The sequence below is a fragment of the Meles meles genome, chromosome 12, assembly GCF_922984935.1.
Source record: "Meles meles chromosome 12, mMelMel3.1 paternal haplotype, whole genome shotgun sequence".
NCBI lineage: Eukaryota > Metazoa > Chordata > Mammalia > Carnivora > Mustelidae > Meles > Meles meles.
In genome coordinates this window covers 83,080,212-83,152,300 of record NC_060077.1, presented here as the reverse complement: position 1 = coordinate 83,152,300, position 72,089 = coordinate 83,080,212, and the positions used below count along the sequence as shown (strand labels likewise).

Below are 72,089 nucleotides of genomic sequence, written 5' to 3'. Positions count from 1 at the left end.
TTCCAATTCCCAGAGAGGGCTGAAAAGGTCCTCAGAAAGACGGTCCCCTCCAGAAATCACTGTCGCACAGCCCCGCCGAACCACCGCCCAAACCTCCAAGCCCTGCTTTCTTCTCCCTACTCGCTCCTCGTCCCACTCAGTGATTTCGCTCCCTACACAGCACTCCTGGTTCCCAGACGCCCGAGAGCTCAAAGTGAGCTCAAAGTGAGCGTGACAGCTCACAGCCTGTCCTTGACAATGACCCTTAGGTCAACTTCCTTCACCACCGTGCAGCAGCTCAAATCATGATTTGGTTGTAAGAAATCTTCCTGAAAAGGGGAATCACCAGCCCTGCAGAGCGCTTTGCTTACCTGGAGTCACAGCTATCCTGGAAAATGCCCGGCAAGGGAAAAGGAAAGTGAGGGCCGTGGAAGGACCTTGCAGGAGCAGACTCTGTGGGGCAGGGGCGAGGCTCGCTCACCTGAACCGGCGCCACGCCCTCCGTGACCACTCCCTGCCTGGCTCCGCCGCCCTCCCGCTCCTACACTCCCGGCTCTTACTCAGGCCTCCTGGCAGCTGGTCCCCCAGTGAAAAAAATGATTCAGGCTGAAGTTGCTGTTGCCTGCACAGCTTCCAAAGGCCTCCGACGTGCTCGGGCAGGAAGGGCTGTCGGTGGCTCCTGCCTTGGGCTTAATGCATACATCCGCAGGTACACAAGGGCAACCCTGGGAGGCCACGTGGGACCGGAAGATGAAATGCATGAAACAGAAGGAATATGTGACGGTCGTAATGATTCACACTTCTCAGCGAGGGCGGTGCCCCAAAAAGCTCTCCAACCTCCACCTTTCCATGTCAGCTGGGCTAGCTTATCCTTCCAGAACGCCGAAGAGGTACTACCTATTAAACAGAGCGGCGATCACAAAAGAAGAAGGTCTATAAATTAAATAAATTCTGATTAGCAAAATATGTAATACCAAGTTGATAGGACAAAGTGCTGCGTGAAGTTCCCAGGGATGAGGAGGACACAGCCCTGTCTTGGCGGAGCCTGCATTTCCTGCCTCCCCGTAGCTCCTTCCCTGGGTGGGACCTACACCCTACCTAGGGAATCTGTTCTCAGGAAAGCACCTCCAAATAAGCCAGCTGCTTCCCTGCTGTGCTCACCTAAGATTCCCTACTATTCGTTTACCACAGTTTCCTGACCAGCTGTTCATTGCACAGCCTTCTCTATCCGACTTCGAGAATCTTCACGATAAAGACCAAGCCTCATTCAGTTTTGTGACACCAACCCTTGGTGTGGACTCGATAGACAGTATGCAGTCCATAAATGCTGGCTGTCGAAATGAATGAGAGCACTTCGTTTTGCCAGACTAAGATGGACGGATGGCTACCCTTCCCCGGATGCCTGGTTATTATTAACCAGGACCAAAGTCATAAACTAAATGAGTCGAACTCTGAGAGTAGACTCGCAGGCATCCGCGGGGCAAGTGGAGGTAAGAAGGTCATAAGAGAGTGATGTGGGCAGGATGCCTCTCGAAAGTTACACTCTCCAGCTCTAGTGGGGAAATGCGGGTTTAGGGGCAGAGTCATACATTGGGAGACGCACCATACCTCTCCTTGCTTGAGCTGTCCTAGACAAAGCGCTTAACCGCTCCGGCCTCAGTGTCCTCATCTGTAAAATGAAATACACATACACATGGAGACACAACACACAGGGGCCATCTGGCCCACAGTGTGTCCTCCCGGATGACGGTGGTTATTGTTTGGCTGCTTTGCCTACTCCTCAGGTGGTACGGGAATAATCCTAATGGCCCAAAGGCTGGTGCAGAAGCTTCACACCGAATTCACCGCAATAATTTATTGAACAGCTGTTGCCTGCTTGCCACTGTGACCCAGAGATTTTTAAGAGACCTGCGCTTAAATCAGAGAGCTTTGGCCCTTCTCCCTTTTGATGTTTGAATTCCCTCTGGAACCCTCCTGCTCAGTGCTTGTGAAACCTGGACGGAAATGCCTCCGGCGACAGGAATTCAGCAATGCCCAAGGAAGCCCGAACACAATTCTGACTCTTGGAAATAAATATTTCATTCAGAATACTTAGTGAGGGGCGCCTGGGTGGCTCAGTCGTTCAGCTCAGGTCATGATCCCAGTCATTCAGCTCAGGTCATGTCCTGGGATCGAGCTCCACGTCAGGCTCCATGCTCAGCAGGAAGCCTGCTTCTCCTTCTCCCACTCTCCTTGCTTGTGTTCCCTCTCGTTGTGTCTCTGTCAAATAAATGAATAAGATCTTTAAAAAACAAAACAAAACAAACACAACCTTAGTGAAAGCCATACACCCATTTGCAGGAAGTATACCATTTGCTGTATGATTCCCCAAAGACCTCTCATTTTCTTCTCTTTCATTTGCTTCAAAAACCATGTGTTGGACTATGTATTAAAGAATAGTTGTTGTTTTTTTTTTATTTTGAGAGAAGAAATATAGCTTAAAAAATGAATTATCCATTCGGTCATCAAACAATTTTATCAGACCTAATTTTCTCTAGTTCAACAGAAACAGTCATCGGCCCAAATATTTAATAACCCAGGAGACTGTTTCATGGGTGCTTTTTCTTACCTGTAATCTGAAACACTGCAAACATCATAAGTTGATTACTCAGCATTTTGGCTGACAGATGGCTTGCCACACCTGGGCACTCCCAGGAACCATTCAAAGGAGCTTTGTTATAGCCTGCTTAGAATTCTCTCTCTCTCTCTCTCTCTCAATCTCTTTGTCTCTCTCTCTCTCTATCTTCCCTTCCAAGAAGATAAATTTCAGCCAAAAATTCCTGAGTACTCTCCCCAGATATCTACAAATCATCAAGAGTTTTTTCCACCGGTGATAGGTAGGATTCCCATCCATGCCTACGACAGTTCCCCCGCACAACAGGGGAATAACGAGAACCGTGCACATTCCCAACTATTCACAGACATCATATGATAAAGCCCCCACCCAGTCCCTGAGAACAGTCACCTCCTTTTCACATGTGGAGAAACTGAAATAGAAAAGTTAAGGCAACTTTACCTTAGAGTTTCCGATTGAGACAGGAAAAAAAAAGTGTTCAAGATCCCAAATTTACAATCCTTTACCCAAACTACGTCCATTTCAAGAATCCAACAGCTTAATACACTTTCATGCTTTGTGACTTGTCAACATCTAGTGTTTGAGAAGCCTAAAATTCTGTCTAGAAGAAATTTTACATTAAATGATAACCTGTAATGGAAAATGACTCACATGAAATTTCTACGAAGATGCAAACTTACGGGGGGTGGGGGGGAACTGACACTGAAAAAACAAATAAAGGGTAAAGCAAGACTCCAGAATTAAACCACAAGCAGATAGTACGAGTGATTCAGTTCTTCATACTGAGTGTCAGGGGATATCCGAGCAGAAAATTCAATATCAAATCACTTATATTCGGTTGATGGATGAAGAGGAAAAGAAGGTGACGGTGTGGGAAAGAGGATTCAATTCATCTTGGCATCAATTCTGAACAACACTCTATGGCTCAGTAAGTATTAATCATCAGCAAGAAACTTAGCCTCTCTGGGCCTCAGGCTCCTGCAACATAAAAAGGAGAGAGGGGTTGGGCCTCTGGTTCTAATGTTTTCTGTAGACGGAAAGGTCAGAGAGTGAAACTTGTCTTGACCTAATCAAAAAGAGCTCAGTGAGTCTAGAAAATGAATAGTATGGAGTGCCTTGAACATGATATAGAAATAAAATGAAAATTCAATATATTAGTTCATTAACAATTGGGTTTTAATTCATTAGGTAACCAAGTTACATGAACTGGTGACTTCTCATTCAGCTTTTCAAATATTTGTAAATATAAGGTATTTTAAAATTTTCCTTTTATATGTAATTCTTACAAGACAAAAAGAATGAATATACGAATCAAAATACAATCTTTCCAAAATGTCCGGTAGAAGTAAGAATTTCAATACAGCTGGTAGAAATGTAACTTAGTCAACTCTTCTTGGAAATAACACTATCAATTTGGCAATATGTGACTTTTTTAATATTTATCTCCTTTGATCCAGTAACACAGCTTTTAGAAATCTTTCTTAAGGTAATAATTACAGATAAAGTCAATGATTCATGTACAGAAATATCCACAATAATATTACTTATAGCAGAAAAGCTAGGAACCGGCATAAGGAAATATCCATCATAAGGAAAATAACAAAATATATGTTTTTGAAAAGTAGTGCCCACACGATTAAGTTGCGTAACAGTAGGCTAAAAAAATATATATACGCATATGTATTTAGAGACTGGTTCTCGCTGCAATGCACTTGAGGATGACAAATGACCTGTGTGTGTGTGTATACTCAGGAAACTTACAGTGCATCAAATAATTTAACAGTAATCATTCCAGCTGATGAAACTGAAAGTGATTTTTAGTTTATTTTTATACTTCCCTGTATCTGCCAAATGTTCTATATGTCTTACGATTGAAAGTTAGGTTTCTTGACAAGCAATTTTCAAAAAAAGCTACCTGCCACAACTGGGCGTTTGCATAATAAATCTCTAGCTGGAGTCAACGATCACCCGCACCATGCAATAAAGGCTGCGCAACTCAAAGCAAAATGGCATTTTTTAAGAAGCAGAAATGCTGGGGCGCCTGGGTGGCTCAGTGGGTTAAAGCCTCTGCCTTCAGCTCGGGTCATGATCCCAGGGTCCTGGGATTGAGCCCCGCATCGGGCTCTCTGCTTGGCAGGGAGCCTGCTTCCTCCTCTCTCTCTCTCTGCCTGCCTCTCTGCCTACTTGTGATCTCTGTCTGTCAAATAAATAAATAAAATCTTTTAAAAAAAAAAAAAAGAAGAAGAAGCAGAAATACCAGAGTTTCCGTTGATGAGGTTCAGGACCGCTCAAAAGCCCAGCAGAAGCTGGTGTCACGCCTCACCCCAGCAACCAGACCCAACCCCTCCCTGGATGAGCCAGGCCAAGGAGGACGGAGCCCAACACCCTGGGGCCCAGGAGCTCCTCCAGGAGGATCCCCACCCCAAGAGGGGAGCACAAGTGGGAACAGGCCTGACCCTCTTTCTCCCTCCTCTCACCTCCTCCCCCGAAGCATTAGCTGCCATGCTGACTCAGTTGTAGGCCTTGCTTTTTACCTTTGCTACATAATGCCACTAAAACATGTCAAGGAGAAGCCAACACACAGCTGTAAAAGAAACTTGGCCATCACCAATCCAAATCCCTTGTTTCCAAACGGTGAAACTTAAGCCTATACTGTCTTGTGTGCCCATTTTTAAAAGCGATGTAAGATCTTTCACTACATGCCTCATAATAACCTATTTTATATAAGTTCTACTTTCATTCCATTTTATAAATGAAAAAAAAAAAAAAAACAAAAAGCAAAACAGAGGGACAGGGTTATTGAATAACTTCCCCCAGGTCACAACATTAGTAAATGGTGGAACCAGATTCCGATTTAAATCCAGGTGGTATCCTTAACGAATACACCATACTCTCGTATGAAGCACCGTCCTCTTGGTTTAAAATGAATTTTAACGTGCCTATTTCATGTGAACTATGGAATATATTGTGTAAAATATATGAAGTACTCCTTCCTCGAATGAGCATTGACTCTGGGATGACAGGACCAACTAAATGAGACAGTGAATTTAAGAATTTATATGTCTCAGAAACACGAAGTTAACTGGCTTCACTTGGAGGAAATTTTCAAGGTAGCTTCCAAGGCATTTGAGGGGAGGAGGAGAAACGTATGAATCAACCCACACTCTGCATGTAAGGCACCACGCCAGGCTCTTCACGTGAGAACTCTAGTTCTGGGCTCTACCTCCTAAGATGGGATTTACAGGTGGAACTTTCTATCCAGTGTCCTCATTTCCCCCACACCTTGAGGACTCTGGGATTTGCTTGCTGGAGCTCCAGATCCTCCCAACGTGAAACTTGAGACCTGGCCTTTCTTCCCTGAGCCCCATTCTGTGCATGTAGCCCTTCATTCACACCCATAGATCGTGTGTATCTGAGCTCAGTTCCCCCCGGACCCCAAGCCACATGAGAACAGGACCACAGTTTCTTTGTCTCTACATTCCTACTCCCTCTTCCCAGAACTCACGCGATGCTTTGCACACTAACGTTAACTAAGCATATCTGAAATTTGTAAAAACAACACATGAGCAGAAATCTGTAGTAGGAAATTTATCTGTAGCAACGGCGGGTGCAGACAATGACTGTCATGAAAACAACTGGTGTCCAATTCCAAGAAAGAGAGTTGCTGTTTTAGTATTTTCAAACATAAAGGATTAAAAATTATAGTAAATAAATCAAAGTTTCCTTTTTTATCTCATTAGATCAAAATACTTGTGCTACTGGTTCTTTGACACCATCATCCATCAGAGTCTTGGTGGGGGGTGGGGGCGGGTGACGGAGGCAGTAGGGGGATGGGGAGATCTCCAGGCACTGTGACTCCATAGGCCCAGACCCTGGAATCTGAATTCCTCTCTGTGGTTCAGGACTGGTTGTTCACCTATCATCCCTTCAAAATCACAGGCTTCTGTCTGGTTTGTTGCTGACACGGGCCATCCAGTGGTTAGCGGCGAGACTGGCTGATTCCCAGCTCTGCCATTTACTGAATCTGTGGCCTTGGACACTTGCTAAACTCACTTTGCCCCACTCTTCTATCTGTAAAATGGGGTCACATTAGCAACTCTTCCTGTAATGAGGACGGAATCAGAGAACACAGGTCAAGTGCCTTGAAGAGTCCCTGCCACCAATAAAGGTCCAATAAATATTAACCATCATGATTTTTACTCACTAAAACTTGTCAGAGAAAAAATGTAGATTATATTTCTGAGTGGAAGAAAATGTAAGTCTACAAAGCTTGAGAGGAACTAAGAATCTCTGGCTGTACCACATGCAAGCACGGACAGATACACTCACACACACATATATCCACAAACATGCACACCCAATTTATATGAGGTTTCCCCTTTCTGCATTCAGGTCTGGGGTTTTGTTTTTGTTTTTGTTTTTGTTTTTCATAAATAGCAGAGAGAAACAGCAAAAGAAAAACATGAAAAACAAAAATAAAAGTGGAATTCACTGGTTGCAGTAGAGGAGGATTAAAACTTTGAAGAGGCGGGACACCTGGATGGCTCAGTTGGTTAAGTGACTGCTATCGGCTCAGATCATTACCTCAGGGTCCTGGGATCGAGCCCTGCATTGGGCTCCTTGCTCAGCAGGGAGTCTACTTCTCTCTCTGCCCTGCTCATGCTTTTTTTTTCTCTCTCTCAAATAAATAAAAAAATCTTTAAAAAGAAGACTTTGAAGAGGGGAGTATACATTAATATTTCATATTAAATCATAGATATTTATTATTACTATCCCTTCAACAACCTATAATATTTTACAACTTACAAGTTCTTATTGCACACCCAGCCTTTTTCCCAAAGCAATTTTGTGTATATTGTCTCTTTCAAGCCAGTTACATTATCGTGATTCCAATTTTACAAATGAGAAAACTGATATTAGAAATTTAAGTAATTATTCGTGAAAGATGGAGCTAAGCTCATCCCCAGAACTCAGACTCCAAAGGCTGAGCCTGTACCAATACCACACCACCTCCACTGCTTTAAAAAAAAAAAAAAAAAAAAAGAAGTTAACAAGTAAGTATGGAGACTTAATTATAGCTCAAGAATGGAAGAAAATTAATGAATCAAAGATGAATCTTTGGGGCGCCTGGGTGGCTCAGTGGTTTAAGCCGCTGCCTTCGGCTCAGGTCATGATCTCAGGGTCCTGGGATCGAGTCCCGCATCGGGCTCTCTGCTCTGCAGGGAGCCTGCTTCCCTCTCACTCTCTCTGCCTGCCTCTCTGCCTACCTGTGATCTCTCTCTGTCAAATAAATAAATAAAATCTTTAAAAAAAAAAAAAAAAAAAAAAAAAAAAAAAAAAAAAAAAGATGAATCTTTGATATTTATTATCAGCGTTCTTTTCAAAAGCAGTTTTGAAGAGGAAGCCCAAAGACTCACCACAAAGCCAAACCACCACCCTGACTCACTTGGTTAGAATCAAGCTCCTTCCCACCCCCCTGTGCAAAGCGCCATTCATTGGCAAGAGTCATGGCTGCCCTCCATCATGGGTGTCTCCCACACATCCCTCTATGATAGAGCCATGATTCTAGCACACCCCTAAGCTGAATTATATTGCCAGCTCACCTTCTATTAATATTAAAAAGATGATGTATTCACTCTCCTTGTGTAAAACAATGTGTCCTTCATTTTAGTTTTCAACCTCCCTTCTTCAAGCTTCTAGTATTTCCAGATTCAATGAGCAAACTAGTGGTAGCATACTGTTAGCAGTCATGACTTCACAGGAAGATATCTTCAGTCAAAGAAGGAGGAGCCTAAGGAAAGTGGAGCAAGGCTTTAAGTAGATTTGGAGTAGGAGGCAGCCGTGTTAGATGGCCAGGATCCCTCCTCCTTCCTGTCCGAAAAATTACAAAGGTGCCTTTGAACAGCTGAGCAGCCGTAACATCAAAACTAGCTTTAGGTTAGGGAAGGGGAAAAGCTAAGAAGGAATGCAGTTCCTTACAAAAAAAAAAAAAAAATTTAAGTCAATAAATAGGTTTATTGGCACACGAATTGAGAACTACAAATAGAGAAGAAACAGGAAGTGCAAATTAAACTGAGATTTCTCACCTGGTAAGTCTTACATGTAGAATTTGATTCCTGAACTAAAAATACCTGGATATTTTTAAATATTTAATAATAATTAAATTAAATAATTTAATTAAATAAATTAAATTAAATAAATTAAAATAAATAATTTTAAATATTAAAAATATTTTTAAAAGTACCTGGAATGTATTAGCAACTCTTTCCAAGGAGGAGATAAACTCCCAGGTCATCATGAAGCTCACCAGTTGGGTTAAGGTGTGGTTAGGTGACTAATAAGACAAACCTAATGTCAGAGGGAGGCTTCTGGGTTTCTTCCTCTTGAAAAACTCCTGTTGCCTTGCTTTTCACCTCACTCTCTCGTACCACTGGCAGAAATGCTCGTGGTGATGAGGCAAGCTTGCCCAAGGTCTAAGCAATTACAGGCTGTTGGGGCAATTAGCCTGGGTGGAGAACACAAATTTTGTATGTTCCAGCTCCAAAGTACTGGGGTTATTTTAACTTCACCACTACTACGATGAAAAATCTGAGTGCCAATGCTGATGTTGAGAAGACCGATTCCCAAGAATTATATTATCTTTTGTTTGATCCAGGCTCACAATTACATGTGCTCTATCAGCAGAAACTATGTTCAAACTTCCACACAAATACTGTCTTTCCTTTACACAAGAAGTAATCAGTGTAGACGAAATAATTCTAACTTAGGGAAAAAAAATATCATCTTCCAAACACCAGGTGTAGAATAGCTGTGGGGTCTGAATCTAGTGGAGAGTTTCCAGTCCTCATCACACAAGGATATTCACAGTGGCAACATGTGGTGAGATATTTATTTTTAGTCATCTGATAAACATTTGCTCACCACCTGCCATCCGTCAGGCCTCACAATATCAAATGCTTCCCTGACAATACCCATGACACCCAAATTTCTGCTCCCTACACAACGCATGGTGTCAGAACTGACTCAGACGTCTCTATTCTCTTTTTCTCTGGCTCTCCCTGTATCTTTTTCCCAGCATGAAATTCTAAATTAAGCCATACACAAATTATATTCTCATCTTTCATGATGCCCTGTTGGCTTGGGGCAGGTTGCTCTCCTATCTTCTTCAAGTCTCACTTTTCTTATCTTTAAAATGAGGTTAATAACACCTACCTGTGGGGAAGATGAGAAAAATAATTATCCCTGAAATACTTTGAAGATGAAAAGGGCCACATTACTCTTGGTGCCCATCGTCTGGCAAAATATGCTGATTTTTCCATTTGCATTCGCATGTTCTTCAGGAAAACCAAAGATGAGACTGTAATGAAGAGTCTGTGTGCTTAATTCTTGGCAAATAAGCAAACACCCTCTATAGTTGCATTCTTCCACTGTCTTAAAGAATACACTCTCCTAACCAATTTACTCTTTTGAGAATGGAAGCAAAAGGGAAAGAATCCAACATTTATTTTGACTTTTCTATGCAAATCTCAGATAACCAGGCAGTTGCTAAAGAGTTTTCACTTTATAGAAGTATCCCAGCTAGGGGCGCCTGGGTGGCTCAGTGGGTTGAGCCTCTACCTTCAGTGTCTAGGATTAAGCTCTGCATCAGGCTCTCTGCTCAACAGGGAGCCTGCTTCCTCCTCTCTCTCTGCCTGCCTCTCTGCCTATTTGTGGTCTCTGTCTGTCAAGTGGATGAATAAAATCTTTTTTAAAAAAATGAATATATGATACTGCTGGGATTGGAGATAGGAACTGTGTCAGAAAAAAAAAAAAAAAAGAAGAAGTATCCCAGCTAATGAATAAAGAAGTTATAGGATTAGAGCACCACTTTTAACCATGAGTGAACTAGTACATGTAGGGCATGATCATCAATGGTTGATATCATCACAGAAGGAGACACAACTGGACATTGTGTATTTCTTTCTTTCTTTTTTAAAGATTTTATTTATTCATTTGAAAGAGAGAGCACAAGTTGGGAGAGGGAAGTGGAGAAGGGCAAGCAGACTCCCTGCTGACATTATTGAAACATTGGGACAACTGGAAAAATTTGAATGAGATCTGTGCATTAGATAACAGTGTTACGTGGATAAAGAAGATACGGTACATGCACGCACACACACATACACACACACACACACACACACACACACACACACACACAGAGGAATATTACTCAGCCATCAAAAAGAATGAAATCTTGTCATTTGCAACAACGTTGATGGAGCTAGGGTATATTATGCTAAGTGAAATCAGAAAAGACAAAATCAGAAAGACAAAAACTATATGATTTCACTCACATAGAATTTAGGAAACAAAACAGATGACAATAAGGGAAGGGAACAACAACAACAACAACAAAAAGAGTGAAAGAGAGGGAACCAAACCATAAAAGACTCTAAACAATGGAGAAACTGAGGGTTGATGGAGGGAGGTGGGTGGGGAATGGGATAAACGGGTGATGGATATTACAGAGGGTGCTTGTTGTGATGATCACTGGGTATTATATGTAAGTGATGAATCACTAAATTCTACTCCTGAAACCAATATTACACTATATGTTAACTAACTAGAATTTAAATAAAAATTGGGAGGAAAAAAGATAACAGTATTATATCAATGGTTATTCCCTGATTATAATACTTGTACTATGATATGGAAGAAAGTGTCCTTATTTTGAGGAAATACACGTTGAAATATTTAGAGGTAATAGGGCTACATGTCTGCAATTATTCTCAAGGGGTAGAGGCAGAGAAGGAATAGTAAAGCAATCAGGTAAAATAATAATATTTGGATAATTCAGGTGAAGAATATAAGGGAAATCCTTTTATTATTATTATAATTTTTCCATAAGTCTGAAAAGTTAAAAAAAATCAATCTGAGCAACCTTAGAGTAAGTGGAATTTTATAACTAAAACTTTACTTGTGACTTTATTTCACTTTTTGTACAATAATACAAATGAACTGGGAACATCAAATCAAATGTTTTGAACCTGAGATAGAATATTCAAATAAGCAGAATCCCAGAGCAAAGAATTAGTGGGTCCCACTTAGGCAAGAAGAAACCAGGGTGGTCCACTGGTCAGGTCTGAAGAACTATTCCCCCAGACAAACAAGAGTAGCGTATGGCAAACTCAGGGGCCAGTCATTTCCATTCAAAGTCTAGCTCTGAGGAAATCAAGCTCTTTTCTCCAACTTCCCATCCCCCTGTTCCCATATCCCTGTTCTCCTTACCCCACAGAAGCATCAAGACAAAGTTCTGGAACCTGTCTGGAATGGATGAGAGTAACCAAAAGCAATGTAATTTGGGGTAGGTCAAAAGTACCCACTCTTTATAGAATGTTTCTGTGTTTCATTTCATTTTCTTATAGTTTTAAATGTATTTCAATTAACACACATAGCTTTTAGAACTAAGATTCCACAGCACTACTGACAAGAACAGAAACCAACACTTTTGCTTTTCAAGAAGATATTCTAGGTAAAAACTTACATATACTGATTATGACTTTGATCAGAATAATACCTAGATGAATTATAAAAATTAAAAATTGATGTAAAACTATAACACAAACCTACAGGAATCCTTTATCCATATGAAAATGAGTTTTCTCGGGGCACCTGAGTGGCTCAGTGGGTTAAAGCCTCTGCCTTTGGCTCAGGTCATGATCCCAGGGTCCTGGGATCGAGCCCCGCATCGGGCTCTCTGCTCAGAAGGAAGTCTTCTTCCTCCTCTCTCTCTGCCTGCCTCTCTGCCTACTTGTGATCTCTGTCTATCAAATAAATAAATAAAAATCTTTAAAAAAATGAGTTTTCTCAGAATTCTTTGAGAAAAATACAAATGACTATGTATTGGGTTGAACACATAAGAAAAACAAAATCTAGGTCTCATCTTTTATAATACTATAGTTAGAATGTTTAACAGTAATGAAAGAGCTATGGATGTCATAGATCAATGGAATTGTAAGCATTATGTAAGGAAAGGGGTAAGGAGCCACCATGATTGATTACTCACAGATTCTCAGTATCTCTTTTGATCTAGAACATGTTTGTTAACACCTAAAATCCCATTTGTATAAGCTGTGATTTCTTCACCTAACGTGTGTGATGCTTTTGGATAAACTTAGCTATAGCCAAAATATGTAGCAATTCATAGTATTAGAAAAACATTTAAGTGTGAAAGAAAATTCTAGAATGATATAGAAAAAAATATATATATAAGAAATATACATAGATATTAGAATTTTTTGTCATACAGAGAAGCACTTGAGTTATCCAGTTGCAATGGGCTGAATATCATGCCCCCCACTAAATTCATACATTGAAACCTAAGGCCCAATATGACAATATTAGGGAGGTGCAGGCTTTAGGAGGTGCTTATGTCATGAGTGTGGAGATTAATACTCTCATGGAGTTAGTATTCTTACAAATGGGTTTAGTATTTATAAATGGGATAAGCATTCTTATAAAAAGAGACCTCGCAGAGCTCCATAGCCCCCTCTACCATGTGAGGACACTGTGAAAAGACAGCCATCTATGAACCAGAAAGCGGGCCCTCTCATCAGACACTGAATTTGCAGGAACCTTGATCTTGGAGAAGGAAGTGTCTATTGTTTATAAGCCTTAAAGTCTGATGGAATTCCCCTTGCTAGGTTTTGGACTTGCCTGAGACCCATCACCCTTTCTTGTTTCCCATTTTTCCCTTTTGGAATGGGAATATTTTATGCCTGTCCCACCATTATATATAACTTGTCTTGTTTCACAGATACACAGCTGGAGAGGTATTTTGCCTCAGGACGAGCCATACCTCAGGTCTGACCCATATCTGATTTAGATGATACTTGGATGAAACTTTGGGCATTATACTTTAGAGCTGACGCTAGAATGAGTGAAGATTTTTGGAGCTATGGATGGAATAAATGCATTTTGTACACAAGAACATGAATTTGAGGGGGCTAGGGGAATAATCATATAGACTAAATGTTTGTGATGCCCCAAAATTCATATGTTGAAGCCCTAACCCTGAATATGATGGTACTTGGAGACAGGAGGAAATTAGGGTTAGATTGGTTCATGTAGATGGGTTCGTCACAAGGACATTAGTGGCCTTATAAGGGGAGGAAGAAACAGATTGATCTTTTAGTCCATCATAGGGGGAATCAACCAGCACCTTGACCTTGGACTTCCCAGACTCTACAACTGTGAAATATACATTTCTGTAGTTTAAATCATTCAGACAATTTAATGGGGGAAAGAAGAGTCCTTTCAAATAATGGTGCTGGTTGATCTGGATATCCACTTGCAAAAGAATAAAGTTGGACCTCTACCTTATACCATATACAAAAGTTAACTCAAGATGGCTCATTGCTGTAAAACTTTGAGAAGAAGTCATAAGAGGAAATCTTTGTGACCTTGGACTAAGCAGTGGTTTCTTAGATATGACATCATAGGCACAAGCAACAAAAGAAAAAAATAGGTAAATTGGACTTCATCACAATTAAAACTTCTGTATTGCAAATGACACCACCAAGAAAATGGAAGACCAAAAAAAAAAAAAAAAAAAAAAAAGGTACTCCACAGAATGGGAGTAAACATTTGCAATCAGGTAAGGGATTTGAATCCAGGATATATAAAGAATTCCTATCTCTCAAATAAAAAGGCAAACAACCAAATTTTTTAAAAGTGGGCTAAGGATTTGAATAGATATTTCTCAAAAAAAAAAAAAAAGGTATACTAATGGTCAATAAGGATATGAAAAGGTACTCAAATCTCATTAATGATTAGGAAACTGCAAATAAAAACCATGAAATACTACCTCACACCCACTACAATAGCTATCATTAAAAAGAGAGAAAATAAATATTAAAGATGTAGAGAAACTGGAACACTCAGACATTTCAGGTTAGAATATAAATGGTATAACTACTTTGGAAACCAGTCTGGCGTATGACCCAGCAATTAACTCTTTGGCATATACCCGTCCCAAAATGAAAACATATGTGCACAAAAACTTGAACATAAATGTCCATAATAGCATCATTCATAATAGTCAAAATAAAAACAACCCAAATACACACCAACTAATGAATGGATGAATGAAATCTGGTCTATTCATACAATGGAATATTATTCAGCCATAAAAAGGAAGGAAGTACTAATCCATGCTACAAGCATGGACAAAGCTTGAAAACATTATGCTAAGCAAAAAAAGTCAATCACAAAGGACCATACATTGTATGATTCTGTCCATATCAATGCCTAGAATAATCACATCTACAGAAGCAGAAAGTAGAGGGGTACCTGGGTAGCTTAGCTGGTTGAAAGTCTGATCATGGTTTCAGCTCAAGTCATGATCTCAGGGTCATGGAATCGAGCCCTGCATCAGGCTCTCTGCTCAGCAGAGAGTCTGCTTGAGATTCTCTCCCTCTGCTCCTCCCCTCCTCTCCCACTCTCTCTCTAAAATAAATAAATCTTTAAAAAGGAAGGGGGGAAAAAAGGAAGAAGAAGCAGCAGAAAGTAGACTAATGGTTGCCTAGGACTAGGAGAGGGAAAGTTGGAGTGAACTGGGGAGTAACCATGAATGGGCGCCAGGTGTTTTAGGGTTAATAAAAATGTCTAAAGTCAGGGAGTAGTGGTGGTTGCACAACTCTGTGAATATGCTAAAACAAACAAAAAAACTAAATTGTGCACTTTGAGAGAGTGAATTTTAATGTGAATTATAACTCAGTAAAGCAGTTATTTAAGAAAGAATTCCGTAAAGTCAGAATAACCCATAAAGGCTAGCAAGGAACCAGCTACTCCTTGAAAAGAATCAGAGGCTATTTTAGAGTCCCCGGAAAGATAAGAAACCAGACAAGATGAACCAGAGACTCTCACTGGAAGATGGTGGGCAGAGCCAGCGTGTGGAGGGCAGCCCTCCAAACCTTGTTTTGAAGGTGTCCATGCAGACCACGTAGAGAAAGAATGAGAAATTCACACTTCGGACAGACATGGTGGTGAGTGGCTTGTTTTGCAACATCATACAAGAGTAACACTTCTCAGAAGCATTCCAGATATCATTCCAGAGCACTACTGAAAAAATCTAAAGCCTAGAATAGTAGTCCCTCATTCAAACTGCAACATCTGCCTTAAATCAAAGTTCTTGTGTCGCGATCCACTCAGAAAAACGCAAACCTTCTGTGAATGCCCAAAACACAACATTCCTAAATTTAATTAAAAAGGAGCACTAGAGGGAGAGCCCTTCTCTTAAACCAGGAGTTAGTGGAGCAATGGGTGAGGCAGTTAATGGCGGTGTCCAAACAGCCCCAGGCTACTGGAAGCTCTCAGTGAGTAAGGATGAATCTGCCCAAAGTCAAGGCCAAGCCCCATTAGTCCCACAGCCACTGACGGCACAGGCCAGGAAGAAGCTGAATGATGGCTGGGGTCACACCCCTCCACAGAAGTTGTGCCAGGTCAGCGTGAAACACCACAAATGAGGACATGAGTGATTAAGTATTCTCTTTCAATTATTATACATGAATTCCTGTCCACTGAAACTCAAAACAACTGTTAAATGGGGGAGAAACAAGAGGCAATTTTTCTGGGCAGCCCCTGCTTGGGAGGAGCTGACTGACTTACCTGGAAGGGGTCTCTGGTCACAGTGAGTACAAGTCACTGGTACGTGGGAGAAAATAGACCTCACCCTCCTTTCCAAGAACAACACTCCTGATAAATCAGCAACAGTCTTTATCCAATAACAAAGTTGTGTCCAACTGGTTGATCATTCATCGTGGTACGTGCATGAGACCTACCTAGGTAATAAAACAATGCTTAAAAATAGATTTTAATAGAGGCAATTTTCCATTAAAGCATTCGGGTTATCAGTTCATTTGAATTTCAAAACTGAATCAAATTCTTTTTCATTCTTCTATAGCATCTCTTGGTGGAAGGAGGTGGCAAAAATTATTAGAAGAGGTCTTTGGCGCCAGAATCCAATGCTGGTTTCAATACTCAAAGATAGACGCCCTGAGATTAATTATACGGTATTTCTGAGCCTCAGCCTTTTTTTATCTATAAAATGGGAATAATTACACCAAACTCATAGGCTGCTGTGAGATTTAAAGAAACGCATTAAATTGTAAGTAAGCACCATTTTCTCCATGTATGCAATCGAATGCCAACTTCACCCTAGGATTCTGCTGTCTATCTAGGATCCTCCTTGCGCAAACCACATGTTGGAATTAGGCAGAGAGCGGTTAACAAAGCTAGGAGTCAAGCCCCGCCCCCGAGAAACGCCTGCGCATTGATCAGCGGGGGAGGGAGGCGGGGCCCAGGCCTCCGTACTTTGCAAAAAGCTCCTGGGGATTCTAAACAGCAGCCAGGGTTGAGACTTACTGGATAGGAAGGAGTGTTCTCGAACTATGATCCCACAGAATCACCAGGTTTGGTTGTAAAATGAGGATTCCCCCCTACACTTACGGAGTCAGAATTTCTGGGAAAAGCCCCCAAATCTCCATTTTTAACAACTTCTCCAGCTAATTAGAATGTACTAAAATTCAAGACTAGGAAGGAGGTGTGGGGGGCAGGAGGCTGGTACAGCCAGTGTTTCCTAAATCTGGTTGAAAAGACTTTTCTCTGAGCCCCAGTCCCAGAAAAGATTATTTTATTTTTATATCTCTTCTCGTGAGTTTGAGGCTTGGGAATCACTCATCTAGATAGATATCTGCCACTTCTATGACTCAGAAACAAAGGACCAGCTAACTCTACCATACATGATCCAGAATCTGTATTTAGGATGAGGAATTCTTGACCCAACTTAACTCTCACATTTCAGATGAAAGAATATGTGGGAGACCCAGGTACCTATTCATTTGGGAAGTAATGTAAATTCATCTGTTGGGATTCCCCACCTTCCCTCTCCCTTTGAACTTCTTCCACCTCCCCAGCTGCAATAAGAGAAAAGGCATATAATGAAAGAATATGTGGGAGACCCAGGTACCTATTCATTTGGGAAGTAATGTAAATTCATCTGTTGGGATTCCCCACCTTCCCTCTCCCTTTGAACTTCTTCCACCTCCCCAGCTGCAATAAGAGAAAACCATAATATATTTATTCAAGAAGAACAGATTCAGCAATATATCCATTAGACCTAAATATTCGTGGCTATATACAAACATACATACACATATACACATACATGAATATAGGCACACACATAGAAATGCACACATATATATTCATTGAATTTATTTGAGAATATTCCTTCAGTGAATTGATCTTTCAATGAAGTGAGTTGACTTTTAACAAGACGATCTAGAGCCTCTGTTCTGGTCAAGGAGAATGCCCTGTTCCCTGAATAAACCATTTGTTTTCCTGCTTTGTGCCATTTCATTCAGTGCATCTGGAACATTCCACTTCCCCTCCCTCCACTGGTGAGCACCTGTGATGTCTAGTTCAAATGAGAAGTCTTCTTCCCACAACTACCATCCTAACTACCTTCTTCCCTTCCATCTACCTATCAGAAACAAGTTATTTCTCCCTCAGGTACAGTCAAAGCCGGTGTTCACCTTAGGATGACAGGAGGCCAACAGTCTCCGTGTTATCTCCAGGAAATGCTGGCTCCATCCTACCAGTTAACCTCTGGGGTAAACTAGACATTCAGAAGCTGTGTTTTAAGTTAACAAAATACTGTCTGCTACATCCCCCAAAATACTGAGAGCAGACCTAAGGAATTGCTAGAACCACAGAGCCAAGACTGGGAAAGATTTCAAACAATGATCTATGGAATTCATAGATCATTAGGTAACTTTGATCACTCACACCTTTATAACGAAAACCTCATGAGGATTTAACCAGGAATTGTGATGTAACTATATTGGGAGGATGTGAGAAGGAAAAGGAGGCGAAGGTGTAAGAGATATAAAATTCTCATCCACCATCAAAGGAAGTCATTAGGTCTTGTGGGTTGAATTATGCCCCCCCAAAGAGATATTCTGAAATCTTACCCCCCAATAACTAAATATGACCTTACAAGGAAATCGGGTCTTTGCGGATGTTATCAGGTTAAGATGGGTCCTAAGCCAGTAGGACTGGTGTCCTGATAAGACAAGGGAAATTTGGACACAAAAACACGCACGCAGGGGGGCGCCTGGGTGGCTCAGTGGGTTAAGCCTCTGCCTTCAGCTCGGGTCATGATCTCAGGGTCCTGGGATCGGGCCCCATATCGGGCTCTCTGCTTGGCAGGGAGCCTGCTTCCTCCCCTCTCTGGCTGCTGCTCTGCCTACTTGTAATCTCTCTCTCTCTCTCTCTCTCTCTCTCTCTCTCTCTGTAAAACAGAAAAAATAAAAAATAAAAACACGCACGCAGGGAAGAAGACAGGAAGACCTACCTGGACAGGGGCCATGCGATGATGGAGGCAAAGGAATTGAGAGTAGTTGCTTCTGAGTAGTAAGGACTTCCTTCAGTGAGCATGTTGAAACACTGACTTTTTAAACTATGCATACATTCCATTTTGATAAAAATGAAACTTAGGGCACCTGGGTGCTCAGTTGGTTAAGTGACTGCCTTCAGCTCAGGTTGTGATCCTGGAGTCCTCGGATCGAGTCCCGCATCAGGCTCCCTGCTCAGCAGGGAATCTGCTTCTCCCGCTGACCTCTCTCCTCTCATGCTCTCTCTCTCTCTCTCATTCTCTCTCTCTCCCAAATAAATAAAATCTTTTTTTTAAATGAAACTTAAAACTCAAAAGTAAGCCATAAGATACGTGGTTACATAGCAGAGGTCGCAGCTATGATGCTTATAAAACAGATGGAAAAGCCTGTGGGGCTCAGCCACCAGCTGCCGTTTCAAAGGGCAATCAGACAGAGTGGGCATTTCAGAGGATCCAGATGAAAGCGGTCGTGTGCTCTAGAAAAGTCTGACTCAGGAAGTGGCTCTGGTGGTAAAGAAGACATTGATGTGGGGATATATGAAAGAATTAGAATAAAATTGCTTCAGAAATGTGAATTTGGGGAAATGCGATATTTCTAAATGAAAGCATTCTTTGTGCGACAGGATTTTGAGTATGGGTATCAGTAATTGAATTAATTGAATATAGATCGAAAGGAAAAAAGAAATGGACTGCACCAGTCCCTGCCTTCTCATAGACAAAATCCTATTTTCTTTCTTTTACAGTTGAGAGAACTGAGCACCAAAGAGATTAGAAACGGCCTCAATTGGCTCAGGCAGGCAGTGGGCCAGGAAGCCTAGAATCTGACCTTGCTGCTTACTAGCATTTTCAATTTACCATCTGCGGAGCCCCTTTCAAATGGGGACAGGATAGCACCTATAAGCCCTACTAAGCCTCATGACTCCTTGAGGCAAGAGAGAAACAAATTCTAGTCTTCACATTAAGTCAATGAAAGAACAGAAACACAACGAGATCATTACTACTAATGAGAATAAAGCCTCTATGTATATGGTGTCTCTGTTGTCAAGGAGGTCATGCTATTCATCCACAATCCTGCTCCTTCATGAAGAAAGCAAGGAGCAATTAGCTTCCCTGTTTTACAGATGGGTGTATGGAGGCCAAGAGACGCTACCCATAAATCTGATAACCTAGATGAAACGGACCCATTCCTTGAAAGACGTAATCTGCCAAAACTCACAGAAGAAGAAATAGATTGAGTCGGTTGATACCTAGTAAAGAGACTGAGTCAATAATGAATAATCTTCCAAGACAGAATGCACCACATAGGTTCACCGATTAATTCTACCAAATATTGAAAGGAAAACAAATTATGCTCATTTTCTATAATCTCTTCTAGAAGACAGAAGCGGAAGGAATACTTTCTGACTTGTTTTGTGAGGCCATCCTTACCCTAATACCCAAATCAGACAAAGACATTACAAGAAAACTACAGAACCTTTTCTGACGAAAATGAACATAGGCTTGTTGTACAATCCAGCAATCACACTGCTTGATACTTACCCCAAAGAGCTCAAAACATATGTTCACATAAAAACCCGCCCACGGATGTTTATAGCAGCTTTACTCATAAACGCCCAAACTTCGAAGCCGACAAGATGTCTTTGGTAGGTGAATGGATAAATAAATTCTCATCCATCCTGATCATGAAATACTATTCAGTTTTGAAAAGGAAGCTCTCCAGCCATGAGAAGACATGGGAGACACATAAGTGCAGATTACTGAGTGCAAAAAACAACAACAACAACAACAAAAACCTATCCAGAAAGGCCACATACCATGATTCCAACCACATAGCATTCTGGAAAAGGCAAAATTGTGGGGATGCCAGAGGTTGGGTGAGAGGAGGGATGAAGATGAAAAGCACAGAAGATACGTAGGGCAGTGAAAGTACTCTGTGTGATACCTAATGACCGATACATGTCATTGTACATTTATCCAAGCCCATAGAATGGGCAGCCGCAGACTTCAGACTTTGAGTGGTTATGACGTGTCTATGTAGATTTGCTGATCATAACAAAGGTACCGCTCGGTGAGGGATGTCGATAAGGGAGGAGGATGCGGATGTGTGGGGACAAGGCACATGTGGAAAATCTCTGCCCTTTCCTCTCAACTTTGTTAGGAAACTAACACTGCTCTAAAAAAATACCACATTAAAACAAGAGGCCTAATCAAGGGGACAAAATTAGCATCAGCAGGAGGGGGGCAAGCCGAAATCCCACATCACCTCTCGCCTCCTTCCAACCCCCCCCAACACTGTTATCATAAACCCTCTAGGAGAACTCGCTCCTTTCCTCATAAGACTAGACAGCTGGCTCTTGGATGCAGATGTGAGCGGGCAGGTTCTCTGCCCAGGATCTGGGCACGGCTCCCATGGGATCTGTTCCAGTAGAGGATCACCCCAAACAGGCCCCTGCAAGAAAACCACAGACTGTAAGCAGGTATGAATGAGTGTATCTCTCTGTTACACATTCGAAAAGAACGTTTCATGAGGGCATGGGGCAAGCCCCGTGGTTCTCACTGAATCTTGGCTCAACACAATGGACTCACACGTTGAGGAAGGGCAAGGAGGGAATTCGGGGACAGTTTTTAAGAGGATCCTATTTTCCAGCCTGGTCACCCCAGGAATAGGGCTCCTGACCTGTATCTTTGAGGAATAAATGCTGACCACACCGATCCCTCGTGACATTCATTCTACCTTAGGGACACACACTGATGTGGTGATAAGAAGTCACACATATGGGGGGCCTGGGTGGCTCAGTCATTAGGCGTCTGCCTTGTCTGGGGTCATGATCCCAGGCTCCTGGGATCTGATCTCGCATCGGGCTCCCTGCTCGGTGGGAGGCCTGCTTCTCCCTCTCCTACTCCCCCTGCTTGTGTTCCCTCTCTCACTGTGTCTCTATCAAATAAATAAATAAAATCTTTAAAAAAAAAAAAAAAAGGAAGTCCGCATATATGTTTGCATTTCCAGAGAGGTATTCACATCTCAGGGAAGGAGAGGCCAAGGGCAACCGGTTTCCCTGGGGACTCGTTTTTTCTAACGTCCTGTCAGCCTCAATGATGGTCCTCCTGGGTTCAGGGCCAACGAGTGACATCACCGCTGCCCCATTCAGACAGCACACTTTAAGGAGACACTCAGCTTGACCCACTCAGACATACTGGGCTTGGGAGGGGCGAGGCATATTTTTATAAGCCACCACATGCTTTCAATTTACTGCGCTTTCAAACGTTTCCGCGTTTACTCAAGGATAAAAGAAAGCAAGCGTTGGTGCCCAAGAAATAGAATGAGCAATCCTGTTTCAACTACAACACTTAAGTTGAAACAATGAAAATAAATTTTTTAGGACCGATGCATAGAACAGAATACAGGTTAAGTTCTGTTTCCTTGGAATTCCTCCACATCTGCTAGCACGGCACGATGTGACTCAGTTTCCCTGAATCCCAGTACCCACGGTCACTGGTTCCTGGTTTCCGCCCAGGCTCCCTGCTCTGTCCCATTAGCTCTAATCCTCCCCACACCCCCCAGCACCTCCGCCCACGCAGGTGGGGCCACTTCCACTGTTCCCTTGGGAACAGAGGGGGCGCTCGCGAGGTAGGATTGCAGGTGGCTCGCACCCTCCCTCCGCGTCCCTCATTTAGCTGTCAAGTCTGCCGCGCAGCCCCAGCTTGGCCAGAATTAAGGAACCACAGCGTTGAAAGGAGTAAAGCAGAAAAGATGAGAAACGAGGGCTAATAGTGCTGGGCTCCCCAGGCCCCACGCCCACTCCGGGAAAACACAAGACCCTCTCATGCGGGAAGAAGGAGGGGGAAGGTTTGAAAAGGAAGGTCATTTTCAGCGTGGGAGCCAGCCAATCCGCCTATCCCTTGGCAAGTGGGTTTGGGGGTGGAAAGATAAGGAGCACACGATGAAGGCCTCGTTGAAGCTTCAGAATCCAAGAAACGGACAAGACCTGGGCCTCAATCCTGCCAGACAGGACAGCCAGCTGCGGGGAGGGGTTCTACCCCCCCAACCCCCGGGTTCCCAGGTGGGGCGGCCCTCCAGGGGAATTGTCATTCCAAGAGAGTGTGTGTAGGCTTGGGAGGGCGTGTGGGCGGGTTGTGGCCACGCCCCTTCCAGGGGGCTGGGATGCAAACCCATCCAGTCCTAATATCCACCCTAGGGAAGGGAATAGCGCCCTGAGCGGTAAGATTGAATGGGACTGAGTTTGTTCTGGGAGTGGCAGTTTTAAATCAGCAATGCCCACCTCCGAGCGACTGGGTGTAGCTGAGTTGACTTATAAGTAACCAGGCTATTTTCTTTTCTCTTTGTTAGAATTAAATTCAATTATCCAGAGGCGTACATTTTTATGTCCGATTTTTTGAAAGTTCATCCCATTAATGCACAATTTGCCTTGTATCTTTAAACATTCCCTTGTTATAGCTGCTCTATCTCCCTTCCTTAAAGCACTCAGAATTTGACTTTGAACCGTGACACCACATCCCTACAATCTTTGCCAGTGGAAGATGAGTTTCATCCAGTTCTCTCAAGGGACACCTTCCGGGACTCCCTCTCCCTCTTCCTCCCCACATCCTCCTCATAGCATTTATTGTACTTGTGATTGCCTAGGATCATCTAGTTCACTATTTATTTATTAGTGTGATGATCTCACCGACTGGACTGTAAGATCCGTGTGTTTTTTACTACATCTGTCCCTCGGTCCAGCATGGTGTCTGCCTTACGCTAGGCGTTCAACAGAATCTGGTAGACACTCCGCTCGCACACTTACAACTCACAAACCTCCACAAACACCTACAAGCTCCTCTGGAAGGCAAGAGGGCATCCAATCTAACGCCAACAAAATGAGGGTCGAACATCCAACACAAGTAGAGTTAATTTATAGCAAAAGCAAACGGGTGGCTTTTCCTGGAACACAACCCATGCTGCTCAGTCATAAACAGTTTCTACTTGGGACATATTTCTGGAAAAGAAAAAAGCCCCATCTCCATCTTTCGGCATTGTCCTCAATCTTTCAACAATCCTAACTGAAAACTATCCTGATGACTTCTCTTTTTTCAGAAGAAAACACAGTTCCACTGGGGTTAGTTCAATGAATGCACTCAACTTAAATGACCTTAATGATTTACTTTTAGCTCTTCCAGTTATAGACGAACTTGGAGACAAAGTTGACCGATATAAAGATGGGGGCATGCGAGGAACCTCCATGTGTGGAAGCAAAGTCAGGGGAGGACGTTCAGGGATTGGGATGCTGGTTAAGATACAGCAACAGGTGTGGAGAGATGGAAGTCCCTTGCCTAATGAATCCTTTGTGGGGTGGTTTTAATTGCCACTGGCATTCCATACCCTTCTTGCAGGAGCCCACAGACTACCACGTGCCTTATTTAACTTATGAATTCCTCAAACATCGTCTGGGATGTCTTAAACACTTGAGACCTAGAGCAGAAAGGCATAGACCTTATCCTCCAAGATTCCCGGTGGAGCAATGAACCCAGTGAATGGTTATAACCTGATGGGGGGCAAGAGATAAGACAGAACAGTGCATGGTGTAAACTGAGAGCAGCAATCCAGCTGGAGGAGGGGCAGAAACTCAGAGAGGAAGACAGGCTAGGAAACGGGAAAATGAGCATGGGTGATGAGGGCGGGAAAGGAAAGGGCTGAATCCTCACCTTCCAGAGTGAAAAGCTGAAAGATAATAACTAAAGCTGAAAAAAGCAGAAGTATAAATACATGCCCACTCTTTGGAGAACTAGAAGTAAATTCTGAAATAGCTAGTTCAGGGGCACCCAGGTGCGCAGTCAGTTAAGCCCCAGACTCATGGTTTCAGCTCAGGTCAGGATCGGGGGTCATGAGATGAAGCCAGTGTCGGGCGCCACACTGAGCACGGAGTCCGCTACAGTTTCTCTCTCCCTCTCCCTTTGCCCCTCCACGCCTATCTCCCTCTCTCTCTCTCTCTCTTAAATAAATAAGTCTTTAAAATGCCCAGTTTAGAAGAGGTGAGAGGCGCCCTCTAGGAAGAGGAAAGATGGAAGCAAGGGGGGCTGATGTTTTCCATAACCAACCATTCAGAACTCTTGGCTATCACTGACAAAACCAAAAACCAAAAATAAAGAGGAAGAACATTCATTGAAGACTTACTTTGAAAGCTGTGTAGTATCTACCATGTGGGGATACAGCTAAGCAGTCACCTAATGTTGAATGTTTAAGCTGCTTCTCTTTTTGCCTCCTAAAATAAGGCCACATTGAACAGTTTGACCCGTGGATCTCTTGGTCTGTATCTTTGGTGACCTCCCTGGGGTGGATTCCCATTCAGAGGCATACCCTGTTAGAAAAGTCACACCCTTCCACCATCACCCATGGCTCCTTCTAATTAGACCCAGCAAAAATGCCCTTGAGGACAAAGACCTTCGTGATCAATAGTAAATTTCATCAGTTTAATTATAGACTTATTTTAATTAGCTAAATTACACATGGTGATATGTTAGTTTAATTTTACATATGCATCTTATGTTTAACTAGCCCACCCAGCCTCAGAGCCCACAGGAAGGGGAGGGAAAGCAAGCCAAGCGTGTGACCAGAAGTCTCCAGATTGTCTGGTTCCTGGGCCCAGATGTGGGCTGGGGTAGAGCTCTACAGCTGAGGATCACGGCCATCCCAAGACCTGCCAGAGGAGACTCAAAGAGCTGTTACCTACCTACCATCTGCCAGGAGCTCAGCCCCCAAACCTAACTCTCACAGTTAGGTTTGTGCAACTGTTGTTGGCACAGAGGGTCTGAATGTTTGAAAGCTCTGGGTGCATAACATCAAACCACTTTCCATCACCTTCTACAACATAGCCTCCATGGGAATGAGACACGGGAAAGGAACATGAGCCTCTAGGCTCCTGCAAGTCAATTTATCTGTACTCGATGGTCCTTTTTCTAAACAGATTGTGAGCAGATTATGACATGACACCCTGAGCAGTGGATGGTAAATCCACTATGTGGTTTCATCCACTATGAAACCGCTAATGCCATGGCCCTCGTGTTCCTGTTCTTGCTTTTGGAGTTTCTTGAGCCCTGTGCTAATTAACCACTAGCCCTGTGGGGCTACTGAACATCAGAAAGGTGCCCAGTCCAAACTGGGATGCACTTCAAGTGCAAAGTACACCCCAGATTTCAAAGGCCTAGTGCAGAAGAGCGTAAAAAAAAAATCTCATTAATTTTTTATATTGATACCATGCTGAGGCGATAATACTTTGGCTATATTAGGCTAAATAAAAATACATAATTAAAATTAATTTTCTTGTTTCAATTTAATTTTTTGTTGTGGCCACTAGGAAATTTAAAATTATGTGTGGGGCTCACATTTGTGCCTTGAATTACTTTTTTATTAGAAAACATTATTCCACAGAGAGGCATTTTTCATTTCAACCCAGAGAGCTGCGGCCAAGATTTGCCCAGCAGCTTGTTTCCTAAATGGTGCCTGTTCTTGTTCTTGCCCTGCGGGTACAACTCCTGCCGATTTTCAAGGAGTGAGGGCGGAAGAGGGAAACTGCTCACTTAAATCCGCGACAGGGGCCGTAAGTAGACAATTGTAGTTTCCACAAATAGCCACTAGAGGGATGTCTTACCACGCTTAGGACGGAAAAACAGGGTGTATGGTTTAAAACACAAATTCTTTTTAACCAACTCCAGATTCTTAATTAACAGATTGATGGAACTAAGAAAATGTATTCATTAATATAGAGTCGTAGAATTTCTTTAAAATTTACAGATGTATCTGATATTAAGGAACCGTTCTGACAGCCCAAAAATAATTAAAAGAAGCAATATTTCAACTCTTTCTCTTTTAGGTTTTTTCCTAAACCCTTTCGAATTTCAACTTTTAAAATAATTTCAATTCCATTTTCCAGACCTCTAGACATTGAGGAGAAAGATTCCAAAATTTCCTAGTGTAACTACTTGATTTAAAAAGGAGCTCTATCCTTTGTCATTTGTATAAAATATTTACAACGAAAGGTGACCCGGTAGTCAATCAATATTTAATATCCTGTCATAACTAATGTTCTTAATGGCAGTTACTCTTTTGAAGCTAATTGTCTCTGGGTTCTGCTTCTCCTTGGGACCTTCTGATAACGTTTGGATAATAAATTAGTTTGTTGATGTTGCTGCTACTCTGCGTCCTTGCCTGCAAAGAAGAGAAGCTGACTTTGTCTAACTTACACAACAGAGAGGGAATTTGTTGAGAGGAGGTTAGGACGACTGTAGAACTGAAGGGAGAGGCCAGAGAAATCAAGTTCAGGAATTAATCAGGAACCGAAAAAGACCAGAAACATCCCCACTCACCCGCCCATGAGCGGTGACAGTGGTGCATGGGGCCACCCATTCGCTGCTGGGTTATAGAGTCCGAGCTCACTGCCGCTCCAGCTTTGGGCCACTTGCACGGGGTTCAAGAGCTCAGACAAGAGCACCCAAGATGAGGTTGTGAGTTCACGCCCCGCCCAGCGGTGAGGCTGTCCCCTCCTCACTGTCTACCCCGCCTCCACACAGAGAAGCAGAAGCCATCAGATCAAGGTGAGGTAGCACTGCATAGGGCGTGCCCTGTATCCAACATGGCCGGTGTCCTTGTAAGAAAAGAGAAATCCGGGCTCAGAGGTCCAGACGCAAGGAGAACACAATGTGACATCAGAGGCAGAGGTCGGAGTGATTAGTCTACAAACCAAGGAACACCAAGGATGATAGCCCCCCTGCCCCAGGATGCAGGTGAAATGAGCCTTCAGGGGAGAGCAAGGTTCTGCCGACACCAGGATCTGGGCTTCCAGCCCCCGTGACGGTGAGAGAATAAATATCTGGTGCTTGAAGCCACCAAGCTCGTGGTTCTTTGTTACAGTGGCCCTAGAAGACTCAAACGCCAGGGGTCCCCTAAACAAGAAAAGGCCATTTGGCAGCTGGGTCACCAAAAACCCCAGACACTATCTTCTACTTTTTGTACTTACATGCTTGACAAGATTGCCTTAAAACTACTTTTTTATCTTTTTTTCAGTCCATTACAGAAATATTCCAGAAAGAACAAAGACCTAGGAAATGTATAGATCTACTGCATTTGGGTTCATTCACTTACACATGTTCATTAATTTTTGAATAAGTTCTAATATAAAATGAATTAACCGTAGAGATACATATGAACCAATTCTCCGTGTCACAGACACATTTATGTGGAGCAGAGGAACGGGGGACATCTCATGTCCATCAGGGGCCTGCTCTCTCCCCGGAGAATGGCTTCCATCTTAATCGTCACATTAGCCCTCGAGGCCGCTGTACCTGTTGAAAAGCTGGAATTAGACACGTGGTCTAGCCCCCCTCGCACACGCAGTGCATGGCCCCCACTTTTCTGTGCCATTTTGGGCTAAAAAGTATCCACAGCAAAGATGAGCTTATCAGCTGATTGGGCAGTAAGACTGTCTCGTGAGACCGCTCTGGGGAAGATTCTGCACAAGCTGCTGGTTGGGCCCATCCCTGCCCCCGCACCTGACGGCGCCTCTCCTCTCTCCCGACCAGGAGCCGGCTCCAGGGTTGGCGCCCTCCGTAGCCAGCTTGGTCCAGCCCACGGCCATCGCCTCTCCTCCCCGGCAGCTTCTGCTGCTTATAACGTGCAGCTCACGCTTATCTCACGGGACTGTCTGCGGCTCATCCCTCCGTGTGGGATCGGACTGTAAGCCCTCTGAAAACAGGGGTGGTGCCTTCTACAGTAAGTTGCCGGGGCGGCTGTCCAAGCTGGAAACACTGCCATCCGTGCTCACTCGCAAGCGCCAACAAGAAGTCCGAGGTCGTGGGGCGCCTGGGTGGCTCAGTGGGTTAAAGCCTCTACCTTCGGCTCAGGTCATGACCCCAGCGTCCTGGGATCGAGCCCCACATCGGGTTCTCTGCTCAGCAGGGAGCCTGCTTCCCTTCCCCTCTCTCTCTCTCTGTCTCTCTCTCTGCCTACTTGTGATCTCTGTCTGTCAAATAAATAAAAATAAAATCTTTAAAAAAAAAAAAAAGAAGTCCGAGGTCCAAGAATGGTGAGTGACAGGTGCTCAAAAATGGGAGGAGTTAATTAATCCGAAGTAGGTTCTAGAATCAAACGTGATTGTATCCAACCAAAAGGGTTTCTAACTTTGTGCCTTATAATGACCACTGTTGGTGCAAATGAGATGGGAAGCAGCCACGGTTGGCAGAAACCTGTGTGTTGCTCCGTTTGCGGGAGAGAAAGAGGATGTACCCAACAGCATCCAGATGTGGCCAAGATGCCACATCTGTGCCACAGCACAGAGCAGTGCGGCTGCTGGAAGGATGCCAGGGATGGCGCTGGAAAGAGGAGCCTGAAAAGAATAATGGAAGAAAATGCCAAACCGAGAAGGAGCTTCATCTGGTCCATATTATAGCCTGCGCGTGAACTTGGGGCCTGCTGGGGTGGCCTCACGGTGGAAACCATGGCCACGAAGTGCCCAAATTAACAGTAAGACCCGAGTAAAAGACATTACAAAGGTAACATCCAATACGTTTGCAAAGTAATGGGCTCCAAGTGGAGTCCATTAGTGGGTTTTTCTAAAAGTCCCTACCTAGTCACCATCTACGTTACAAAAGATAGCATTATACCACGTCAGCCCTATTGATGCCCTAGAAATCGTGGATTGTGAGACGGTCCATTTTATTTTCCCATAGGAATAATGTGACACCTTGGCATCGAGTCATTCATGGAGGGAAAAATTAAAAGCACCACCATTTATTGAATGGCCGCTACGGGCCGGATATCATAGGTCATTATCTCCCATCGTTGCAGGAACCCTGTAAGGAGGAATGACTAGCCCAGTTTTAAAGATAAGAAAACTAGGTTTCAGAGCCGCTAAGTGCCTGACCTTGGGTCTCACTTCAGAATCTCTAATAGTTTCTGGTCTACCACAGAGCCTCCACAACCCGGCCTGTGAGCCAAGACGCAAATCTAAGCATCCACAGTAATGTCAAGTAATGTAATTACGCTGTGCTTGGAGGGATCAGTTTAAAGCAGGAAGGGATTTCAGAGACGATCTAGCTCAACCACTTTGCAAACGAGCAAACTAAAGGCAAGAGGAGCTACAGACCTTTCAAAGGAAAGGGGTGGCATTGGCAAGGAGAGAACGAAGGTCTTCTGATTAAATCACACCCCGTTGCAGCAAAAGCCCTCTTTTAACTCTCTAAGAAAGGCCCCAAAGCTGTTGACTGGGAGAGTCAAGATTAAGACCCGAGACATCAGGACTCCAAGCCCGGAGAGAGCTCTTTCCACCGCGCTATAAAATGACAACATCACTGTTGGCACTTCTAAAATATGTTTGTCTTGTAATACCCATTAGTTAGACAATCAATGCACAATGCTGGCCTTATTCGTTTGAGAAACTTAGAAGGAGCTTGGAGGGTTAGCTGCCTTTCACCTAATAGTCCACTCGATTTAGATTTGTTGATTGACATATTGTCCTCTTGGATCAATTACATGATACTGTACACTCCGGGGGCTTTGAAGAGAGTCGACTTCTAAATAAGTTAATGTCTCCATCTCTCTCTGAGCTATGTATGTCCCCTGACCTAAATCTCCCCCTTGGAGGCTCTTATAATATCCCTTTTCTGGAATTTCTCACTGGCACAATAAGACCACTTTCTTTGGGGGTATTCCTTGCCTCGATAGGGGTAGGATATTCTATCTTTTATGAAAGAACTGGAGCCTTTTGCGTCTATAAAGTCCCACCATTTCGAAAACAGGTCTGAACACACGAACCATCGAAGCCGAACATTTCGGTCTTTTCACCCTTTACTTATCACCTCCCCAGGCATTACGTGTCTTACTCTGGTATTTTAACAACCTGTGAATACCTGATCACAGCAGCGTATGAAACGCACCTGTCATTAACGCTGCAATTTGCTGCTTTCTCCTATGATTTTTATAGACCCAAGTTCCCTCCTTCTAAAGTCTGTTACAAAATCGCGCTTCCGGGTGCTACCGGTTGTCATTCTCGTGCACCTGAGCACCTTTTACTTATCTCTCTGGCCCAGCGCGCTGTTGAGCCGGGTTAGGTAAGTCGAGGAACTCTCCTAGAGCACCGGGGTGGAGGATGGAATTTTCCAGTGAAAAACAGCCATTTTGCAACTTCACAGTATCACTGGCCAGGAATTGCCCTTGGGAGTAGGTTGTCTGGCATAGAATCGCTTATTTTCCCAGCATGACCTTAGGATATAATTCGGTAATGAGATCATTTGGCAACCTTGAGCTTTAATACAGTGAAATTAAATAATTGAATTGGCTGTGGTTTTTAACCTATCCTTACTCTTCTAGGGTGGACTTTGGCCAGGATTACAAATAAACACTTAAGCTTTCAAGACTCCCATTTTGTAATTATAATTTGAATATATGAAAGGACAACACTCAGGAGCACAGAGTGTCTTATATGTATAAATGTAAATTCCTTCATTGTATCTAAATTTGCTCTCTACTTTCAAGCCCAGCTGTTTCTATGATCACTGCAGTCCCCGTTTCTCCCTACTTGTTTTTTTTTTTAAAGATTTTATTTATTTATTTGACAGAGAGAAATCACAAGAGAGGCAGGCAGAGAGAGAGGAAGGGAAGCAGGCTCTCCGCTGAGCAGAGAGCCCGATGTGGGACTCGATCCACAGGATCCTGAGATCATGACCTGAGCTGAAGGCAGCGGCTTAACCCACTGAGCCACCCAGGCGCCCTCCCTACTTGTTTTTAACTCATTAGACATACCGGTATATTTGTCATGCATCTTGACCTATGAAGACTGCTTTCTGTTTGCAACTGCTTTATTTTTCCACACTAGCGGTTCTTGGGAGAAGGGCTAAGTTTGACTTCCCACGTGGATTCATTTAAATATCAGGTCCGGGGGCGCCTGGGTGGCTCAGTGGGTTGGGCCGCGGCCTTCGGCTCGGGTCATGATCTCAGGATCCTGGGATCGAGTCCCGCATCAGGCGCTCCGCTAAGCGGGGAGCCTGCTTCCCTCTCTCTCTCTCTCTGCCTGCCTCTCTGTCTACTTGTGATCTCTCTCTGTCAAATAAATAAATAAAATCTTTTAAAAAATAAAAATAAAAAAAAATAAATATCAGGTCCGGGTGCTGCATACCTAATTGAACTTCAATCAGCATCAGTTGGTTGAGTGGTTACAAAATATTGTTGGTTCAAGGCATAGGGAACATAGTCAATGATGCTGTGATGGTGTGTGATGACAGGTGGTAAGGACCCTTTGATGAGCAGGGCAGAAGTTACAGAGATGTTGAATCAATATCAGGTACACCTGAAACCAATGTAACATTGTGTGTCAACTAGACACAAATTAAAAAAATTAAGAAAAATGTTGTTGGTTCAAACACAGGCATGTTACTAATTCAGTCGTCTCTTCGAGTCTCTGGGTTTCTTTCTATTTACACATATAAATAAGAAATCCCTGTCACATGCTTGGATCCCAAAGTCCAACACAGTTACAAACAGACTAAGAATGGGAGATTAAATGTCTTATCTGGTTATTAAAGTATTGACCTTAAGGTGCGTCGAAACAGCAGCTTCCAATAAAACATTTTTTAGGCTTGGCAATTTAGGGCTTGTCCTTTCACCACTGGCATTTACCAGTTTCAAATTTGTTTTTAAATCCTCAACACGGAAAGTGATGAATCAACAAAGAAAAAAGTTTCCAGTTGATTGTCAATCTGAAGGTGGTCAGATGGACTTCTCACTTAGGGGTCCAGTCCTGCCCCCCACACTCTCCTCTACCCAGAGTATTATCCTCATTTGTTGTGCAGAAATGTACCGTACTGCCATTTACTAAATGTGTAGCTAGTAATTAAATCATGAGGCTTCTCTATGTGTTCCACACAAAACCACAACCAACTTTTTTTCCTGACACAATGATATCTTTTTGAAAATGTTTGCAGATGTAGGTCTAAAAAGGAAGAAAATGAAGATGAAAGTAAAGCTTAAGGTCTGGACAGATTTGCTTGAAGTCGATACTAATGAGCTTCTAAAAGAGTAAAGGGAGCATCACACTATTTTCAGAAGAAAAAAAAAAAAACGCTACTAAACAGACATCACGTTCAAGCCCTCTCTGGTACAACACGTAATTGCTACTTTTATGGCGTATTCGTTTTATTTTTGCTTAATCTTGTTTTTGAGTTGACTTAATTTAGCAATCAAAGGGGACAATGAACGACTGATTTAGACTATAATTCCAGGGAAAGTGTTCATTTAGATAACAAAATGCAAATTCTCTTTGCTAATCTAGCCAGTCATTAGCTTGAGGGTGGCATTGTTGCTATCTGGTGCTGGGGGGCTATTCTGAGATTGAACCTAAATTCTCCTAAATCCTTCTTCTGGAACTAATCCATGAGAAGTAAATGGAGGCTGATTTTTGGACTGAAAATGATTCTACCGAACGCTTTCCCCCCAGATCTCCATGTTGATTCAGTGGTAGCGTCTTTGGGAAATTTCGCCAGTTCAAAAGATAACAGGAATGGGATTCTGGAGAAGGAGCTCTCAGTGAACAATAAGAGCTTCTAGGTCCAAATCAATTTTGTTGCTAGAATATCTATTAGTCAGCATATTTCAAAGGTACGGAGTAGTGGTTCCTCTTTCTAAACCAAGTGCTTCTGCTCCATGCAATTTTCCAAGGCAGTGGTCTATCACGAACATTTTCTTTATAAGCATCTATTTTTGGCACTCCGTTTTTTTATTATTTATTTCTGTTACCCTAATGCATGCAATTATTACCACAGTGGTATAAAAGAAATCATATATACATATTTTTATATGCATATTTATAGAGAGAGACTACCAACAAAAATTGTACAGTTGCCTGTGAATGTAGTATTTGTAATATGAAATCTTACATATTTCTCTGAGGTTAAGACAGAGTATTAATTTCTCCTGTCTCCTTTATAGGAATGTTACTACGGTAGACATACTCCAAAGGACCTGCGATGAGTCATGCCCTTGAATAATCCTCATCCCTAAGTGCAGACAGACCTGTGACTTCATTCGAACCAATAGAACATGGCAAAAGTGAAGGGATTTTACAGGTGTAATGAAGGTCCCTAATTAGCTGACTTGGAGTTAGTCAGAAGGGAGATTATCTTGGGTGGGTATGGCCTAATCAGGTAAACACTCTCAAAGAGGATCTTAGCCTCTTCTGAGGTCAGAAACTTGAAGCAACAGAGATTGTGTGTGCACACACATGTGTACTCCTGGTTTTGATGAAGCCAGCTATCGCAAAGTCTACAGACATAAGGAAATGAATTCTGCCAACAACCTCAGAGAGCTTAGAAGCAGATCCTTCCCTAGTTGAGTCTGCAGAACAAACAACCCAGCCCGCATCTTAATTTCAGCCTTGTGAGACCCTGGGCAGAAAACCCAGCAAGGCCAGGCCAGACCTCTGACCCACAGAAACTGGGAGATGCTGACAGTGTGTTGTTTTAAGTTGCTGAGTTTGCGGTAACTTGTGCAGCAGTAGGAAATGTATATAATGGCATTTAAAATAATTATTTATGACACTACAAGATTTCCTTTAAATTAGGAAGAAAGCTGGGATGGTGCTCTTGACACTTTCACCTTTGCACAGGAAAGAGGCAAAGGTGTCACTGTCTGCAGATGTTTTCATTTTTTATCTAGAACCTCCAAGGAGATACTTATTAATCTATTAGAAACAATGTATGTGTGAAATTAACTTGCATATATTCATGGCTACCTGCATACAAACCGCAATCAGCAAGAAAATATAAAGAGAAGAAATTACACTGCTTATGATAGCAATAGTAACACAATAAAATACCAGAAATAAGCCTAGAAGCAATACTCAGAAACTATGCAAAAATATAATGAAACTTTACTGAGAAACATACAAGAAGACTTGAATAAAGATATGCTTTTGATATTCAATATCATAAAGATGTTCACGTGCCCTAATTAATCTATAGATTCAATTCCAAAATAAATAAGCTTTTTAGGTGGAACTTGACAAAGTGATATAAAAATTACATGGAAGAATAAATATAAGAAAATCATAACTATCCTGAAAATTATGGATAGCTAACATTTAGTGGGTGTTAACCATGTTCTAAGCCTAATTCTACTATATGCTAGGCTCACTTAATTCTCACACAGCCCCATTAGGTAGCATTATTATCTTCATTTTACAGAAGCAAAAACAGCATCCTAGGGAGAAGTAATTATCTGATATGCATTCAAGCCAAGATTTGAAACAAGCATTCCAACATCACAGCCTGAACCTGAACCCTTAGTTTTCCATTCTGCTTAGAATGAATCAGGCATTTCCACAAAATGCTGAAGTATATTACAAAGCTACTGTAACAAAAATAGTTTTCCTGGCATAAGAAAGTGAAAGGGCATCGTTAAAACATAATCAAGACTTCATGGGGCACCTGGGTTGCTCAGTTGGTCAAGCATCCAATCTTTTTTTTTTTTTAAAGATTTTATTTATTTATTTGACAGAGAGAGATCACAAGTAGACAGAGAGGTAGGCAGAGAGAGAGAGAGAGGGAAGCAGGCTCCCTGCTGAGCAGAGAGCCCGATGCGGGACTCGATCCTAGGACCCCGAGATCATGACCTGAGCCGAAGGCAGCGGCTTAACCCACTGGGCCACCCAGGTGCCCTCAAGCATCCAATCTTAATTTCCATTCAGGTCATGATCTCCACGTGGTGGGTTAAGCCCTGCATCTGGCTGCCCGTTTGGTGGTGAGTCTGCTTGGGATTTTCTGTCTCCATCTCCCTCTACCTCTTCCTCAGAACACTCTCTTTCTCTCAAATAAATAAATAAATAAATCTTTAAAAAAGAAACAAACCCACAATGAAGATTTCAGACAAATCCTTCTGAGAAAGTGTTACATCCTAAACATAGCTTTTCAGATGAGTGGAGAAAAAAAACTGGTCGCTAAATAAATAATATTGGGACCATGGATTACCCATTTGGAATAAATAAAAGTAAAACAACAAAGCTAAATCTTGACCTCAATTGTTACACCAAAATAAATTTCAGAGAGGTCAAAGATTTAATGCAAGAATTAAATGTTGAAAGTACTGTACAAAGAAAACAATTGTCATTGCTTCAAATAATCTAGTAGTGGGTAAGGTCATTCTAAACATAACAAAAAAAGAAAAAGAAAACAATAATAAATGTAACTATGTTGAAACTTAAATTTTCGGGACGCCTGGGTGGCTCAGTGGGTTAAAGCCTCTGCCTTTGGCTCAGGTCATGATCCCAGGGTCCTGGGATCAAGCCCTGCATTGGGCTTTCTGCTCAGCGGGGAGCCTGCTTCCTCCTCTCTCTCTCTCTCTCTCTCTGCCTGCCTCTCTGCCTGCTTGTGATCTCTGTCTGTCCAATAAATAAATTTTTTATTTAAATTTAAAAAAAAAAGAAACAAATTTTCATGCCAAAAATAGTGGTAACAAAGAACAAAATGGGAAAAATTTACAATACATATAACAAAAGAACTTCCTTAATGTATAAAGGACTTTAATAAATCAATAAAAGAAAGATGAAAAGGTGAGTACCACAACAGAAAACTGGACAAAGAATTTGAACACTGGGGTGCCTGGGTGGCTCAGTCGGTTAAGCATCTGCCTTCAGCTCAGGTCATGATCCCAGGGTCCTGGGATCAAGTCCCACAACCATCATGCTCCCTGCTCAGCAGGAAGCCTGCTTCTCCCTCTTCCACTCCCCCTGCTCGTGTTCCCCCTTCCCCCTCTCTTGTGTCTCCCTGCCAAATAAATAAATAAAATCTTAAAAAAAAGAATTTGAACACAGTTCAACACAAATATAGAAATATAATTTTTCTAGAAAAACCTCTTATTGTGGAGAATTTCAAACATATAGAAAAGTGGAGAGACTGGTGCTTTGAACAACCCGCCCACCAAACCCTGTACCCATTGTCAGTTGTAATAGTCATTGAGGCAGTAAGTCATGGCCACTCTGTGTGTTTTACACACACACACACACACACACACACACACACACACACTTCCAACCTACCCATCCCTCCACTACATCATTATGAAGCAATTAAGATTAGAAAATGCTATTTTTCCTATTACAGTGCCAAAGAGCAATTTTTAAAAAAGATTTTATTTATCTATCTATCAGAGAGAGAGCACAAGCAGGGGGAATGGCAGCCAATGGGAGAAGCAGGATCCCCACAGATCAAGGTGCCCAATACAGGGCTTTTTCCCAGGACCCTGGGATCATTACCTGAGCTGAAGGCAGCTGCTTAACAACTGACCCACCCAGGAGTCCCAAAGAGCAATTATTTGGGATTAATTGAGCTAAGGGTCTTGAAAGAGGGAGGAAACTGAAAAAATGTAGCTTACACTTGATACTCACTAAAAGGGGAAAAAAGGGGAGTTTTGATTGTTTTCAGCCTTTGCCACAACTGCTTGAATACCAAATCTGGCGTGAGAGCACAGAAAGCATTCTCAGACAAAACTGTTCAGAAGACTTGGGTTGAGCAGGAGTGGGGAAAGGAGTCTGAAATCACTTCTAAGTGCATTATCTGTGTTCCAAGTAGTCACAGTTGGGGGGACGGTGGTGTTAGCCTGTCAACTTCTCGAGGACAGGCATCTCATCTTCTGCACAAAGGCCTTACGGTGTATCTACCCATAGGTAATTGACAACCATGAAGAGCTACTTCGATGGACACACCCTCCCTCAGGAGGCTGACGGACATTGACATCATCAGCCGAAAACTCTCCGTGGCTTCATATGAAAAAAACGAAGAGCAGCTGTTTAGGAAGGGCTGGGTCTCCACGGTTCCCAAGCACATGCAGAAAGGTATGCTGCCTGATATGGAGAACAGGTTTCCTACCCAGGAACTGCCCGAGTCACTTCTTCCCCGTGATCAGCACAGTCAGTGTTTTGCCTGCCTTATAATTGTGCTCCAGGTCAGAGCGGGAGCTGGTGACTCAGCAAGGTGGGACCAGCCTTCTGAGTGGACTTGAGTGGCTGTGCCCCGCATGCTGTGAGGACTTTGAGATTAGGCTTTTCCTTTAAGATGAGCTGGATGAAATAGACTTGGTCCTGGCTGGGCTGGACGAGAGACTTGCTGAGCCTGAATCCACAAATGTCACTTAACAGCCAACTGAACGTCTTAATCTCCAAAATCCGTAATCATGAGTGAGGAGATTTCATTTTCTTCAACAAATCTTGGCTCTTTAAGAACATACTCTGTAGGTATATGTGGGGAGTAAGGGCACAAGGGTTTACAAAAGTGAGTAAGGTGAAGTCTTTGCCCTTGGTGATTTTACTGTCTAGAAAGGATGGACACTGTGTGAGTGAGGCTAATGATTTTTTAGTTTCTGCAGTACTAAGTCCCACCGTATTAGGGACTTAGTATGCATTCTCTAAGGACAATTCAAGGTCAAAAGTGCTATAAGAGTTCAGAACCGTTTTGAAGCTATATTGAGGAACTAATACTGGAACTAGCACTTGAAAAATAGGTATGATTTTAACCAGGTTCAAGTGGGGAAAGCAATTGTGGGAGTGAGGATGTATTAATCAAAGCCCAAATAGGTGCTGGGCTTTCGGAATGGGACACGTGCTGTCTGGCTCAGTACACCGTGTTTTCTTAAACCTAACACTGTTGCAACAGCCTCCTACTTGATCTGCCACCTCCTCTCTCTCCCTGGTGCATTCTACAAACAACTGTAGATCCATTTTCATAAAACCAAAACTAGATTAAATCAGGACTCTACTTAATCTACTTTCTTCTAAAAGGAAGAAAGTTAGAGAGGAGGGAGAAGAAAGGGAGGGGACCTTTCAATGAATCTTTACTCCGCACAGAACAAAGTTCAGATTTCTTATCATTCAAAGCTTTGAGCACCTGGCAATGCCAATCAGTGCATTTTCCGCTTCCGCTCCTGCCACTCCTTCTCCCAGAGCTCCTCCTGCTTCCTAGATTCTAGCCATCCAACACATATCAGATATTTACTCTCCTGTGCCTTTATCCATGCTTTGTCTTCTGCCTGAATGGCCTAGATTCTGGCCAGATCAGCTTAAGATTTTAAGATTCAGTTTAACGGATGCTTTCCGCATGAAATTCCTAGCCACTCATTCCAAATTAAGTGGTCTCTCCTCTGTGGCCTCATGGTGCGCTCTTCCTCCATTCTACCATTTGTCACTGGTTATCTTCTAATATTCGATCTGGAGTCAGGAGACATGGGATCAAACTCCAACTTTACCACTTAAAAGCTGCATGGACTGGGGAACATCTATGTCTCTCAGGTTTAGTTTTCCTCATATGAAATAGTTAAGATCAACTAAACAGAATTAGAAAATAAGATAATGTATGGGGATGTACTTCTTAAATCATCATGCATGTAACATTTTTGTGTTTTTATTTTGTTTTACATGTAACATTTTTAAATTTACATTTTTAAACATGAAAAAGCAAGTAAATTTCTATCCCACTAGAATGTAAGCTCCCAAAGAGGAGGAATTTTTTAAAAATTCCTCCTTTAATAAAATAAAATTAAAAATATAAATAAAAAAATAAAAATAATAAATAAAAAATAAAAAAAAATAAAATAAAATAAAAAACTTTTATTTTAAAATAAGTTACAAAAGAGTTGAAAAGATATATAGAGAATTCCCACATACTCTTTACCCGAATTTCCCTGCTGTTAACACCGTATCTTGTATATTTATCAAAACCAAGAAATTTGTATAACACTATTAGAACTTGGTAGTTGACAATACTTTGTAAGAAGGGAGCAGGAAGTAATTTAATTACTTAGGAGACACCAGATGTTTGGAAAGAATTAGGGAGTGAGTGGGAAATAAAATGAAGGAATGATTAAATATCTATTTCACTTTCCTTTGGGAAGCTTAACTGTGAAACAAAAAAGAAGAAGAGGATTTTGGCTGCAAACAATAGAACGGCGAGGAAGATCTTATTTTAGTTCTGTGACGAATGCCTGACACGTGATCTCACATAAAGCGCTTAACCTTTCAAGTCATTAACCTTGCTTAGACAAGGTAAATAAAGATATCTGAACCAGTTTCACGAGACTTGTGTTCAGGAGCTTGCTTCCCCACTGAAAACGTGAGCTCCTCAAGGGCAGCAGCCATACGTACTTTTTACTAACATGTTCAGGGCTTCACAGAGCCATGACAATCATTCAAAAATGCTTGTTGAATGGAGTGTTAAGTGTTGAGTAATAAGCCCCGAAGCCTACTGAGCTCTTACTGTTCACCTAACACTATTCTATTGCACGCTACTAGCATTCTTCACAGTCCTGAGGTAGGTCCTATAATTACCCCCATTTGGTGCAGTTAGGGGCCCAAGTCCCTGTAAGGACCTATTTAGAAACTGTCCCTGCTCCTCTTCCCCCAGGGGATGTACTTGGAGACAAGTCCAGGAAACCAGCCTCAGGTAACAAAGCTCAAATACAAGGATGGGTCAGGCCAGGTGGAGACATCCGATCAGTGGGGGGGCTGCATACTGTCTCCTTAGATACCAAGGAGTAGGGACCCCCACCCTCTGGAAGCCTTTTTGGCGCCAATCCTAATTGAGGTGTAATACACTGGTTCTAATGTCTACTAGGGTAAATTGCAATTCAATTGGTCACCTAGCATCACTGTGGGGTTTCCTGTGTGTGTTACGTTTTCATTGATCACCTGTGCGTGGCCAGGCCCAACCGCATGGCCTTTGCCCTTAAAAGCTAGTCTGTGAAACAGAGAAGGGTCGCCCTCTCTTGTAAGAGGTGCGGCCCCGAACGTTCGGTTAGATTCTTGATGCTTGGCGCAAAATAAAGCTTTGCTTGACCTTCGCTTTATATCAGTCTCGCTCCTTTAATCACAGACCCATTTTGGGGGCATAACAGTCCCCAGCTGGTGGGTCTTGGAAGTGGGATGACTTGTATCACTCAAATGCCATAGAGCTACAGAGCACTCTCCGTGATGTGGAGAAAGGAAACATCTAGACTCCAGGTGTCCTCTCTCTCCCTGAGTCAGAGCCGCAGTGCGCCTGCGCCCAGCTTGACGTCCACAGGCCAGGGAGCGCTTCATGGAATGTGACTACAGGCCTCGCGAGATCCCAGGGCTGAGACGAGACCCGGATGGCTGAAGACGGGGTAGCGCGCGTGCTGATGACGAAAGCGGAAGTTTTGTGGTCAGAGGCGGGGCAAGAGCCCGGAGGGGCTTAGGATTGCGGAAGTTTTGTGAAAAGGGTCGGGCCATTCTCCGAGCGCCGTGTGGTTTTGGAACAAGTTCCAGAAGGGAGGCCGCGGGTCGGGGTCCGAGAGCCACCAGCCTGCGCACGTTTCGGGCAGCACCGGGCGCGACTCGACGTTGCCGCTGTTGGCTTCTTCTGCCCTCGTTCTTCTCCAGAGAACCGCCTCGATCTGCGCCATGACATCCACCTCGCCCAACCTCCAGGTATCACTGTTCTCCCGCCCCCTGGAGAGCCGGAGCCGAGGGGCGGCGCGGGGTTAGGAGTGGGGGCCGGGAAGGAGGGAGGAAGCGGCCGCGCCCCTGGTGCTGGGCGTAGGAGGGCGGCGCCAGCGCCGCCGCAGGCGGGAGGGTCCAGCTCTTTCCTCCAGCTCCCGGGGTCTCCCGAGCCCACCCGCTACGTGAGACTCTTTTTTCCCCTCTTTTGAACCGAACTGGGCAGAGCTTTGGACGAAAGGCACAGACACACCAGTCACTGTTAAGAGAGAGAAAAGAACGTAATGTTTGCAAAGCACTGCTCTGAGGCAGTTGAAGATAGTTCCCCGCCTCTCAAACTGGTGTAGCAAAGCGCTTCTCTTTTAGAACTGTGAGGACAGTCTTAGAATTTGAGGGATCCGTGACTTCATTGAGGTGTGCATTCATGTGCACTCTACTGTGGTTCCCAAAATGTGTACAAAATCGGAGAGTAGTCTTAAGCTCATTTGTGCTCCACCTTTCCGCCCCTGTTGCAGCGAGTACGGTGTTTTGTACATAGATCATAGATTCCTAAACTTTTAGACATAATTTTTGGATCTCACTGGACTTCGCTTAAGAAGAGAAATTCTGAAATAGTGCCTCCCATCCCTAGATTGGATCTGAGGTTTCACATTCAGATTTCAATGTATCTTAGCCTCGAGGGCTCCCGGTCCCCTAGGTCAGTTTGGGGGAAAGATCAGCATAAAATACCTGTGTTGAATCCTTGTCCTGGTTTTGCAATAGTCGATCATTTATTGGTGCCTGGTGCAAGATCCAAGGATAATGGCGGACCTGCTCAAACCAGGGTAATCGATCCTGAAGAAAGACCACTGAAAGATCCATTTAAATAGAGCTCCAAAATTCACAAAAAAAAAAAAGAAAGAAGGAAAAGAAAAGTTAGGGGAGGGAGAAGCTTTTCTGGGATTTTTACCTTGAACATGTACCTGAAGGATTATGAAAGTAAACATTTTATATATCTCAAAACATAATTGCCACTGTCAACTGTGACTTATTCTTTATTCCTTAGAATCAAGATTAGGTCCTATGTTGATTTCTGTGTGTGTCTTTTCCAACAGGCTTGCATTTAATAAGATGTAATAATCCCCACTTACCATTGTTTTCTTGTTCTTGTTTTTGTTTTGTAGCCCCATTCAGAAAGGGTCTTGTTGGTAAATGTTCCTGGAAAAAGTATTGTCTCCTTTGAATATCAAAGGCAACTTCTTTTGAAGTGCTGTCTTCATCCTTGTTGGTTTGTCAGTTAACTCCTTTTATTCCACTAACTTCATTTGTCAAGACCTTGCATGTAATTGGGATGTTCCGTAACATAGTTTTCAAACATTTACTGATACTTTTTTTCCTTTTGTAATAACTGTGCTTTCATTCTGTATTCAGTTTGCATCATATTTGAATTGGGACAGGTGTTCCTCAATGAATCAGGGATTGACACATATTAAAGGCATGTTGCTGGTGTTAAACAGGGAGAGGTGTTGAGTTATAATTTTATTGTGGTTGGATCATAGGTGCCCTTTCTCATTCAACCTTTTTAACGTTCTAACCTAGGAAATTTGGATGGAGAATATTCAAATAACAGATAACTTCACACCGAACAAGGCAAGGCTCCCCGTAACCAGATGCTTATAATCTAATGGAGGAAAGCAGATAACAAAAAAATCAAAATTATAAAATAATAGAATTAGAGGTGAGTGTGAGAGGGCAGAAAGGAAGACCTTATCTAACTCTTTAAGGATAAATGAGCAGTGTTTCTCAGAGGAGATGGTGTGAACTTAGATAATGTGAAAGGTACTGACACTAATTGTCAGCCTGGTATTTGGTGTGATCTTATTTAATCTTCGAAACAACTCTTCAGTATTACTTCAGTTTCGCAGTATAAGAAACCAAAGTTGATTAAGGTTGTGATTTTAATTAGTATTGAAGTTAGTTTTGAATCCAGGTTTATTTGCTTGTAAGTTTGTGCTTTCACTATGAAGTGATGAGAAAATAGGATGCATTTCAGGTAAAGACAAAGAATATATACCTCAGTCAAGAAGTATAATAAACCTTGGAGAGGGTTGGAGAAATTGCAAGTAATACAGTATGCATAGAACTCAAGTTTTCTCAGTCCTAAATATGCCATTCATTTTGCTAAGTCTTAAGGAATCATAAAAGTAGTATATCACCCTTGATTTCCAAAGGCTTATATTCTGATGTGATAAGACATATAACATGGCTGATGGGGATACTGAGTGATCTTTGGAAGTATGTACCAGAGGCAGTGGAAATTTAGAGGAAGCATAGGCTAGGCCCCCTAAAGATGTGGGGGAGGGCTTTGCAGCAGGAAGACCATGACGATGCTGATGCTTGGAGAAGCTGGAGCCTTACAGGGAGATAGTGGGATAGTATGTTCCAGGTGGAGAGCACCATACTTTGTTTACACTGTAAACAAAGGCCTGAAGTCTGAGTTGTCTGGGTTGTCCCACTAGTTTGGTATGACTGGGACTATGTGTATAAGGTGGGAGGACAGGCCTAGTTAGGCCATGGAAAGGTGTGTACCACACAGAGATGACTGGTACTCATCCTGCTATAGGTGGAGAATGAGAAGGAAATATTCTCAGGTTTTTGATTTAGAAAGAAACTACCACCTGTGTACAGGGACAGCTTGATTGGTAGCAGGCCTGGAAACAGGGAGACCACAGTTAGGAAGGCAGAGTTCTGTGTGATGGGAGATGGTTGTTAAAGAAGGATTGATCAGAGACAGATTGAAGAGGAAGAACAGTCAGGCTTGGCTCTGCATTTAAAAAGAGGGACAGGCGGAGTCTGGATTTTCTCCCAGATCTCTGGGTTGAATGGGGAGGAATTGGTTCTGAGATTACAAGAAGAGGAACATATTCGGGGGCAGCTATTGTTAAAATTTCTGAGTTTGAAATGTATTTTAGGACAACAGAGTGGAAATGGTCAATGAGCGGTTGGATATATATTCAACTCTTTAGTTGGATATCTTGACCTAGAGAGAGGGAGCCAGGCTGGAAATGATGGTTTGAGAGTTAATCATGCACAGGTAGTAGCAGAGGTTGTGGGCATTCTGGAGAGTTCATAGAATGAGAGAAAACAAACAGGTCGAAGCTCTGGAATAGTGGCATTTAAGCAGAGAGAAAAGGGAGCCTAAAAAATTCATTATATAATCCAGAGTAAAACTAAAAGAGAATGGTGCCATGGAGGCCAAAGGTGGAGGAGGCCATGTCCAGGTGTCCCTTAGGAGAGTTAAATGCTGTGGAGAGAGACTTAGGTAAGTGTGAGACCTGGTAGTCAGCAGGAAGCATTGTCATGGAGGAATCAAGGATCCATGATGAACTTGGAGTTCTTTTTGGGATTTTGCTATGGAGGTGAAAAGAAGAGTAAGGTAGTAACTAGAGAGAAACCTAGGAACCCAGGAGGGCCAGTGTGTTTGAGTTTGTGTTTTGGAGATATGAGTCTGAAGTAGGACTTCATATACATGTTTATGCTAAGGAAGCCCCCCCGCCAAATAAAAAAGGTGGGAGGGAGGTTAGGTTGGCGAAAGCAGTAGAGCGGCATATAATTGATAAGGTAAATCTCAGGAAGGAAGGTGGGGATGGTCTCCAGAGCATAGGGAAAAGACAGCATTGACAGAGGAAAATATCCAGTGGAGGGAAATTGTTAGTGATTATAGAGGTAGAATAACCAAAAGGAAGAAGACCTTGAGAAAGCAGTCAGGGATTTTTTTCATTTGCTCAGCAATTTTGTTAAGTACCCAGTTTGTGCCAGGCTCTGTTCCAGGCTCTGGGCCTGGCGCAGCGCTGCAGGTGAGGTCCCTGTGCTCAAGTAGCTCACCTTTCTATTAAAGGAGAGAGGCGGTGCGTGAGGATCCACGGAGAATAATAACCACAGTGATGGGATGGGGGTGAGGGAGAGCTGAAAGCAGGGATGGAGCGAGTACAGCCTCTGAAGTAGATTGGGGGGACCTCTCTGAGGACTTGGCCTTTGCTGCGTGACTAAAAAGGATACTGTCATGGACCCGTGAGGGAAGAACAAGGAAGCGCATTCTAGGCAGAGGGATCAACGCTGCACAGGCTGCCTGCCTGAAAGCCGGCTAACTAACGGGTTTGAGGAGCAACCCAGAAGGAACCAGGGCCCGGGTTGCCAAAGGCCTTGTACACCATGACCCGGCAGTGGGAGCCCATCAAAGGGGGTGGCCCTTTGCTGCTTGCGGGAAGAACTTGAGGGTGTTGAGTGTGGAAGCGGGCTCACCACTCGGGCTCGGTGGTAGTTTTGACACATGCCATAGTGGATTGAGCAAGGATAGTAGCGAAGGAAATGGTCAGGATGAAGAATGATTGCACTGCAGAACCATGCAAGACAGTTAGTTTCAATTCAGAAGAAAAATGCTAACAGAAACAAGGGTGAAGTGGGCTGTTCAGCAAGGGAAAAACAGACGCATATTCTCAAATTGTCATCTTTGATTAAAGGTTTAGCATGTGCTGTCTAGTACAGTGGCTGCATGTAGCTATTTACATTTAAATTTAACTCAAAATGTAAAACAACTCAGTCACGCTAGCCACAGGTGCTCAGAAGCTGTCTGTAGATAGTGGCTTGCGTTTTGGACAGCGCAGGAGTCAATGTCCATTGTAGAAAGTCTGGTTTAAAGTCATCAGTACCATATTTGGTGCTAGATGATTAAGTACTGAGTATAAGAGTTTTCCTTTAATCATCATTGTGGTGCCAGAAAGACGAGTAACTGCGAATGAGAGGAGTATGTAGCTGTAGAGGGGAAGGCACAGTAACTGAGAATAGTAGGAAAAAAATTGTAGCTTGATTAAGGAAGAACTTACTTCCTCTGTGTGGTGTAGCCACGGAGTCTTCTGTATCCATTTTTAAATGACCAGGTGCACCAGACCACTGAGTAACGGAGTGTATGAGTCCTGTGACTCTGCCCTTTATATCCTGCCTGGCTTACCAAGCTTTTGACTGTTTAGCTTCAAGTTCGGGCTATTTGATCTATGAGATACGTACTACTGCATCTTCTCAGTGCTAAAATACCAGTTCCTGTTTCTGTCCTCCTGCTGCAGCAGACGGAAGGCCTGTTCCTCCCATGTACATCTATCTGCAGTCCGTAGTAGCTTTTTCAAAATATAATATTCTCATTTGATTGGTTTGTGATTGAGTGATTTTTTTTCTCTGTTTAATTACATGCTGATTTTTACTGCAGCATCACCATGATCCTTTTTTCTACTGGCTCTTATTCCTGTTGACTATAGTTTTACTACCTGGATGAATCCAGGTGGAATGTTTTAATCAACCATGCTTGTTCTTAGATGTACAGATACGTTTTTAAGTATTAAAAATAGTTTTTTAGTGAAAATTGTATTTTGTGATAACCACAGGTTCACGTGCAGTTGTGAGAAGTAATCCAGAGAGATCCTGTGTACCCTTCACCCGTTGCCTGCAGTGGTAGCATTCGTAAAACTACTGGACAGTATTGTAACCCGGATGTTGACGTTGATACATTCCACCAGTCTTACTCAGATTTTCCAGTTTCACTTGTACTCGTGTATATACATTTTTTAAAGATTTTATTTATTTGAGAGTGTGTGCGCACAATTGGGGGAACAGCAGGGAGAGGGAGAAGCAGACCTCCATCTGAGCAGGGAGCCGGACCTGATGCAGGGCTCTATCTTAGGACCCTGGGATCATGACCTATGCCAAAGGTAGATGCTTAACTGACTTAGCCGCCCAGGCACCCCTGTACTCATGTCTTGTGTGTGTGTGTTCAGATCTGTCACATGGGTCAGTATCTTCTCCCGGTCATGATACAGAATAGTTCTCTCCAGGGGCTCTTGGGTGGCTCAATGGGTTAAGCATCTGTCTTCAGCTCAGGTCATGATCCTGGAGTCCCAGGATCGAGTTCTGCATTGGGCTCTCCACTCAGTGGGGAGTCTGCTTCTCCCTCTGATTATCGCTTCCCTCACATGCTCTCTCTCTCTCTGTCTCTCTCAAATAAATAAATAAATATTTAAAACCAAAGAAGAAGAATAGTTCTATCCACAGGGATCCCTCCTGTGGCTGTTTTAGAACCATAATCACTGCTCTTTATCTTACCCTGCCCCACATTCCTATTTCCTGACACACTAATAGCCCTCCTCTCTAGTTTTGTCATCCTGAGAAGGTTGTATAAATGGACTCATAGAATATGTAACCTTTTGGAATTGGTTCTTTTCACTTAGCAAAATTCTCTCAAGAGTCATTCATGCCCTATGGATCAAGGTAGTTCCTTTTCGTTGCTCAGTAGTACTCCATGCTGTGGGTGCATCAGTTTAACCGCTCTGTGCTTGAAGGACATCTGGAATGTTCATGTATAAAGTTTTGTGTGAACACAAGTCTTCATTTCTCTGGGATAAATACCCAAGAGTGTAGTTGCTGATTGGATGGTAGCTGTATGTTTACGTGTGTAAACAACGAACCAGTTCCCAGAGTGGCTGTACCATTTTACATCCTACCAGCAATGTGTAAGTAATCCGTATTTTAGCCACGCTGATGTTTTGAGATATCTCATGGCGGTTTTAATTTGCCTTTCTGTAGTGGTTAATGATTGTAAACATCTTTTCATGTGCTAATTTGCGATGGGTATTACCTCTTTGGTGAAAGGTCTGTTCTTGTCTTCAGCTGATTTCCTACTTGGATTTTTTTAAACTGTTGAGTTTGGGAGTTCTTCCTGTATTCTAAATATTAGTCTTCCTTTCTAAAATATGTAGTTTGCAAATATTTCCCCCAATTTCTAGCTTGTCTTTTTCATCCTTTTAACAGAAATTTTTTCCAGACCAAAAGTTTTTTGATATGATAAGGTCCAATTTATCATTTTTCTTTCATTTCTGATTTTTTTGAAGTATGATTGACATATAACATTTCTTAGGTGTACGATATGATTCATTATTTGTGTATATTGTGAGATAATCACTATAATAAGTCTGTTAATTAACGTCTCTTACCTTTCTTTGTTACAAAAATGGCTTCCTTTTGATGAGAACTTTTAAGACTTACTCCCTTAAGGGGCGCCTATGTGGCTCAGTGGGTTAAGCCCCTGCCTTTGGCTCAGGTCACGATCTCAGGGTCTTGGGATCGAGCCCTGCATCGGGCTCTCTGCTCAGCCAGGAGCCTGCTCCCCCCGCTCTCTGCCTGCCTCTCTGCCTACTTATGATCTCTCTCTCTCTCTCTCTCTTTCTGTCAAATAAATAAATAAAATCTTAAAAAAAAAAAAAAAGACTTACTCCGTTAGTAACTTTTAAGTATGCAATGCAGTATTATACTATAGCATACTATATATTACATCCTTATGACTTGTTTATTTTATAATGAGAAGTTTGTATCCTTTGACTCCCTTTACCTATTTCACCTTTCTCCACAACTTAAAATTACCGGTCTGTTCTCTGTTTCTGTGAGCTTTGGGTTTTTTGTTTGTGGATTTTTTGTTTAGATTTCACACATAAGTGAGATCATATGGTATTTATCATTCTCTGACTTACTCATTTACTATAATGCCCTCAAGTCTATTCTTGTCACATTGCCAAGATTTCCCCTTTTTATGGTTGAATAATATTCCTGTGTGTGTGTGTGTGTGTGTGTGTGTGTGTGTATATTCAATATTTACATTCTGTGAACACATAGGTTCTTTCCATATCTCAGCTATTTTAAATAATGCTGCAGTGAACTTTGGAGTGCATATATCTTTTTGGGTTCGTGTTTCATTTTCTCTGGGTAATACTCAGGGGTGAAATTGCTGAATCATGTGGTAGTTCTATTTTTTAATTTTTTGAGGAACGTCCATAGTGTTTTCTGTAGTGGCTGCACCAATTACAGTCCCATCAATAGTGAACAAGTGTTCCGTTTTCTTCCCGTCCTCACCAACACTTGGCTATTTCTTATTTTATTGGTAATAGGCATTCTGACAGGTGTGTGTTGATAGCTCATTATAGTTTTGATTTGCATTTCCTGATGATTAGTCATGTTGAATAATGTTTCGTGTACCGGTTGGGCATCTGTTACATCTTCGGAAGAATATCTGTTCAGATTTTCTACCCATTTTTTTTAATTGGGTTGCTTGGTTCTTTTGCTGTTGAGTTATATGAGTTCTTTATATATTTTGGATATTAACCCTTTAGCAGATACACGATTTGCAAATATTTTCTACCATTCAGTAGGTCACCTTCTCATTTTATTGATGGTTTCCTTTGCTGTGCAGAAGCTTTTTGGTTTGATGTGGTCCCACCTATTTATTTCTGCTTTTATTGCCTTTGCTTTCATTTATCAAATCCAAAAAATCATCACCAAGACCAGAGTCCAAACTGACTTGCCTGTATTTTCTTTAGGGAGTTTCATGGTTTCAGGTCTTAAGTTCAAATCTTTAATCCATTCTGAGCTAATTTTCATGGATGGTGTAAGACAGCAGTCCACTTTCATTCTTTTGCATATTGTTGTCCAGTTTTCCCAATACCATTTCTTTTTTAAGATTTACTTATTTACTTTAGAGAGAGAGAGAGAGAGCACAAGCAGGAGGGGCAGAGGGGGAGAGAGAGAATCCCAAGCAGACTCTCCGTGCAGCACAGGGCACGACTCAGGGCCCAAACCCATGACCCTGAGGTCACAGCCCAAGCCAAAAGCAAGAGTCAGACGCCCTGACCGACTGCACCAGCCAGTCATCACACCATTTATCGAAGAAACTGTCCTTTTCTTTTTGGATATCCTTGGCTCCTGTTTGGTAAATTAATGACCACATATGTGTGTGGGTTTATTTCTGAGCTTTCTGTTCTATTCCATTGATCTATGTGTCTGTTTTCATGTCAATACCATATTGTTCTTACTTACATATATATTGTGCTTTTTAGTATGTAGTCTAAGAACCCTTTGCCTAGCCCTCAATGCTAAAAATTTTCTGGTTTTTCCTAAAGATTTTATAGTCCCACATTTTATATTTAAGTCCATAATCCTTTGTGAGTTCATTTTTTCCCCCCAAATTAAATAGGCTAGAAGTCCAGGTACAGCATAGCTCAGCTGGGTTCTAGCTCAGAGTTTTACCAGGCTGACATCAAGGTGTCTGCAGAGCTGCATTTTTGCGTTTGTTTGTCTGTTTCTAAAGGCTCTAGGGATGGATGTGTCTGCTTCTAAACACAGTCAGGTTGTTGGCAGATTTCATTTTCATGTGGTTGTCAAACTGAGGTTCTTTCTCTTGGTTGTCTGCTGAGGGTGATTCTCCCCTTAAAGAAGTCACCTGCATACTCTGACCCATTGCCACTTTCTTCTTCCATCCTGTGTGGTTCGTTGAATTTTCATCCTGCTTCTGTTCTTTCTGACCTTTCCTTCTGCGTCTTATCTTCTACTTTCAACCAGAGAAAATTCTCTGCTTTTAAAAGCATACTTGATTTTTTAAAAAGTTTCTATTTAAATTCCAGTTAGTTAACATACAATGTAATATTAGTTTTGTGTGAAAAATATAGTGAGTTGATTTTTATACAGAGTGGTTTAGGTCAAGATTCTGTCTCTGGGCACCTGGGTGTCTGAGTCAGGTTAGGGTCTGAGTCTTGATTTCAGCTCAGATCTTGATCTCAGGGTTGTGAGTTCAAGCCCCATGTTAGGCTCCATGCTGGGCGTGGAGCCTGCTTTTTTTTTTTTTTTTTTTTTTTTTAAAGGATTCTCTTCTGCGTCTTTTTTTTTCTTTTCTTTTCTTATAGATATCTAATTGCTCCAGCACTGTTTCTTCTACCATTAACTTGCTTTTGCATATTGGTATGGATCTATTTTAGGAGGTTTTTGGTTTTGTTTTTGGGGGGGGGGTTGATACTATAAAAGCCCATGTTCATTATAATGGGTGTGAAAAAGTAGAAAAAGAAAAAGTTGAGTCTTATCAAAGACAGCCTCTGTTAAATCGTCTTTCCATCCTTTTCCTGTGTTGTTTTTGTTTTTGCTGTTTCAAATAGAACTCATGCTACATACAAAAATTGTGTTGTGCCTTTTTAAAAAATTCTATTATAAACATTTTCTATATTACTGTGAATGTTTTAAAATCCTGTTTTAATGATCCTATAATAACTTACTGTGTGGCATCTTTTGCTGCTTAAAATTCCAGTTTTCAGGTTTTGTTATGTTTTAAAAGACCCCTCTGGTTACTTAGTTCAGTAAACCTTTTGGATAATTACTGGATTAAAAGATTGGGTATTTTCAGATTCTTGCTATTTCATTGCCCCATTGCTTCTGAAGGGGTTTTTTACCATTTATATTTTGCTAATTGTTGTGTACATTATCTATAACAGCACCGGAGTTTTGAGAATTTCCCTGAAATTCTCAATGATTTTAGCATGAATTTTCACACATTCAGCTATTCCTTACTAGCTCTAAGCTTAACTTTTGTTGAATGAAAATTGTGTGAGAATCTTAGTTATTGGTACTGGATGAAGTAGAAATCAGTGGCGCCTGGGTGGCCTTAAGCGGCTCAGGTCATGATCGCATCGGACTTCCTGCTCCGTGGGAAGCCTGCTTCTTTCCCTCCCACTCCCCCTGCCTGTGTTCCTTCTGTCCTGCCTCTCTCTCTCTCTCTCTCTCTCTGTCAAATAAATAAATAAAATCTTAAAGAAAAAAAAAGATTCCTGGGGGAAAAAAAAGTGGAAATCAGGTACCATTTACCCATATAATAAATATAGTTTACATTTTATAAATCATTACTATTTATAATAACATGCAGTTGAGATTTAGGGAAAACGGATTGGTTTGTTTTAAAGTTGCTTTTATTTAAAAAAAAAGCTTTCAGTATGCTCATTTACTTCAAAGTTTTGTGATTTTGATGGTATGATTTTGCCTCCCTTCAAATAGAAAGCAATAGATCTTGCTGGCAAAGCAGCCCAGGAAGACAAAGCCGGGAACTATGAGGAGGCGCTTCAGCTCTACCAACATGCCGTTCAGTATTTTCTTCATGTAGTTAAATGTAAGGTCATAGTTTGCTTTTTATTTCAAAATGTTAAAGGCAAAGTTTATTATATTTTATTTATAAAAATTGAAATACAATGCCAGAAAATTGTAAACTATCCATTTGCAAAAAATTGCCCCTAGCTTGTTAATAATTTTTAAATATTCAGCAAACAAATGTGCACAGTTATCGTAGTTATTGTTACTTTATATACCTAAACATGTTAAAATACCACAGTCAGTGGAAATAGTTTTTTTTATTGGTCATGTACTCCGATTATGTATGAACCTCACATTTGCTAAGTATCTCTGAACATACTCTTAAGTACCTTTAAAAAAAAGATATGTTGGGGGACATTTTATTCATATACTTTCTAAGTATGTATTGCATGTTTCCTATATGCCCGGTATCGTAGGGATACAGCAGTGAGAGGAAAATGGGTAAAAAAACCACTTTCTTCGTTGATCTTAAACCTAATGCTGAGCATTTAAAAAGTATCTTTCTTATAGTTATTTATAAATAACAGTTTTAGCCTTTGAATAATTTAGAATTTTCTTTTGAGCTTCTCCATTTCATTTTGAGGTTTTTGTGTCAAATAAAAGTGAAACTGAGAATGAATCATAACATAAGGTATGTGGGTCTAGTCCCATGCACTGCACAGTGTACTGAAGTCTGTTTTTGAAATCGCTCTCACAGAGGTCTTTATGTAGCCAAATTACGATATTAGTGGTACATGTACTATATGGGATTGCTGTCATTTTTTTTTTTTTTGCTATAAAATAGTTTGTGTAGACATTAATGGAAATGGTTAATATTACTTCTGTTTGTCTTACTCATTTTGTATGAGACAAGCAGCTTTCAACTATCTGCACAAAATGTAATGGGAAGATTAAAACCCACAGAATATTAAATAATTTCTTCTTATTATTTACCATTAACTTAAAATATCCTAGTATCTTGCTCAGATCTCTCTTTTCTGACTGAGATCCACTGTTGGCCTGGAGCTATGCTGGAGGAAGCAGAAAAGAGTTGATGAGCATTGGTTACATTGAGCTCGAGATGCTCTTCCTCCCTCCCACAAACTACATTGTTCTTGTCTCAGAATTGTGTCTAAGTTTAAACCTATTTAAATCTAGAATACTAATAGAAAAATCTCTCTTATTTCCCCCTAATAGATGAAGCGCAGGGCGATAAAGCCAAGCAGAGTATCAGGGCAAAGTGTATGGAATATCTTGATAGAGCAGAAAAACTAAAGGAGTACCTGAAAAAGAAAGAGAAAAATCCACAGAAACCAGTGAAAGAGGGACAGCCGAGTCCAGCTGACGAGAAGGGGTATGTATTTTAGAGTGTTATATTTTATATCTAATTAAAAGAAAAAATTACATTTAATTTGTGAAATCATTTTCTTTTGTTTAAACGAGGTGTCGACAAGCCATGACTCATAGGCCAGATCTGATCTGCTGCCTCTTTTTGTAAATAGTTTTATGGGAACATAGTTTCTGACGTCTAAAGAATGAGACTCTGAGGTGGGGTTATCTGGCCTGGTTGGGTTTGAAGGCAGGAGGGTCTGGTTCACGTTAGAGGTTGTGATACTCCTAGTTCCTGGGATGCATGGCACAAGGCACTTCGACAAACCTCCGTGGTCACAGGGAATGGAGTGTCTTTTGAAGGCAGTGTTCAGGACCTCTGTGGCTTCTACCAGAGGCCATTTTGAAGGACATAGGAGTGGGAAGAACTACAGTTCACTGCATGTGAGAGTTTGAAATGAATTACAAGCTCAAGATTTTATATTCTCTGTTCAAGACATGGTCAGGGAACTAGGAAGTTCCTGTGACACCTAAGAATATTTTTATCTTCCGTACCTACAGCATTGACATAGCAAAAATCAGGCCCCAGCTGATCTTATGGATTGTTGAATTTCAACATAGAGTCAACTTTAGGGTTTCTTATATGAAGGTTGAGCCATTTAATGGAAGATTGGGTCTCCAAAATTAAAATGAAACTATTGGGAAAAGTTTCGTTAACCTTGAATGCCTGGACCACCCCCCCCCCCCGGGCCCCGACTCTTCCTGCGACTCCCTTGCCAGCAGAAATGTCCTCTTCTCTCTGTGAGTTGAGGCTTTCTCGTCTTGCTTGAAGACCCTGTAGTTTCCACTTTCGAGGTGGCTACCTAGCAGGGGGATACCAATTCTGTTTTGAATAGCAGGACCCACCTTGGCTAAGAAAAAAGGAGCTTAGGAAAGAGTATTGACCTTATAGATCCGGGGTGAGGGCACAGACTCAAGCATGGGTTCCATGTTGTTAGGAGAAATGCCCACTTCCGCCAGGGTCGTTCCAGTAGGGATCCCACTGCTGCCAGCGCCCCTGTCAAGGCTTCTGATGCCAGGCCAGGGCCACGGGACCCCGGCCCCAGCTCCCTCAGCAGGCCAGGGCTTTCGCTCGAAGGTAGGATCTCTTCGCATGCAGCTGCCGCCTCAGTTGCTTGCCTCCACCTTCTTGGTTTGGTCTCATGGGGAGCCCTAGCGCAAGGAAGCCCGGAAAGGGCAACTTTTTAGAAGTACTTAGAAGTATTGTAGAAGAAAGCATGGCAGGACAAGGTTGGAGTGGATGTCAGGTGAATCAGTGGGCAGTCTCTACCTACCCCGTCACCCTGCCATTCTGTGATGAACAAGCCAATCCCATTTTGGGGGAAAATCTACAAACTTTTAAATCTCCCTTTATGTATTATATGTAAAAAATGATGTAGTGCCATATTTTTTGCTTTATCACCTTTTCATTCAAGGTTGTGTTATAAACAGCTCTGTAAACTATTTCTACAACATTAGTTTTAAGATTGCAATGTAGTCTGTCAAATGCTACATTCCGTAACTAAACATACCTTATTTCTAATTTTTTCCCTTTTGGGAACGGTGGGGACATGATTATCCTTGTAGCCAAATCTTTGAACTCCTTTTAAATTAATTTTTCAGAATAAATTCTCAGATATGAAATATCTGGGTTTATAAACTCGTCTTTTGGTTTCAGTTTATTTTCATTGATAGCTTCATCTGTTCTTTGGAACCCCCAGACTAAGGATTATAGACCTTCATACCTTAAATAATTAAGATTCTAGGTTTTTCTGTCCTGGTTATGGCTTCTTGTTCTGATACGTAGTTTGCCCGGTTTGGTGTTTTCATGTTGTTCACAACTCTCCTGTAATTCATCTTGAGTCTTCTGTGGAATGCAGTGTGGGGGCATGCGTTTATGAATTTGTACATACATAGGTATGTCATGGGAATTTGGAGCTGGTTCCTGACTTCATTCTGGTCTTTTTGCCCCTTTTTGCCTCTGTATGATTCCTTATTGATGGATAAAATGCCTGCTTAATATACTCTTAAAAGTATTTTTTAAAAAAGCGTAACTTGTAATGTGAATGTCTTATTTTGTCACTTAAGTCACAAATATTTCAGATTAATTTTTCCTTCATTTTTGCCTTATTTTGATAGCAATGAGTGATCATTTGAATATATTAAATTCTTTTTATTAGGAATGACAGTGATGGGGAAGGAGAATCAGATGATCCTGAAAAAAAGAAACTACAGAATCAACTTCAAGGTTGCTTTAGATTTCATTTTTAAATTTACTATCTTATCTTTTTTTTAAAAAACCTCATAGTAAATTGTTATTTGAATTGTTTTCTTCCCCCTGTATTCAAATGAGGTTCAAGAACTGGCTTTGGTTCCCAGTGGTCACATGCTGACTTCGTTTGTCCATTTTCATAGGATTTGCTCTGTAGGGTCTTTATTAGGTTGGTTTTTCCCATGTAGTAAAAATACTGTTCGGCTTTATATGTGCCTTAAAAAAACCTATCAGTCAACTTGCTCTTTTTTTCATTTTGTCTTATTTGCCACCTTTTAGAGAAGGTAGCATTTACACTACTAGCACATTATACAATCTGACAGTTTTAAAATTTCCAGATTGTCAGAGGAACAGAAAGAATTGGGGCTCACACTTGGTTTTTATTGCTGTTGCTGTAGCTGATTCACTGATGGCTTATTTCATGTTCGCAGACTTTTCTCATCTGTATTTTATCCTGTTTCAGTGTTGCAATTTACATTTATCTCTTCCAGCTTTCTGTTTTTACCTCCCTTGCCTCTAAAACCCTTTCATTCTGTGCTTGTAGGATAGTGTGGCACGATGAGAGACATGGATTTTGGTTCCATTCTGACCTGGAGTCCCTCTAGGGCCTGCTGCGGAAAAGCTGTCTGATGTTGGGCAGATTCCCGAGCCTCTGAGAAGACCTCAGCTCTAAAATGGGAACCACTGATGCCTTCTTTTCTGGGCAGTTAGACAATTATGACAGTATAAAAGCTGCCAATGTTAGATCGGACAGATTTTAGGGCCTTAGTCAACGGTGGTAGCTGTGTGTATCTGGGACAGCACCTGTTGAATTGCTGGCCGTGTACTGAGATTTAATTGTTTTTTGATACGTTAGCTGATGACGTTTTGTGTTGAATTTTATGTATTTTGTTAATTTGAATCTTGCCAGATAGAAGCATAACTGGGAAGGATTTCCATTATAGAGGCACAGCCTGGGTTAGTGAATGGTGAATATACCTAGCTTGGCCAGTCCTTTAGTCTTGCTGTACTAACTAGTCTCTTCATTTTTATTCTATTATTGGTTTTACCAGCTCCACTGGGATATATATATAGGAGAATACTGTAAGGTTAATATCTTGAAAGCACTACAGTTAGTAAGGATAATTTAAAAACAGGAACTTCAAAGGTGAATAAAATCCAAAAGGAAAAGCTGAGTTTCTGCTGCCACACTGCCACGGCCTGGAGCAGTGTGGGTACACGCTTCATACTCAGTGAGTTTTGCTGGACAACCCAGTGTCTGTGCCAAGTGGCCTTAGTTTGATTGTAAGGCAAAGGCGTTTTTTTTCTGTCCTTTGGTTTTGTTTCCCTCTCTCCCCTGCAGAGTAAAAACTGGAGTGAGTCTTTAGTTCTGGAAAAGATACAAGCCAGCTTTTAATAGGGAATTTTTCTTTAAATCAGTAATGATGAGACCAGAGATATACAAAAATACAAAGGCTGAAAATATTTAAATGAGGAAGTTCATTTGGAATTTCAGGGTAGAGTATGAAAGGACTCCTAGCCTTTCATATCTCAGAGTCCTTTTTTCCATCTTTTCATTTAACAGTTTGCTCGTGGATTTCACTGTATAATATCCTTTTTTGGATCTTTCCTCTTTTTATCTGAAAGCATTTTAAATCTTTTACTTCTGTTTTGAATTACAACTTTAAGTGTAGTATTTGATTATTAAAGAATACATGATTTGAATTTTCTCTTAACTATTTTGATGCTTAGTGACTTTGTTGAGGTTTAATCAAAGACTGGTTAAATTTATTTAATTGGAAACAAATCATATAGCCTTTACTCCTAATAATCCCTCTCCCTTTTTTTAATTACTACTTTTTTTTTATGATTTGTTTATTTATTTATTTGACAGATATCACAAGTAGGCAGAGAGGCAGTTGGGGGGAAAGCAGGCTCCCTGCTGAGTAGAGAGCCCAATGTGGTACTTGATCCCAGGACCCTGAGATCATGACCTGAGCCGAAGGTAGAGGCTTTAACCCACTGAGCCACCCAAGCGCCCCTAAGTACTACTTTTATTAATATTACTTATATTTAAATAATCTTTTGTCACTAAACAGTCTAAAATGACCTTTAAACTTTGAAAAGTATTAGTTAAATATGAAGATAAGTTTTAGCATACTTGGAAAATACATACTTAGAAAAAACTTTAGTTGACCAGATGCTGCTTATAGAGAAAGCAAATTGATTTTTTTTTTTTAACCATCACAAAATCCTATTGAGTAATGTAAATATTTCCTCATGTAGGGTTACTAAACTGAATGGAACATAGGAAAGAAAAAGTGAATTGGCTTTAATTTATACTTAATGTGAACTTTTAGAATACAGGAAATATTTATGGTTTCATTTAATTTTTTTAAAATACTTTATTTTTTTTAAGTAATCTCTACACCCAGTGTGGGGCTCAAAATTACAACCCTGAGATCAAGAGTCATATGTTCCTCTGTCTGAGCCAGCCAGTCCCCCTGGGATTTCATTTCATTTTAATCTGTAGCTAAAGATTTTCATAATTTAAGTATGTTATATAATATAACTACTCTTATAATAATAAATGATCTTTCGTAGCAAGAAGAAATACCCACAAAACTAACTTCATCAGTAATCAGTGAATCGTGTAAGTCGTGATGTTTTGCTATACTTAAAACAATTACAGGGGCGCCTGAGTGGCTCAGTGGGTTAAGCCTCTGCCTTCAGCTCAGGTCAATATCTCAGGATCCTGGGATCGAGCCCCGCATCGGACTCTCTGCTTAGCAGGGAGCCTGCTTCCCCCTCTCTCTGCCTGCTTCTCTGCCTACTTGTAACTCTCTTTCTGTCAAATAAATAAATAAAATAATCTTAAAAAGAGAAATTTAAAAAAAAAAAAACAATTACACATCACCTTCGAACCAGCTTTTGGAAAAGCTTCTGTTAAGAGAGGATTCAAAACTTTTGCCAAAAAGCTATATTAGAAGAAACCTTTTATGGACTCACTGTGACAATTTCTGTGGCTTCTGAATATATTATATTGAAAAACTAAATCATTTAGATAACCTTTTAAATGTACAAAACTTTCAAGTCGGCCTTCAAGAGGCCCAAAAGAAAATTTGGCAAATCTCGGAAGTATTGCAGATCGGAGCACACTGTCCCTCTCTCCTCCATCATACCTTCCCTCTCGTCCTCCCTACGATTTACCTTTCCATCCATCTGTCTGTCTGTGTGTCTGTCACCAGTTAAAGTTCTTAAGTATGTGTTCCTTTTGATGCTTAAGGAGAGCATTAGATCACTGGGTATTTCTGTTAAAAGAGAAGTAGGAGTAGATCAGCCCCCATTGAATAGGTACTTTCGCTATTTCAGAATCAGTGCATTCACACATTATAACCACTTGGTGTAATGTTTGGTGCTTTTCCAAACACTCTAATATTCGTTAGGTCATTTGATCCCTCCACTAACCCGTCTTAAGTAGTTTGGGCAGACAGTATTCTTTCCATTTCACAGTGAGGAAGCAGAATACAAGAGTTAAGTGACCTGCCCTAAGTTAGCCCATCACCCAGCCCAGCTTTCTGACAACTGCCTACTCGCCCCAACGACTACTTCCTAATCACACACAATTTCAAGAAGGTTTTTAATAGATAAAACTTTTCCAGACATTTTTGTACTATATTTCTTGAATGTCATTATTTTACGTTGTCTTCTCCATGTGTTGGAATAGTCTTCTTAATTTAAAGATGACATACTTGTCTTGTAGGTGCCATTGTTATAGAGCGACCAAATGTGAAATGGAGTGATGTTGCTGGTCTGGAAGGAGCCAAAGAGGCACTTAAAGAGGCTGTGATACTGCCTATTAAATTCCCTCATCTTTTTACAGGTGAGATGACATAAATAGGTTTTTCGATGATTGTCTCAAAAATACATTGATGGCTGAGGTAGAGCATTGTGAATTTTTGTCTCATGTTAAGTTAGCACCTTAGTAGTGATACACCTATCACTTAGTAGTGATACACCTCTCCACCAAGGTACTTATTTCATGCACATATTTCAAAAAACCCAAATGTCAGCCAGTAGGGCAAAGGGTAAATCACTGAAATGTAGCAGAATACTTTGCTCTCATTCAAATCGAGGATGCGTCTATATTAAGAAATTTAGATCTGTGTTATAATTGACATGAAAAATGTCCACATATATATATATATAAAGATGAAAACACAACCTATAAATACGTGTAGTATGACTCTACATTTGTTAAATAGATGTGTGCACTGAGAAGTAAATATTGACAGATTAACCTAAAAATGCTAGTGTTATACCTAAGAGATAAGATGATGGGTGATTTTTACTTTCTCCTTGAACTTTCATCTGATGTTTTTACAGTGTTCTAGTCGTATAAGAGTTTTTCCCATTTCTTAAAAAGTGTAACAAGAAATATTTAACATTTTCGGATGAAGTGCCTATCCTCCAGGGATAGCTCATTCTCACCGTGAGGACAATATTGCTAACCCAGCTGTCTAGGTATAGTTGAGGTTATAGCTCCAGCAGCACGTGATTTATCTGGGCTGAACCATTCCTTCACGTTACCCTTTTTGTGACTGATAGCCTGCCTGTGTGCTGATGTGGCTGTACCCACAGCGTAACTGAAACAGGGTGTCCCTTTTAGAAACAAGCTGGTTTATGTAGAGAGCAAATCTCTGGTGATGGCTTCAAACTGAACAGGTCCAGGACGTGATGTCATGTAGGGGAGTGATGAGCAAAGACCCTGTGGGCCCCTGGGTGTCCACCAAGCAAGGTATGACTTAAAACCTAACTTCAGAAATACGAGATTAACAGTGTAAAAATTGACATCATGATCCTGTAAAGGCACAAAAGTATGGGTGAGCTTATTTTATATTACTTAAGCCAGTGTTTTCCAAACACAAGTCATTTATGTGTCTTATGATTATTTCCATATATGTGTACCATTATTTTTTAATATTTTTCTTTAAATCACTCACTTTTAAAGCAAATTTTTATTAAAGTGTAGCAAAAATATACAGAGACCAGTAGGAACCTAAAAGTGTCAGCTTCATAAATTATCAGAAAATAAGTACATCTCTGTAATCATCATCACGCAGATAAGAAATGATACCAGTAACCTCAAGTCCCTCTGTCAGATCATTCCCTGCAAAGGTGTTCACTCTCTTGACTCCCAACACTGTAGATCGCTTGCCTATATTTGAACTTATAAATCATCTTTCTTATTTTTCCATAGTAACTTATTTTAAAAGATTGCTTTGAGTCTACTTTAAAAAGAAAATTTGTATTTTTCTATATTAAAAATGATTTAAATAAAAAGTATTTGTATTCTACCTGAAAAGCACTTCCTGTGCTACCGGTCATACACATGACTTACAGTGCAGACATTTTAAATAGGAAGATAGAGTTCAAGGCAAAGTTGAGGCTTTCATAAAAGTAAATACAACAGTATTTAGTTTTGCCATTAGTAATCTACATGTTCTTATGTGGATACCATGTACTCATCCACGGTTTGAACCTAGAAATTTTTAAATGTATATTTGATTTTTTTTGCCAAATAAAGCTCAGCCTGTTTTATTTTAGGCAGCATTAGGATTTTTCATTAGGAAAATGGAAATACAGAGTTGATTTGTTCACTTGTTATATTTTGGCAAAACTAGGATTTCAGGGAGTTTACTCCTCATTACCCAACCACCTGAATAAGGATATGCTTTCTGTAATAGTAAACTGTGCTTCATTGTGGAATCAGGAATTGGATAGAGCTTTGCCAGGGATCAGCCAGACTGTGTTACTTTCATTCCTCCAAAATATTTAAAGGAATATTTAGTATTCTTAATATTAAAGAATCATAAATATTTATAAGAAATAGAAATATTTAAAAGAAAACGTTTCTAGCTGCCCTTGCTCTGTGGATCGTAGTTTATCCTCCAATATTCTGATACTGAGTATTTCATACCCCAGATAATCAAGGGAGTGCCTTTTAACTGAACGATTCTGTCCTTACTAGACTGTAAGCCCATGAAAGGCAGAGATCTTTTCGTGGTCATAGTTCTTGGTCTCTGCATTGTGGTTTCAGTGCATACTGGTTGAACAAATGAGTGAAGTAAATGAGCTTCCTTTTAGAAGGATTATATCTGTGTAAACACATTTGACAAAGTATTCCCTAGAAAAAGCAAATAAGATACTTCTAAGATAAATTTACCTTAGCTTGATTTATTAAAAAAAAATTTTTTTATTTTTTTATTCTGATAGCTGTAGAGCAAAAACCTCTTCACAGTACTTCAGTATGGATATCATCTCCAGTAACAGAAATTAACAGTCTTGAGATTCTCATGTTATTTTTCTAATGCAAATTTTAGGCAAGAGAACACCTTGGAGGGGAATTCTGTTATTTGGACCACCTGGAACAGGAAAGTCCTATTTAGCCAAAGCTGTAGCAACAGAAGCAAACAACTCAACATTTTTTTCAATATCTTCCTCTGACCTTGTCTCTAAGTGGCTAGGTGAAAGTGAAAAGTAAGTAGTAAGTTGATTTTTTTTTCTTTTTTTTTTTTTTTAGTTTCTCTTTGCCTGGTAATCATTATATCGGTTTGTAAAATAATAGGCTTCTTACATCATTCATAGATATTCGGAGAAGTGACATAGTATAAGTATTCATTTCTCTGTCAGATCAGTCTGTTTGAAAGTCGTGTCATAGGGAAAAGATAGCAGATGCACAGTTACATATATTGTAGTGTGGTACATCGTAACTGAATTCCCCAACTGAAGCATTCTTACTTTCTGGACCAAAACATGATTGGACTTTAGAGTTCATATAATTCTGTATATATATATATTCTGTTTTAGTTTTTTTTCATTAAGTCATGTGTCATTTACCATTTTTTTAAGAAACTGAAAGCTCTTACTTATCTTTAGGCTAGTTAAGAACTTATTCCAACTTGCTAGAGAGAACAAACCTTCCATTATCTTCATTGATGAAATTGATTCCCTGTGCGGCTCAAGAAGTGAAAATGAAAGCGAAGCCGCCCGTAGAATTAAGACGGAGTTCCTAGTTCAAATGCAAGGTAGGGGTAATGACTTCTTTTCAGTTTCTGTTTATTGTATAACTGCTACTATCATAATAATGGAAAAAATTCAAGCTGAATTTCTCCGTTTTAGCACACTGTTTTCATTGTGCCGTGTTTCCTTCTGATTGTCCTGCACAAGCACCCAGTGTGCACCCCTTGTAATCATCTGTAGGATCTGGACTCAGGCGTAAACAGTAAGAAGATTGCATATTCACTTATAACCTACCAGGAACAGATTCAGCAAAAAGAATGTGTAGACTTCAAGTGAAATCTTTTGAGAAGAATATGAATAGTATTTGTCCACAGTCTAGCAGATTTGATTCTTGGCAGTATTTGCCTCATCTTTGAATAATGTGACATTTGATTAAATACAGTTTTTTCAGAGCCTCTCAGGATGAGGCACTTTAACATGAAAACACCACATTCTTTTTTTTTTTTAAGATTTTATTTATTTATTTGACACCGAGAGAGGGAATACAAATGGGGGGAGTGGGAGAGGAAGAAGCAGGCTTCCCACCGAGAAGGGAACCAGATGCGGGGCTCGATCCCAGTACCCTGGGATCACGACCTGAGCTGAAGGCAGACACTTAACAACTAAGCTACCCAGGTGCCCCAAAACACCACATTCTTAACATATAGACGAGGTTGAAAAGAACATTAAAGTGACAAATTCCTTAAAATATTACGTATTTTGATGCAGGCGTTGGTGTGGACAATGATGGAATTTTGGTTCTGGGAGCTACAAATATACCGTGGGTTCTGGATTCTGCCATTAGAAGAAGGTATGATGATACAGTGAAGATCTTCTCACTGCAGGTGTAACAAGTCAGTAACAGTTCCCTTTTTGTCCAGTGAAGAGGCATTCTGACAGGTTCTCAAAATTTTTTTTGATGTACCGTAACCCTGTTGCCCCTCTGCGCTAGGGGAAGAGAGGCAGGCATTTGTTTGCTTGCTTGCTGTATTGACGATAATAGATTTTCATATATGGAAATCTTTCACATTGGAAAATATATTACCTAACGCTTACTGTTAATTCTAATAAGCTTAGTGTAAGGCACTGATGCTTCAGAAATGTGCAAATTAGCTTGATATTTCAGTGGAAAACTTTCATATAAAATTTTAGCAAAATGACAATCATACAATTAAAGTCAGGATATATTTTCATTAAAAAAATTTGTCTAATTTTTAAATTACATATTGAACTTGAGCTCCAGGAAAGGTATACAGACTTGTTGCTTTTCATGCACACCATTCCCTGTTTCATTCATTGAATTTTGCATGGTAAAAATTAGCACCAGTTCTTGCCACTTTTGTCCCACTCACTTGATAGTTTGCAGGGATGTTAGGTTACCATCCGGTATTAAGGAAGGAAATCTGCTGGTTATTTTTGAAAAATGGCCTAATTCTAAACCCATCTCTAATATAATGGAAATTTAAAATTCTCATGGCCACAGAGTTACGTGAAGAATGAAATTTTCACATCTAAATTTTCCCTTGTTGCTTCCTCCCTTTCCAAATGCTGAAATTCTGAGAAGGCAAGCAAAGTTACTGTTAATAAAACTGTTAATAAAAAAGTTTATTTATTTTATTCTGAATTACCCTCTATAATAAAGTGGACATTTGTGTAGACATATGGTTATTAGATAAGATTTTGAGTAGCTTTATCATTTTGAATTTAGGGAATTATTTTGTCTTTTCTTATTTCACATGATTAACCATATTAATCCCTGGGTCAGGAGTTCAGAATATGATTCTATGAGAAGCTGATCTTGTGGGACACAACCTAGACATGAACACTGTGGCCAAAATAACCCACAAGTCATGTGAGAAAGATTAAATCACTCCAGACTGGTTCTCTGGCTCTTTTGGATTTACTTGTTAGTTGCTAATGTGTTCTGGATATTTTCCTATTATTTAACCTAAATATACATGTTTAACTCTGACACATATGGGCCCATTTAACTTATTCAGCTTAGCTTTGTATAAATGAGATATCTGAGCATCTTGTTTCTTGAGAAATCTGAATTTTCCATTGAAATTAAATATGTGTGGTAATATTCTTTATGTACTTTTCTTTCATCTTAAGATTTGAGAAACGAATTTATATTCCTTTGCCTGAGGCCCACGCCCGAGCAGCAATGTTTAAACTGCACCTGGGGACCACTCAGAACAGTCTCACAGAAACAGACTTCCGGGAACTTGGGAAGAAAACGGATGGTTATTCGGGGGCGGACATAAGTATCATCGTGCGCGATGCACTTATGCAGCCTGTTCGAAAAGTGCAGTCAGCTACTCATTTTAAAAAGGTAAGGAGCTCTAGGGGACGCCCGGGTGGCTCAGTTGGTTAGGCAGCTGCCTTCGGCTCGGGTCATGATCCCAGCGTCCTGGATGGAGTCCCACATCGGGCTCCTTGCTCAGCAGGGAGCCTGCTTCTCCCTTGCCTCTGCCTGTGCTCACTCTCTCTGAAAAAAGGGTAAGGAGCTTTGCTCCATCCTTTCAGATGTTTTTAAAGTCAAGTTTGGAGACCATCATTGATTTGTCTTCAAAGAATTTGGGGAAGATCTCTGTTTTATATAATAAATAGTGGGTGTATAGAATAAATATTCCATGTCATTGCAAATAGGTTCTCCCACAGAGTTTATTAATAGCTATTATTAATCGTTTAATGTATTTTAAAAGTTTTTGTGCAGTGATTTTTTTGAAGTACTTACTAAAATTTTGATATAAGTATAGAAACTTTAAACATATAGTGACCGCTGGTATAACTAGAATATCCTTGAGCAGAATCTGGTGCAGTTACACCTCATTAACAAAGCAAAAATACTAATAGCTAATATTTAAATATTCACTGTGTTCTAGTCTTAACTCACTATTTCATTCAGTACTCGCAAAAACTCTACAAGAGGTGCTTCTGGCCACCCGTTGATCATTAATGTGAGACTTAGATGTTAACATGATTAAACTGGGACTTAGCTGCTAACACGGCTTGCCCAGGTAGAACCAGAGAGGCGCAGACCTGTGTTCTTTTCCCTGCGTCACGTGTACTTCAGAATCTGAAGCCTCGCTTCCCACACACTGTTTTGTCTGCATGAATGAGTTGCACATACAGCATTTTGTAAAAAGATGGTCTTGGCATATCCAAGATACGTAAGTACCAGTGAAGTAGGTGATTTGGACCAGCCCTGTTGCTTGAGAACAGCAGTATCCAGTATTACTCCTGAATGTCGATGTGAAAATCCTAAAAAAAGATTAGCAAATTTACTCCAGCAGTATATGACAAGACTAATAATTCATGACTAAGTTACATACACAATAAAGTAAGTATTTTAAAAAATTGTGAGCTTGAATTGAAACCTGAATTTGAACCCCGACTCCACAATATACTTGTTATATCTCCTTAAGCAAATTATATTACCCATTTAAGTCTCATTTTTATCATTACTACAGTAGAGACAATAGCACTGCCTCAAAGTACAATTGAGAGAAGAAATGAAGTAGTTCTCATAAAATACTTGAGTAGCCTGGGGAAATAGCCTTTCTGCAGCCACTTGGTTACTGGAAATACAGGAGGCTTGGGGTCAAGTTTATGTCCCAGCTGTTGTTGTTTGTTTGTTTGTTTAATTTTCTTTGCATTTAAAAACTATGGATTCTTAGGAACTCAGTCCTTTCCTACCCAGAACTTTTCATTCAGTTCTCCATATGACTGCCAGGGGCAGCTGTGGCCCTGAAGCCAGGTCCTTCTTAGGAGGATAAAAGCGCAGCAGCCACAGTAGTGTTAACACCTGGCCTTCTGCAGCACCAGCCAGGGGGTCTGCCCGTGGCTCCGTCCTTCGCTCCCCATTCTTCAGGCTGATAGCAGAAACAAGATTGCCTGTTCATTTATTTATAAAATGTCAGAAGTATTACTCGGAGCCTAGAGAGAAGTCAGAAAGCACTACAATCAAAACCAGAAATTTCTGCAGCTGAAATTTTTGTGGAGAAAGACAGACAATAAAATACACATAATTTAAGTAAAGCCAGAATGTTTATATTTCTGCACCTGCCCTAATCCTGATGTAATATTTAAGAGTGATCATTGTCAAATAAATATTAAATGTGAAAGCAGCCCCCAATTTTAGTATAGATTTGGTGCCATCTAAAAAATACTTGCAAGTGACTCTGAGTCACAAAGGTTCTCTCTCTGGGTGTTATTAAGGTTTCATTTTAAATCAGTTATGAATCACAAAATAGCACTAAAATTACACTTGGTATTTAATTTTGTACTTACTTTCAAAGAAGGAATTTTTGTTGAGAAAGAAAGATTCAGTGATTTCACACCAATCTTCCAAGTATCACATAACTTTTCTAGTTTTGGAAAATAGAGAAAAATTAAGAGAATTATTGAGGAAGCCTTTTTTATGGAATCTAAGACCATTTAATAAGCATGAGAGGAAAAAAGAGAACTATTAACCACAGATACTTCTTTTCTTTTTAAATTTTAACTCTTTTAATCCTTTGATCATGTATTTCCTTTATTGGAGGAAATGTCAAAATAGAGGAAAGCATCAAGAAAAAAAGTTAAAACCAAACCAAACTATCCCATCACCCAAAGATAACTACATCTGTTGTATATTCATCTTTTTATTTTTAGAATTAGACATTTTAACAAATACAGAATTGTACATTTTCAGATTTCTTGATAATGGCCTAAATCTTAACATAGTTAATTTGTTCAAGTAAATATTTCAGACTATTTATTACAGGTGCGCGGACCTTCACGCGCTGATCCCAGCAAGATAGTAGATGATCTGCTAACACCCTGTTCTCCTGGTGACCCTGGTGCTATTGAAATGACATGGATGGACGTCCCTGGGGATAAACTCTTGGAGCCAGTTGTTTGCATGGTTTGACATTTTAAAAAATTTATAGTTTGTCATTTGTGAGACAAAGATAAACATTTTCAGTTATGTAGGATTAGCTAGAGAATGTCAGTACGATGAAGCATGTTTATGTAATACTAACTACTCAAAAAGTTGTAAAGATTAATTGACTTAAAATTTAAAAAATAATTATCTTTAAAATATTTTCGTGGGCTTCAAGAAAAATTAAATTTTCAGTGAAAAAGCTATTATTCAAAAACATAGGTTTGTAAGCTTACAGGTCTTATAACTGTCACCAGAATACTTATCTATATGGCATGTATTCTTGTCAGGACTTAACTAAAAAGCAGAATTGGTGAAATTTCTTTTCTGAATCTAAGATTTTGTAAAATATCCAGAAACCTTCATGCATTTATCATAGTAATCATAATGGTGTTTTTCGGTTTTACTTCCCCAAACTTTGTTTGGTAGGAAGTTTAATGTGCTTGGGGGGAAAGAAAGTCCTGAAACCCAATTTTTATGATAAAAAAAATTACCTTTCTATACTTTATACTGGAGGGATTTATAATTCTTAAGACTCATTTTGTAAGGAAGCTTACTGCCAAAAGCTACATTTATTATTTTTATGTTTTCTTATTGCTGAACGCTCAGTTTTTTAAATCTTCAGCTTCAGTTACAGATTTTTAAAGAGCTTTATGTCTCAATTAACAGTAATTTCCAGAGAAGAAACTTATTTACATGATATGTACACATAGATCTAAAGACATACATGTATCTCTGTATGTACATAGTATGTATACAGATATTTTTATGTGTTAATGATGCTTCCCTGAAAGTTACTTAGAAACCCTTTTTTGTTTCAGTCCTTGCACTGTTGTTGTTTTTAAGATTTATTTATTTATTTTAAAGAGAATACGTGCAAGTGAGTTGGGGAGCGGGGGTTTTGGGGAGAGAGTGAGAATCTCAACCAGACTCCCTGTTGAATGTGGAACCCATCATCGGGATCCCTGAGGTCATAACCTGAGCCGAAATCAAGAGTTGGTGCTCAACTGACTGGGTCACCCAGGTGCTCCACTATGTTATTTTGTAAATATTTTGTTCTTTGACCATTTTTCATACTGTTTTATAAGAGACATGGTCCAGAAGTTAATCTTTTAATGAATCCCTGATATTAGCATATTTTCTTCCCATTTTGATCATAGTTTTAATTAATAGTTAAAAATTCTAGGGGCGCCTGGGTGGTTTGGTAAGTTAAGCATCTGTCTTTGGCTCAGGTCATGCCGCTCTCTCTGCCCTCCCTCCCACTGATTCTCTCTCTCTCTCTCTCTCTCTCTCTGTCTCTCAGATAAATATTTTTTTAAAAATCTGATTAGGTGGTTTTAATTATATGGTGTTCTATTTCACATAAGTGAATAACTTCTGTAAGTGAATGACTGTATTCCTTTTGAACTGCACTTGGTGGGCTCTCTTGTTTTAAGAAAAAACAGATAAGATGGGAAAAGAGATCAGGGACATATTTTGGAGGGCCTTGAGCCTCAGGCTAAAAGGATTATACTTCTGATGGGGAAGTATATCTAAATGGAGAGCCATGGAAAGTTGTGGTCAGGACAGGCAAGCAGTTTCAAGTTGCTGTGCAAAGGAAGACAGGATCAGAGATGGCCTCTAGAAGGACTAAGAGAGTTTATTGTTAGTAACTTATGGCATACTACAAATACTTAGATTCAACCTCAGGTGGAAAGTTAGTTAATAATAATGCAATGATGTTTATTTGATCATTACTAATACTCCTCTCTTCTTTTTCCCTGACAGTCGGATATGTTACGGTCATTATCTAACACAAAACCCACAGTCAATGAACATGACTTGTTGAAATTAAAGAAGTTTACAGAAGATTTTGGCCAAGAAGGCTAAACCAAAGACAATGAGGAACACATTTACCATGTGTGTTCTTTCTTTCATAGGTACTTTTGCCTCTCTTGGATGGCATTCAGATTATTTCCAGTAAAACTCTTTTCCCACAGGGAAATACCAGTCTCACTCCAGAGTTCCTATAATTTTATCCATATTTTTGTTCCATTACCAGTTAAATGCTCCTGTTAACAAAAATTATAAAATAATGGATAATAAGGAAATGAGTGATATATGAATGGCAAAAAATAGGAATTACCAAGGATTAACGTTGATTGAGATACCGGTCTTTAGAATGGGTGGTATTTGCAAAGAGCATTTCTTTTTTTGTTTATTTTCTTTTTCTTTTTTTCTTTTTAACCAAAATGAAACAGGCCTTATTTTATATTTTGAAAAATAATTCTTAATTCTCATCAATGCAAAATTTATTTACTTTATTAAAAATTTTTAAATGATAGAATCTTAATTCTCAGGGATGGGCAGTAAAACAGCAAAGAGCACTGTGATTGGGCTTGAAAGATTCTGAATTGTGTTCTAGCTGAGTCTCATTGAGTTTTGATAGGCTAACGTTTTTCTTTGTGTAGATTTCAATAATTTCTTTAAAAGCAACAAGCTTCTATAGTTAATTAAATAATACCTTTCACTGTGCAATCTCAAAAGAAGGACTTTCTAAATTGGCGTTGTCTTCATCTCGAAGAAGAAAATTGTCTATTTCGGTATCTTTTTATAGCACGATTGACCAAAATAGATGGCAAATAAATACATACTTTTTAAATAATTCTGTCATGAAATACTATAATGGGAACCTTTGCTAAAGGAATGGCCTCCCTTTGAATTATGGGAAGTTTCTTGTGGGTGTGTGTGTACATATATATATATACAGATAGAATTTTTTTTTTTTAATATAGGCTACCAAGGGTCTTGTCTTTTACCTTTTAAGTCCAGGGAAGTTTGTCTTTGCCACACATATGTTATCAAATGTAATACTCTTGAAGCTTTAGAAATGAGCTAATGTCTCATTAAATAAAATACAAACATGATATGTTATTTTAATATCTCCAAATAAATCTGAAGGTGTATGTTACACACTTTAGCGCAAACACTAAGTTGTGCCTTGTGCATTTGCATTGGCTCTATATGCAAAAGGATGATTCAGTTAGCTGGAATGAGGTAGACTCCTTAATGACTATAAAGTTCTACCTTGCAAATACTATAGAATAACTTGCATTTTAAAGTATATTTGCACATTTTACATATAATGCTCTATGGTTGCCTTTGAGTTTTCTGTACAGATTGTTTTGTTGATACTAAATGGAAATCATAGACCTGAAATCCGCTGTTCATATGTGAAGTAAATTGATATAACCTACTATTGGCTATTTTCTGTGTATGCTTCTTTATTTGGGGATCTTCTGTCTAAGAGAAATTATTATCTAAATTGATTAGATTCCAAGAAATCATTAGAAATTATTGAGAATGCGTACATGAAAATTCTATTCGTCAACAACTTTTATGTGAGGGCTGGGAGTTGTCAGACTAACAGCTCTTTGTGGCTGCCTTATAAAATAATTTATAGTCTTCATCAGCCTCAGAATTACATAGTATTGCTATTAATGATATCACTAGGAGAATTCACATAATTATATAATAGTTGAAATTCAGAGTTTTTTGTAAATCCAGAATTTTTTTTTGAGGTATTTTAACTTTATTTGACAAAATACATGACCCGGTGGTAAGTAAGTACAGCATTGATGCTAAGCGGATACTTCATCGCACTGAATTCTTCCGCGTGCTTCGAGAACTGTATTTCAGTATCCATATCACTTCCAGCTGTGGCTCCGTTTTCTGTATTACATCTTACACATTTTTTACATTTCTGGTTCTAAATCTATTTCTGGAATCAAATAATTCTAGACTCATTCTAAAATGATAGCGCATACACCGTATCTCATGAGTTCTTTATGGACAGATAAGTGCTTACAGTGTTCAGGCTCTGTCTGAACTTGGACTATTACGAAACTGGGGTAGATGGTTTCTGAGTCTTCTTGAGATGAGCTCGGTGTTGAACATTTTTTTTCTCAGCCTGGAAACTGTCGGGGTTTTAATAGAATTTCAATAGAAAATTGACTTGAGTTTCCTGATAA

The 72,089-nt window shown here is 40.7% G+C and overlaps 2 protein-coding genes across 2 annotated transcripts in view; one reads left to right on the top strand and one right to left on the bottom strand.

The window, feature by feature from the left end:
- Positions 1–487, bottom strand: part of SERPINB5 (serpin family B member 5) — a 23,271-nt gene extending 22,784 nt beyond the window's left edge. Inside the window, exon 1 of the mRNA XM_046025352.1 lies at positions 351–487. The gene's annotated coding sequence lies outside the window, so the exon portion shown is untranslated. The remainder of the gene's footprint in view (positions 1–350) is intronic.
- Positions 488–41,233: 40,746 nt separating this feature from the next.
- VPS4B (vacuolar protein sorting 4 homolog B) lies at positions 41,234–71,315 on the top strand. Its single transcript, XM_046024084.1, has 11 exons — positions 41,234–41,500; positions 52,397–52,508; positions 53,666–53,822; positions 56,017–56,084; positions 59,851–59,970; positions 62,471–62,627; positions 63,027–63,175; positions 63,879–63,960; positions 65,265–65,484; positions 67,921–68,061; positions 69,847–71,315. Exons 1-11 carry the CDS (start codon positions 41,474–41,476, stop codon positions 69,946–69,948), a joined length of 1,335 nt encoding a protein of 444 aa, XP_045880040.1. The 5' UTR covers positions 41,234–41,473; the 3' UTR covers positions 69,949–71,315.
- Positions 71,316–72,089: the final 774 nt, after the last annotated feature.

Excerpts from the sequence above, each read along its gene's own strand:
- VPS4B (XM_046024084.1), top strand. The coding sequence starts at position 41,474 with ATGACATCCACCTCGCCCAACCTCCAG. Across the intron at positions 62,628-63,026 it reads TGGCTAGGTGAAAGTGAAAA|GCTAGTTAAGAACTTATTCC; the intron begins GTAAGTAGTAAG and ends ACTTATCTTTAG. Across the intron at positions 65,485-67,920 it reads CAGCTACTCATTTTAAAAAG|GTGCGCGGACCTTCACGCGC; the intron begins GTAAGGAGCTCT and ends TATTTATTACAG.